General features: G+C 52.5%; 1 protein-coding gene across 2 annotated transcripts; it reads right to left on the bottom strand.

Annotated features, from left to right (window-relative positions):
• Positions 1-12,137: 12,137 nt before the first annotated feature.
• On the bottom strand, positions 12,138-34,833 carry KRT80 (keratin 80). Of its 2 annotated transcripts, none has more exons than XM_055248792.1 (9): positions 34,421-34,833; positions 28,197-28,405; positions 24,082-24,142; positions 23,693-23,788; positions 16,708-16,872; positions 16,145-16,270; positions 15,297-15,517; positions 14,762-14,817; positions 12,138-14,661 (listed from the first exon to the last, which is right to left on the bottom strand). In XM_055248792.1, exons 1-9 carry the CDS (start codon positions 34,718-34,720, stop codon positions 14,627-14,629), a joined length of 1,269 nt encoding a protein of 422 aa, XP_055104767.1. In that variant the 5' UTR covers positions 34,721-34,833; the 3' UTR covers positions 12,138-14,626. The 2 variants fall into 2 exon arrangements, with proteins under 2 accessions (XP_055104767.1, XP_055104766.1); XM_055248791.1 differs by having other exon boundaries at positions 12,138-14,626.
• Between the last annotated feature and the right edge of the window lie 35,088 nt (positions 34,834-69,921).

The raw sequence follows: 69,921 nt of genomic DNA, 5'->3' as shown, positions 1-69,921 counted from the left end.
CAGGTGAGGCAGTGGTCAGCAGGGGGCGCTCAGAGCCTGCAGATGGTGGGGAGCCATGGAACAGGCAGGTGGGGATGGGAGTGGGGAGGGTAGGGCTGAACCACGGGCACAGACCTACCTGCGGGGAAAGCATGGAGGAACATGAACTTTGCAACATGAGGGACAGACTCCCAGAGGGCCAGATATACACCTCTCCAGAAGGACAGGCCCTCTCCAACGACTCACAGACCCTCAGAAGGACAGACACAGGGACAATCCCTCACCCTCTTGAGAACATTCTGGGCCCACTGAGCCGGAGGGAGGTAAGAGTGACCACATTGGCCCACATGTCCCTCTGGAGGCAGGGGGTGCTGGCTCTTGGTGACAGTGAGGAGGGGGAAGGAAGGCAAGGGCTCTAGAGTCAGGCACGCTCAAGGTCCGACTCCAGCGCTGCCTCTGGGTGACCTGAGCTCTCCTGAATGGGGCAATGTCTGCCAGGTGTCCAGCTCAGGCCTGGACACACAACGTCACCCTGGAGGTTATGAGAGGTTGCCGGAGCCTCTGTCATTGGTATGTCTGCACATTTCTCCAAGCATCTACTAAGTGCCAGGTCCACTGCAAGGCAGTGGGGGTACGGTGATGCTCAAGTCATACTCCCTAGCTCCTGCCACTGCTAGGGAGCTAACATTCTAACGGGGGGAGTATCTTAGGATACTTGGGATACAAAATGATCACTATTCCCCCCATTTGATTATTTGAAGTGGAAATTAGGGAACAAAAGGCAGAGACTGTCAGGGAAGGCCCTTTCCTCTTTTATTGCATATCAAATGCAGGCTGAGAAAAGTCCAGATATTATGGTACTGCTGTGGTCCCCTGCCTCTTACTGCAGAGGTCAGATCCAAACCCTCCATCTCATTCAGTCAAAGCTGAGGTTCAACAGTGGCCCCTGAGGCCTAGTGTAGGCTGAACCCCCCGCCTCTCCCTCATCCCTCCTTGCAAGTCCTCAAACATGATAGGCAGGTTCTGCCTCCGGGCCTTTGCCCTTGCTGTTCTGCCTCCGGGCCTTTGCCCTTGCTGTTCTGCCTCCAGGCCTCTGGCCTTGCTGTTCTCTCTTCCTGGAATGCTCTTCCCAGGCTTCTGCATGGCTTGTTTCTTCATCTCCTGTTTTTTTTGAGATGGAGTCTCACTCTGTCGCCCAGGCTGGAGTGTAGTGGTTCAATCTCAGCTCACTGTAACCTCTGTCTCCTGGGTTCAAGCGATTCTTCTGCCTCAGCCTCCCCAGTAGCTGGGACTACGGGCACCTTCCACCTCACTCAGCTAATTTTTTTATACTTTTAGTAGAGACAGGGTTTCACCATGGTGGTCAGGCTGGTCTCGAACTCCTGACCTCAGGTGTTCCACCTGCCTTGGCCTGCCAAAGTGCTGGGATTACAGGCGTGAGACACTGTGCCTGGCCAAAATGTTCCTTTCTTAGTGAGGCTTTTCCTGACCTCCTTATGAATCACCCTACTCTCAACATTCCCTGTGCTCTTTCTGCTTTAGTTTTCTCCATAGCACTTTTTATCAACATCTAGTCAACTACATCTTTTACATGAATATATTTCTTCCTTTTTTTTTCTTCCCATGAGAACATAAACTCCATGTGGGCGGGGATTTGGGCAGATTTGTTCACAGCTGTATCCCCAGGGCCTAGAATGTGCCTGGCACATTGTAAGTATCAATAAATATTTGTCAATGCATGTTTGTCAAGTGAGTGTTGAGTGCTGGCCCTGCAGTGGCACACTCCTCTTCCTGACGGGGGCTAATGATGGGTTGGGGGTTGGGGGGGGCACGATTTAAAGGCTGCAGTTGAGTTGATGCTGGCATAACCTTTTGGGGGCTAGGGGCCTGGGGATGTCTTAGTCCCTTTTGTGCTGCTATAACTGAAGACTATAGACTGTGTACTTTATAAACAATAGAAGTTTATTTGGCACATGGTTCTGGAGGCTGGGAAGTCCAAGATCATGGGGCTGCATTTTGTGATGGCCTGATGGCTTCTTGCTGCATCATGACATGGCAGAAGGCATCACATGGGATACAGTGCATGACAGAGAACAAGAGAAGGCCAAACTCATTTTTTTTTTTTTTTTGAGACGGAGTCTCGCTTTGTCACCTAGGCTGGATTGCAGTGGTGCAATCTTGGCTCACTGCAAGCTCCACCTCCCAGGTTCATGCCATTCTCCTGCCTCAGCCTCCCAAGTAGCTGGGACTACAGGCACCCGCCACCATGCCTGGCTAATTTTTTTGTATTTTTTAGTAGAGATGGGATTTCACTGTGTTAGCCAGGATGGTCTCGATCTCCTGACTGCGTGATCCACCCGTCTCGGCCTCCCAAAGTGCTGGGATTACAGGTGTGAGCCATCGCGCCCAGCCCAAACTCATTTTTATAACAAACCCATTCCTGCAGTAACATAAATTCATTCATGAGGGTAGAGCCCCCATGACCTAGTCACCTCTTAAAGGTCCTGCCTCTCAACATGCTGCATTGGGAATTAAGCTCTAATACATGAATTTGTAGGACACACTCAAACCATAACATTCTACCCCTGGCCCCTAAAATTCATGTCCTTCTCCTATGCAAAATACGTTCATTCCATCCCAATGGCCCTGAAAGTCTTAATTTGTTTCAGCATCAACTCAAAAGTCCAAAGTCTAGAGTCTAAATCTAAATCATACATAGAGAGACTGAAGTTATCATTCATCCTGGAGCACATTCCCCTCCATCTGTGAGCCTGTGACATAAAAGCAAGTGATCTACTTCCAAAATACAATGGTGGGACAGGCATAGTACAGACGTTCACATCCCAAAAGGAGAAACAGGCAAGAAGAAAGGGGGTAATAGGCCCCAAGCAATTCCAAAACCCAATATGGCAGACAACATTATATCTTTTTTTTTTTTTTTTTGAGACGGAGTCTAGCTCTGTTCCCTAGGCTAGAATGCAGTGGTACAATCTCAGCTCACTGCAACCTCCGCCTTCTGGGTTCAAGCGATTCTCCTAGCTCAGCCTCCCAAATAGCTGGGATTACAGGTGCGCACCATCACGCCCAGCTAATTTTTGTATTTTTAGTAGAGACAGGGTATTGCCACGTTGGCCAGGCTGGTCTTGAACTCCTGACCTCAGGTGATCTGCCGACCTTGGCTTCCTAAAGTGCTGGGACTACAGGCATGAGCCACCATGCCCGGGCAACATTACAACTTAAGATTCCAGGATAATCTTTCACTCCATGTGCTTCCTACACTGAGGGATTTGGACCCCAAAGGGTTCGGCAGCCCCGTTCCCATGGCTTTGCTGAACTCAGCCCATGCAGCAGCTCTCCCAGGCTGGAGTGGCACATTGGTAGTCTACAGTTCTGGGGTCTCTGAGGTGGCCTCGCTCCCATGGCTCCACTAGGCATTCCTGGCAGGAACTCTCTGTGGTGGCTCTGCCCCTGTGAAAAGTCTCTGTCTGGGCCCTCAGGCTGTCGATGACATCATTTTAAATCTAGGTGGAGGCCACCAAGGCCCCATAGTTTTTGCATTCTGCCCACCTGCAGAATTAGCGTCACAGGGATGCCACCAAGGTTTACAGCTTGTACCTTCTGGAGTGATGGGTCAAACTGCACCTGGGCCTGCTTGAGCCATGGCTGGGGCAGCCAAGGAGCACTGCACTGGAAATCGGGGAGCAGAGTCTCGAGGTGGATGGGGCAGTGAATGCCGATTTCCCTTGGGCAGCTCTCTGGAAACCTTGCCCTCAAGCTCCTTGTTTGCCTTGAAGATCTCTTAAATGCCTTCAGGTTCATTCCCCCATTGTCTTGATGAATAGAACCTGGCTTCCTTTTAGCCATGTTAATCACTTTAGCAAATGGTCACTTGGCTATATGCTTAGTGCTCTCACCCAAACATGCTTTTTTTATTTTATTTTATTTTATTTTTTGAGACAGAGTCTCACATTGTCGCCCAGGCTGGAGTGTAATGGCATAATCTCGGCTCACTGCAACTTCCACCTCCCAGATTCAAGCGATTCTCCTGCCTCAGCCTCCTGAGTAGCTGGGATTACAGGTGTGTGCCACCACGTCCGGCTAATTTTTTGTATTTTTTTTTAGTAGGGATGGGGTTTCATGGTGTTAGCCAGGATGGTCTCGATCTCCTGACCTTGTGATCTGCCTGCCTTGGCCTCCCAAAGTGTTGGGATTACAGGCATAAGCCACCGCGCACGGCTGCTTTTTTATTCTTTAAATGGCTAGGCTGAGAGTTTTCCAAATCTTTCTGTTCTGCTTTCTTTTAAATTATAAATTCCATCTTTGAGTCATTCTCTCTTCTCTCACTTTATCGTAAGTGGACAAAAGAAGCCATGGGGCACCGTCGGCACTCTGCTGCTTTGCTGTTGCTCCTGCCGGATTTCCTAGGTCATTACTCTAAAGTTCTGCCTTCCATATAGTCCTCGGGCATGGACATAATTTTGCCAGGTTCTTTACAACTGCAGAGCAAGGAAGGCCTTTATTTTCCAATAGGATGGCCTTTACTCTGTTTTCCAGTAAGATAGTCTGCTTTTCCCCCAAGACCTCATCAGACTGGCCTTTTCTGTCCAGATTTCTACCAACATTTTGATCATGACCACATAAGCAATCCCTAAGAAGATTTAGGTTCCCTCTACAGCTGCTGTCTTCTTCTGAGCCCTCACTGGAATTGCCTTTAATGCTCCTTTTATAGCAATCTAAGTTTTTCTTTGCCTGCTCCCCCAAATTCTTCTAGCCTCTATTTGTTACCTGGATCCAAAGCCACTTCCACATTTCCAGGTATTGATTACGGCAAGAGACCCACTTCCCGGTACCAGTTTCCTGTCTTAGTTTGTTTTGTGGTGTTGTAACATAATACTACAGACTGGGTAATTTATCAGCAATTGGAAGTTTATTTGTCTCACAGTCCTGGAGGCTGGGGAGTCTGAGATCAACGGCCTCTGTCTAGAGAAGGCATCACATGGTGAGAGTGTGTGAGACAGCACACACTGCGAGAGGGCCAGAACTGCTTTTCTTTTCTCTCTCTCTCTCTCTCTCTCTGTGTGTGTGTGTGTGTGTGTGTGTGTGTGTGTGTGTGTGTGTGTGTATGACAGAGTCTTACTCTGTCACCAGGCTGGAGTGCAGTGGCATAATCTCAGCTCACTGCAACCTCTGTCTCCCGGTTTCGAGTGATTCTCCTGCCTCAGCCCCCTGAGTAGCTGGGACTACAGGTGTGCACCACCACGCCCAGTTGATTTTTGTATTTTTAGTAAAGACGGGGTTTCACCTTGTTGGTGAGGATGGTCTCGATCTCTTGACCTCACGATCCACCCACCTCAGCCTCCCAAAGTGCTGGGATTACAGGTGTGAGCCACCGCGCCTGGCCCAGACCTGCTTTTCTAACAAACCCACTCCCACATCACATCAATCCATGCATGAGGGCAGAGCCCTAATGACCAAATCACCTCTTAAAGGTCCCACCTCTCAACACTGTTGCACTGGGGATTGTTGTGGGACACAGTCAAACCACAGCGGGGGGCAGGGGTATTCTCGTTCTTTTTTGCTCTTGTTAGGACAGAAGTTGAGTGTTTGGGGGACATCTACCAAACTTACATACCTGAGTTGAGACATGGAGGGGTAGGTTTCTCCCCTTGAAGAAAATTAAATGCCAGGTGCAGTGGCTCATGCCTGTAATTCCAGCACTTTGGGAGGCCAAGGCGGGCAGATTACTTGAGGTCAGGAGTTCAAGATCAGCCTGGCCAACATGGTGAAACCCCATCTCTACTAAAAATACAAAAATTAACTAGGCCTGGTGGCACGTGCCTGTAATTCCAGCTACTCAGGAGGCTGATACAGGAGAATCGCCTGAACCTGCAAGGTGGAGGTTGCAGTGAGCCAAGATCACACCAATGCACTCCAGCCTTGGTGACAGAGCCAGACTCCAAAAAAGAAAGAAAATTAAAACTACAAGAAAGCTAGCAAATAATGGAAGGGTGTTTATTGTTTGTGAATAGAGGGGTTCTGGCAGGGGACCTGTGGGTGTTACACGTTACCCTCCTGGAGCACACGTGCAGCCTACCTTCTAAAAGCCCACGCTGACTTTGGCCGCCTTGTCAGGACAATTACCCAGTTCTTTAAGTCCCAGCTGTTCCTAATAGAAGGAAAATGTCGTACTCCCTCCAATCTCTGCCTCTAGGCCCAAGAACCAGCCCCCCGGGGCCCTTGCCTGTGCTCCTGAGTTTGGGTAAGGCCACTTCTTTTAGCTCTAGGGGAGGTATTGTCTGCCGCTGACTAACTTCTACAACACTGCAGCTTTCCTGCTTTGTCCTTGAAGTTTTAGTAGCCACTCTATCATTTCCTCGCATCGAATCCCCTGTGTTTGAAATAGCTAGCTTCGCTTCTCTTTTCCTGACTGGACCCCAGCTGATTCACTAGAGAAGAAAGCGTCAACTAAAGAGAAAGTAGATTGTGCTGTGTGAAGAGCACAGCATAATAATCATAAGTAAAAATGAAGAGTAGGCCGGGCGCGGTGGCTCACGCCTGGAATCCCAGCACTTTGGGAGGTCAAGGTGGGCGGATCACGAGGTCAGGAGATCGAGACCATCCTGGCTAACACGGTGAAACCCCGTCTCTACTAAAAAATAGAAAAAATTAGCTGGGCATGGTGGCGGGTGCCTGTAGTCCCAGCTCCTCGGGAGGCTGAGGCAGGAGAATGGCGTGAACCCAGGGGGTGGAGCTTGCAGTGAGCCGAGATCGCGCCACTGCACTCTGGCCTGGGCGAAAGAGCGAGACTCTGTCTCAAAAAAAAAAAAGTATTGTGGAGGAAGGAGGGGGCTGTCTGAGATGGGCAACAGGGAAGGTCTCTGTGAGGAGGAGACATTTGGGCTGAGACTTGGAAGATGAGGAAGAGCCAGATCTAGGGGTTGGGGTGAGGATTTCACTTGGGATCAAGGTCCCTGAGGCCTGTGGGCTGTGGCAGCCCTCTCTGTGGAAGGCACTGAGCCTGCACCTGCGGGGGAGGGGAGGCCAGGGCAGGAGAGATGGCTCAGCCCTGGGGGATTCTGAGTTTAAGTCTGAAATTTGAGCCTGAGTGTGTGGGGAACTGAGTTCTGGGTTGAGCTCCTGCCCCAGCTGTCTTCTCTCCTCTCCTCCCTAGGAGAGAGCGAGCAGGGCTCACTCAGGCTGCGAAGGGGCACGGTCTCGTCACGGCCAGCAGAGGGCAGCAGTTGCTGTGGTGCAGGCTGGCGGGGCAGGAGCCGACCTTTCCGGAATGGAATGCTGCCTGAGCAGTCAGCTCCAGAAGGGAAGGGGGCGTTGGGCCACTTTCCTCACCCTCTCCAATCCTCAGCTCCCCTGAGACAGGTCTCGGAGCCCTGGCCTCTCTTGTGGGGAAGGGGGCAGGTGAGGCTGGCTGACTGTGTGGACACTTGCCTGATCACTTCAAGTCAAGCCTCCTGGGCCAGGCTGATTCCAACCCGACTAGGGATAAGGGGAGAAGGGAAAAGGCTCTCAAAGTTTAGCGTGCTTACTATTTTGTTATTATTAAGCACTTACCATGTGCCAGGCACTGTGCTAAATTCTTTTTTTGTTTGTTTGTTTTTGAGATGGAGTCTCGCTCTGTCAACCAGGCTGGAGTGCAGTGGTGCAGTCTCGGTTCACTGCAACCTCTGCCTCCCGGATTCAAGCGAATCTCCTGCCTCAGCCTCCCGAGTAGCTGGGACTACAGGCACACGCCACCATGCTTAGCTAATTTTTGTACTTTTAGTAGAGACGGGGTTTCACCATGTTGGCCAGGTTGGTCTTGAACTCCTGATCTCAAGTGATCCTCCCGCCTCGGCCTCCTAAAGTGCTGGGATTATTGGTGTGAGCCACTGCACAGGCCACTAAATTCTTTTATCATGTATCATTGCTTTAAAGCTTCACAACAAATCTACGAAGCAGATAGACGCTGTTTACCTCCTGGAGGCTATCCAAGACCACACAGCTGGAACAAGGGTTTGCTCTACAGACCATGGTCTCAATGACGATCACTGCTACCTCCTGGGCAGGGACCGCCCGAGGAACTGAGGTGGGTGGGCAGGCTAAACAGAATTTCATGGTATTGGCGTAGAAGGGATCTGCGGGGTCACTCAGTCTAACATCTTTATTTACAGATGAAGGAAACTCCAGAGAAGGACGTGACTTGCCCCAGGTCCCACACAGCACAGGGCTGACCAGAAATGAGGGGACTTGGGCACAACAGGGAGCCCTGGGCCAGATCCTGGCTACCCCACATCAGTTCAGAGGCGCTTAAGCGCAAGGACCCCATTTCACCCTTTATTCCCTCCTTCTGCCCCACTGTGCCGACCACAGGGTGGAGCACAGAGTAGGTGCTCAAAACATCTTCGGCGGTGGACCCACCTCTCATCCTTCCGCAGCTGCAGCCCCCGGCCACTTAGGCCTCTGTTCATGTAGCCAGCATTTAGTAAGTGCCGACTGCATGCTTGGCGCACTACCGGACACTGAGGGGCACAGCTGAGTAAGATGCAGTCCCTGCACCAGTTGGCTTACACCTTGTGGGGGCTTCAGGGGTCACCCCACATTACAACGTGTGTTCCCAAGTTTTCCTCATTCTCAACTCAGGTTTCCCCTGCTCCTGTCTGGTAACTCACAGCCCCAGGCTGAAGGCTGAGCAAATCCCTTCCACTTCCCTCCCTTGGGCCATTTCCACTCCCTTCTTCTTTGCTAGCTCCATCACCCCTCCTTCCCAGCAGCCTCCTCCCCTCCTCCAGGAAGCCCTCTTTGACTAACTTCCCCAGCTGTTCTGCAGGCCCCAGTGCTGAGGTCTCGAGCTCTGCCCAGGCGGCTCTGATTGTGTCTGTCTCTCTGCTTCTGTGTGGGTCTCCCTCATCAGCTCTGGAGGACAAGGACAACTTTCCCCGCCCCTGTCCCAGCCCCCAGCTATTTTCCCTCAGGCCTGAACAGATGAGGAGAAGGGGCAGGAGGGGAGTGTGCAGCCAGCCTGAAGCACACAGGGCCTGCCTTGGGTTCTGGTCCTGGGTCTTTCTTGGAGGTTTCTCTGGAGCCACCAGGGCACTGACTTGCCAGTCCTGGCACAAGGCCTCTGAGCTCTCATCTAGGCTGAGCCTGGGGAGTTGGGCTGGGCACCACCTCTTGGGTGCCTGCTTGAACCCACCTACGTTTTGTGTTTCAGTCTCTGCCTCACCAACTGTTAGGTCTGATCATTTTTTCTGCCCCTATGGCAGGCAGTCTGCAGGTAAGAAATCGTTCCAGGCAACCACAATGCTTCCTTTCGCCTGCCTGGTGACCAAAGTTACAGTGCTTGGCCACTCTGAGTCTCAGCTGATGACAGGAGAAAGAGCCAAACCTGTACAGGGGCTTATTGTTGTAGCCAGAGGAAGGCTGGCACAGTTGGCCAGGGGTTCACTGAACAACTCAGGAGGGCAGGAGTGGGGAGGAGGAGAGAGGAGGTAGTTCTGTATGAGAAGGGGGGTCAGACTCTGCACCTTTTGGAAACGGTTTAGGATTTGCTAGCCTGAAAGGGGCAGGAGCACTTCCTCGTTTGGGTAGGGAAGCCCTTGTTTCCTCCCATCTGTTCATTCATCCTGCACACACTCACTCTGTTCCTTCAATGTCCAGGCATTGCACCAGCACCTGGGACCCAAAGGTCAAGAAGACATGTCCTCACCTTCATAGGACTTTTAGGCTAGAGATCTTGGCTGGGGAGGGACATTGCTCATTCATCCTTTCATTCATTTTGCATTTATTGAACACCTACTATGTGGCAGGCACTGTGTAAGGCCTTGGGAAGGCAGTAGGACATGATCTCTGCCCTCAAGGAGTTTAGAGTCTTCTGGGGATAAAAGTCACAAAAGCAGGTGACGGAAGCACTGCTTAAGTACAGGAATGGGGAGTCAAGGATACAGAGAGAAATGCTGGATGAATTTAATGTCCCCCTAAGTATCCAGAGCAGGGCCAGTCCCAGGCTAAGTATGTGTTCAATAAATGTTTGTGAAATGAAGGGCCCATGTGTGGGTTGTAAGTTTCTAAAAACTTATGAGTCAAAGAATCAAGTCGTTTTAACTATGCAATAAAAATTCTACAAATGAAAATGACTGGTAGCAGTCAAATGATACTTAGAGGAAAATTTATGGTCTTCAAAGCATCTTATATTAAAAAAGATGATAGAAAATTAAAGCGTTTAACTCAAGAAGCTGAAAAACAATAAAAATAATAAACTCAAAGAAAATAGGAAGGAAATAACAAATACGTCATCTAATTCTTTTCTTTCTTTCTTTTTTAAAATTTTTTTGAGATGGGGTCTTACTCTGTTGCCCAGGCTGGAGTGCAGTGGGTGCGATCATAGCTCACTGCAGCCTTCAACCCCTGGGCTTAAGCGATCCTTTTGCCTCAGCCTCCCAAGTAGCGAGGACTACAGGTGCTTGCCACCACACCTGGCTAATTTTTTTTTTTTTTTACCATAGAGACAGGGTCTTGTTATGTTGACCAGGCGGTCTCAAACTCCTGGGCTTAAGCAATCTTTCTACCTCGGCCTCCCAAAGTGCTGGGATTTCAGGTATAGCCATCACCTCCTGGCCTCATGAAATTCTTGACTATGAAATTCATATTCATATTCAGAAATGCAAACTCTCAGAAATTAATAAAATAGAAAACAAACATAAAATGAGAGAGCTGGTCTCAGCTCTAGGCCTCTCTTGGACGGGTATGTGGCTTATCAGTCTCTTCTGAGTTTTGAGGGTGGAGCCTGCCAGGGTCTTCAGGAGAGTGGACAAACTCAGGCCTCTGAACTTTAGCCCAGGGGCCTGGCTGTGCTGTGCTCTTAGCCAGCACGAGGTCTATTTGCTTGCATTTGAGTCACTCTCAAGTGTTGGTCACCTTTAATCCTTAATGTCTGCTGTAATAATCACACCATCACTAATAATCCTTTACAATTGTTGAGCTATTATAGTTCGGAGTGCCGGAAGCAAGAGATGTGGCTTTCCTGAAATGAATAAACATAGCCACTTCATCAAATGCCCAAGCACCCTGTGAGTTAAGTAGGGAAGGGGTGTGCCCCATTTTACAGATGAGGAAAGTGATGCCCTGTTTGCCTGAAGTCTCCTTGCTGGTGAGTGGGTGGGCCAGGACAGAAATGCTGCCACGTCCCTTCCCGCTATTCCTTTCCTTTGAGACACCTGTTCCTCCTTTGGTCTGTCTCCTAACTGAGTTCCTTTGTGTTCACTTAAAGTCCCCCTTCTTCTATGCAGCCTGTTCTGATTCCCTCCACAAGCCCTTCTCTTCCCTGACCTTTGATAGCACCCACTTCTGCACGTGATGATGAAGTCCAGGGTGGCTACCTTGGGTGGATATCTCATCTCTCAGCCTGACTGTGAACTACTTGCAATGGAGGGGTGGACCCCTGTCTTGGAGGAGTCTTAGCACAAGGCTGGGCTTAGAGAAGGTCCTCAATCCGTATGTGTTGACTTGGGATTTGATTTGGCAGGATTGGGCCCGTACCCATCAGAATACATTCTGGGCTGTGTCAACTCCCAGTAGGGCAGAAGTGCTTAAGGAGAAACCCTGCCACCACTGGGGAATCCCCAGCATGTGTGCTGGCTAAAGCAGCCTGTGTGGTGCCTGGATATGTCAGGAGGCGCTGGGAACGTAGGTCAACGTTGGTGCAGTCTCAGTGCAGGACAGCGTATTAGTCAGCCCAGGGGCTTGGCTGTGCTTATAGTGTGTTCTTAAACACACTTAAACACACTCTAAAGAAATCCCTGGCTGGGCGCGGTGGCTCACACCTGTAATCTCAGTACTTCAGGAGGCCAAGGTGGGCAGATCACTTGAGATCAGGAGTTCGAGACCAGCCTGACCAACATGGTGAAACCCCCATCTCTACTAAAAATATAAAAAATTAGCCGGGGATGGTGGTGGGTGCCTGTAATCCCAGCTACTCGGGAGGCTGAGGCAGGAAAATTGCTTGAACCCGGGAGGCGGAGGTTGCAGTGAGCCGAGATCCAGCCACTGCACTCCAGCCTGGATGACAGAGCAAGATTCTGTCTCACACATACACACACAGACACACACACACAGACACACACACACACACACACACACAAAAGAAAGAAATCCCTGAGACTCGGTAATTTATAAAGAAAAGACATTTATTTTGGCTCACAGTTCTGCAGGCTGTACTGGCATGGCACCAACATTTGCTCAGCTTCTTGGGGGGGCCTCAGGAAGCTTACAGTAAAGGCGGAAGGTGGAGGGGGAGCAGGCAAATCACATGGCGAGAAAGAGGGGAGAGGTCTCAGACTCTTTTAAATAACCACATCTACGTGAATTGAGTGAGAACTCACTCATCACCAAGGAGATGGTGCTTGAAGTCCTCTCTCATGATCCAAATACTTCCCACCAGGCCCCACTTCCAACACTGGGAATTACATTTCAACATGAGATTTGGAGGGGACGAGCATCCAAACCATATCAGATGGTGAGACAGGAGAACTTGTGTGTCCCGGCTGCACTGGTCTGAAGATATAACTAACTCCCTGGACTTTTTCTCCCTTAATTGGAGAATTCCTAATGTTCCGTGGTCAGCCTGATTGACCAGTGGCTGACCGGTCCTGAGAGGGGAGATAAAAACACACAGCTTTCTCCATAGACAAATCTCAACACTTTATTCATCCTGTGGCAGCAAGAAGGGGACATGGCCCCAAGATAGCCAGTCAGGTGAGGTGGCTGGAGCATGTGTTATCTATCCAGATAGTACATACAGACTGATCATGCAGAAACAGGAAGGGAAGCAATAAGTTAAAAGCCACATAAGTTATGAAAAAATAATATATAATTTATATATCTTGTATCCCCACTGAGGATTTGCTCCCTTGGAAACCAATGAAGAGCCTGAGGAAAAGCACCAATCAGCACCCTCTTTTGGGACTTTGGGGATGAGAATGTCTGAACCCTCCAGTGCTACCCGTGGGCCTGGAGGGCCTTGAGGCCTGGGATGGGCCCGAACCTCTGGCCAGCATGTCCTGGAAAATGAGATGAATGAATCTAATGCAGTCTAGAAGAGGAGGTGAGGCAAGGGGCAGGGAGGGGAGAGAAGAGAGGAGGAGGGACGGAAGCTGTGCGGTGGGAGGCTGGTGCCGCTGGGATGCCTCTGCAAGCCTCAGCATTGAGAGCCAAGAGGAGGAGATAGGAGTATGCCTGCCAACACCCCTGTCTTCTGGTGGGATGTGGAATTTTCCTCTCTGGTAGAGCCCTTGCAAGGCTGTCATTTGGGCCCCACAGCTGGACCTCAAGGGCTTGGAAGCTCCCAGACTTGCCTGGACTGTGCCTTCTTCCTGGCCTGCTGGAGGCAGGGGGAGTGGGCATGGAGGGAGGAAGGGGAAGGAGTGAGAAGAAAGGAGGAGCTCTAACCCCATAGGTGTGGGGAGTTCCTGGGCTCCTCCATGAATGCCAAGGAGGGGAGGGCCAGGCTATTTGGCCCAATGGAGAGGAGAACAGAGGCCCTGAGAAGTGAGATTCTTGGGAAGTGGGCCTGGGGGCTTCATGGCAGGGGTGGGATCAGGGGTCTCCAGGGCCTGGTGCATCAAAGCCCAGTGTTCAGGCTGGGAACAACCCGGGCTGGGGGCAGAGAGCTCAGATCCAGGCTGGGTAGGACCCTAGCATGGCAGGGAGGTGAAAGGAAGATCTAATGCTCCTGCCCAATCTCAAGCTGCCATCTGGCTTCCACTCCCAGGGAGTTGATTATGGCAAGAATAGCTTCTGGAGAAGGTGCTGGGAGCTGGCTGGGGGCAGCCCGTCCAGTTCTGACTATGGCCTACTGGGAGGGACCCACAGGAGGAGGAAGGGATGCAGGTGTTCGGGCTGATCTCTGGGGCCTAAGCTTAGGTCCCAAACAGCCAGGGCCCCTCCTCCCTTCACTCCCTAATACTGTCAGGTCTCTGGGGAGCCCAAGGAGCATGGGAAAGCCAAGAGGGTGTTCAGCAGCCAGCCTTCCCAGGAATTCCAGATACAGGACAGGGCCCACACCATCCTCCTCGGCTCCCGCCTATAGGTGGATGAGCCGGTCCCAGTCTCAGTTCCGAGGCAGAGGCGAGGCAAGGCTTGAGATAGGAGTCAAGGTCAAGGATTGGGCAAGAGTCAGAGGGGACTTGGCAGAGCCCGATGCTGGAGGAGGGTCCTCAGAGGAGCGAGGAGATGGAGACAAAACTGACCGCTAATTCCAGCTCACCCATCAGGAAAACCTCTGGCCAGAGGGTTGGAAGGATGGGACTGTGAGATACTGACATGGAGCGGAGTGGCTCTGAGCAGCTGGTGATGCTCCTTGCCCACCCTGGCAGCCCACAAAACAGCAGTCAGTTTTGAACCCCCCTCTCAGTTCAGTATCAGGTTTTGCCTCTCCTCTCAACCTAGAGGCTCCAAGCTGTTTTCTTGAGTCTAGCTTAAGTCCCTCCTGCTGCAGTGGAGTGCCCTGGGGTTCCTGGGGTCCAGCCGCCTTACTCTGAGACCTCTGACTCCTGCGAGAAGTACTTCTCTGACATTTCAGTAATTTTGATCACGGGGCCTTTGCTGCCCTTCTTCTTTCGGGAGGGGGCCTTGGAGAGGCCTGACCTGGAGGCAGCTACAGGGAACATAAGGGGTACGGGAGGGAAGGGGCTGGAGGTTTGGGAGCCACTTAAAATGATGCGTTTAGGATCATGATCCCCTACACCCTCACCCTCACCCCACCATGGGTTCTCGGGGCAACAGGACTCACCGGTTTTGCACCTGGACTGCACAGCGCTGACCACAGTGGCTGAGGGCGAGTCCATCCTGGGGGTGGGGGGCAGGGGGAGGTGGGAGAGGGATATGATGGGATGTGAAGAGAGCCTGTGGCTTAAACTCCCCTGGGGGCTGGCAAGTGGAGGGTAGTTCTTGGTGATCACTCCCAGCCCTGGGGTTGCCCTGTTGTGTGGCCCTGGCTAGCCAACTTGTCCTTTCTGGGCCTCTGTCCCCTCTCCATGGCATAAATGGCTAATAGCACTGAGCACTGAGTTTTGACAGGCATTTGCATGCATAACCACGTGAATCATCCCTGCTGCAGGTGTTTATGATCAGCCCACTTTCCAGATGGGGAAACAGGATGAAATGAACTGGGCCAAGGTCCCAGTTTGTAAGTGACTGAGCCAGGACTTAAACCCAGGCCTGCCAGGCTCACTGTATCATGTTGGAAAGGAGAACTGACTTTGTGTAGGCCTGGGCCACCAGCCCTCCTTCCCCTCCAGCCCTTCCTCACCAGCCCTGGCTCTCACCTGCCCTCCTCGCCCTCCACCAGCTTCCTGTAGGTGGCGATCTCGATGTCCAGGGCCAGCTTGACATTCATCAGCTCCTGGTACTTGCGCAGCTGCCGCGCCATGTCCTGCTTGGCGTGTTGCAGGGCGGCCTCCAGCTGGGCCAGCTTGGTCTTGGCGTCCTGGAAGGCCAGCTCACCCTGCTCCTCAGCTGCCTTGATGTTCTCCTCCAGTTTCAGGCACTGCAGCCAGGAGGACAGAGGGAAAGGGCCTGTGAGCAGGGAAGGAGGAGGAAGCCGGGGCCAGGAGTCATCTCTGTGCTTGGTGGGGGTGGGTGTGGGGAGGCAGGGCTGAGCAATGGCATTTCTGGGAGTGGTAACTGGTGGCCATGCAGCAAGAGGGAGTTCAGTTAGACCTGAAGACGCACCTTCCCAAGGCCAGAGGAGAGCACTACAAGCCGCTAAAGGAGTCTGTCCCGGCTGTCCTTATGGGGCAGCACCTGCCCTGAAGGTTTGTCCTGGCTGGAAGCTGGGACTTAGGCCTCTACTCCCTCCTCTCTGTGTAGTTGGTGGGGGGCTCCCAGGAGGGAGGCAGTGGGCTCTGGGTGTGCGTGGTCGGGGGGCTTTCTAACGTTCCAGCAGCCTTGACCAGTTTACAGAGTATTTTTGTATGCAGAGCTCACACGATCCTCATAACTACTTTAGGAGGCTGTGCTATTATCCCATTTGACAGATTAGGAAAATGAGGCACAGAGGTGCTACACAACCCACTCAGGATCACTCAGTCATGTCTTGCCTGTATTCAGCACACATGACTGTGTGTCTCCCTGCTCTCCTCCCCGCCCCCAGGCGCGCCCCCCAGATACTCACATGGCTCTTGACAGAGAGGATCTGGGACCGCAGCTTCTGGATGCGCACATTGAGGTCCGCGATCTCGCTGCGGCTGCTCTGGAGGCTGCTCCCATACTCTGCCGAGCGGGCAGCCTGCTCCTCCAGCTGGAGGTACGTGGAGGTCTCAGTGAGGGGCAGCTCAGTGCCGCTCCCAGCACCTGTTACCCGCCTCTGCTTTTCCTTGCATCCCCCAGTCCCATCTCCAACTCTGCAGCCCACCACGCCACGCCAGGCTCCCTCTGCTTCCCCTACCACCTCCCTTTCTGGGTGGCCTCCTCCTGGCTGCCCTAGCTGAGCCCCGTGGGCCATGCCCACATCTGGCCTAGCATTGCTGATAACAGCACCACTTTGAACTCCTGGAGGGCACAGACCAGCTTCTGTGGTCTCCCCCCGCCCGCCCCGTCCCTGTGCTTCTCCATTCCTCTCTCATAGACTTTCAGGACAGAGAGCTGCAGGCAACCTCAGCCATCACCAGTCCAGACCTTCCTGCCACCCAGGGAACTGTCCAGGCTGCTTCTCCTGCCCTGTGTGGTCAGCCCCACCTGGCTCCGAGAGTATGCCTCGGCCTCCTCTAGGCTGCGAGCTGCGACAGCATCATACTGGGCCTTCACTTCCTCCACGATGCCGCTCAGGTCGATGTGGCAGCGGCTGTCCATGCCGACAGTCACCGACACATCCTTCACCTGTGCTGCCAGGTCCTTCAGCTCCTGGCCGGGCACAGATGTGGGGGCTCAGGGCTGGTGGGGAGGGCACAAGGACCCTCAGCCCCACACAATCCCTTTGTCCCTGGGGTGAGCGGAGAGTGGAGCTGCTCCCTTCCTGTCCCTCTGGAGAGATGATAGAAGGCCGAATGCTTCCCTGCCACGTCTCCCCAGCCAGGACTCTCGGAAGCCAGCTCACTGCCCACTGCTCACCCATCCACGGTCCCCCTCTCTGAGTGGAGGGCAGGCTGGGACTGTTGGTTCTAAAGGCTACCCCGTAAGCTTCCCCACTGCCTGCCCTGTGCCCTCTCCCGGGAGGGATAGCCTCCTCCTGGCTGATGGGAAAGGGCCTGAGAAGTCAGGCTCTGGGGCTATGAGTTGGGCCCCTCTGTTCACTGTTTCATTATTCCTGTGCTGTGGGGTACAGCTCTGCCCCTCCCACTGGATGAGGAGCTCCTTGTGGGCCTGGCAGAGCCGTGTTCATCTCTGAGTCCCCACGTCTGGGAAAGGAGTGCCTCAGTTCATTTGGTAAATGTTGGGAGGGAAGCCAGGGAGTGACCAGGGTGGGGGGGGCTGGAGGCTGACAAACCTGTACTCCCCTCTCCCGGCCCCACTGAAAGCCAACAGCCTGTGAGGGGCCTGGGTGCAGGCTCCGGCGCTCTCACTTCAGGGTCCTCCTGGAGACTCACCGCCCGCTCCCTCTCTAGCAAGGGACATTGCCTGGATGACCACAATATTTTCACTGCCTCCTCCCTATCCCTGGAGATTTCTGGAAACGGTAAAACCCACCATTCCCTGAGGAATTCCCTACAGGCCGGACTGTGCGCTGAGCGTTTTCCACACATCCTCACCAGGCTGGCACTGCTGCAGCCCCAGAGAAGGAAACTGAGGCAAAAAGATGTTGTGGAGACAGCAGTGAGTGGCAGGGTGGGCCCCACAGCCCCTGCTGCTGCTGCTGTGACACTCCCTTAGTGGGTGGAGACAAGGGGCTGACACCTTCTTCATCGTCTTTCTGGCCCCAGACCAGCTTTCTCTCCTGCCCACAGCCTCGCAGCTTTCTAGCCAGAATGCTCAGGGGTGTGTAGGGAGGCAGGTGGGACCAGGGATCTCTAGAGGCTGCAAAGGGCCCTTGGCTGCTTACCCTGGAGATGCTGAAAACGGTAGGGCCTCCTGTGGGAAGGAGGGGCAAGGGGAGTTGACTAAGCATTGTACCAAGTGAGTCGGTGGCGGGGAGGGAGCCAGGCAGGAGGTGGGTGTTGGGTGCAGACACATCATGCTCCTTCTGGCATTCACAGTCCACCCCGACCCCTATTTCAATCATCAAATTTCAGTCAGTGTTCCCATTTTGCTGACCGCCTCATCATTTTTTAAATGTGTTTGTTTGAATCAGGATCCAAACAAGGCCCATGTACTGCAGTTGATCCATATGTCTGTAGGTCTCTTGTAATCTCCATTTCTCTCTTTTTTGTTCTTTGCCATTGTTCTTACTGAACACATTGGCTGTCTGCCTTGCAGAGTCCCCACAGCTGGGTTTGATTGTCGTACCCTGTGCCAATGTTCAACGTGCTCTTCCAGCCCCAGTATTTCCTGAAAACTGGCTGGTGCACCCGGATGCCTGCTGGGATCCAGGCTCAGCTTTTTAGTTCCTGACTGTGTTCTGACCCTGGTTCCTGACTCTGGGCCCCCTCCTGATCCTCTGTCTCTCTTTCTGCTCAGAGAGTTTGTGCTGAGGCCCCTGGTTTCTGTCTCAGGTGGAGGCTGGACTTCTGAGCTGTAGACGACAGGGATGAGGGGCCAGCTAGGGCTGTGTGGGCAGCCGCAAAGGCCTATCTGGGAACTGCCTCTGCCCACCAGCACCTTCTGGTGACAAGGATGGTGGGGTAGTGGTGGGCATTCGGAAGCCCCTCTGGGGGACAGCCTGTCTCTGCCCTGGAGCTGGCAGGACCCTGAGCTCAGTGGCCAGCTGCCCTTGGGTGTCTCCTGATGGAGGTTTTGGCTGATCTTCAAATGAAAATAAAAATCTCTGGGCAGAAGCAGGCTGATGGCCCAACCCATGCCAGAATAAGATTGATTGTTACCACAGCCCCATCTCTGCTGCCCCAGTCACTAGCCGACATTTCCCATGTGGCACCAGCACCCTGGCTGGAGCTTGGGTGGGGACAGTTTCAGAGTTGCAGCTTTGAGGCTGTTTTGGTTGACATATTGTGGGCATCAGTGGCTGTGGGGGGCCCAGATAGAGCCCTCCAGTGTGCTTCTACGCAAGGCCTAACTTGGCATTCGTTATGGCCCCAGGAAAGGCCAGTGCACAGTGAGGATGCACTATAGCAGGACTTCCCAGTCAGGGTGAAAAGACTGGCCAGACATTTTCTGGAAGGAGGCAGGCTAAGCAGGAGCTTGGTAAACAAAAGCAGGAAATGAGCGTTCAGAACATCCGCAGACCTGTTTAGACATGCAGGCCCCTGCCGGGCTGCGGAGAGTATGACAATGCTGGCTTGTGCGGTGTGGAGGTGCCCCATGGGATGGACCCCCTGGAAAGCACGTGAGCCTCCAAATGGTTAAGAATTAAGCCGAAGTACAGTTTAGGGTTTCCCTTAGGAGGCTGCTGTGCGTGTGAGCACCCTCATTGTGTTCCCCACGTCCGAGTAGATCGTGACTCTTATGGGGTAATAGCGTTGGAGAGTAAAATATAGCACTAATGGCTCTGGACACTGAATACCATCACTTCTTTTTTTTTTTTTTTTTAAGACGGAGTTTCACTCTTGTTGCCCAGGCTGGAGTGCAATGGCGCAATCTTGGCTCACTGCAATCTCCGCCTCCTGGGTTCAAGCAATTCTCCTGCCTCAGCCTCCCAAGTAGCTGGGATTATAGGCATGCGCCACCATGCCCAGCAAATTTTGTATTTTTAGTAGAGACGGGGTTTTACGATGTTGGTCATGATGGTCTCGAACTCCTGACCTCAGGTTATCTGCCTGCTTCAGCCTCCCAAAGTTTTGGGATTACAGGCGTGAGCCACTGCGCCCAGCCAATCACTTCTTATTAGTTGAGTAACCCTGGTCAAGTTTTTAAATGTGTCTAAGCCTTGGTTTTCTCATCTGTAAAATGGATCTAATTATAGAGCTGAAAACAGCTAATGTTTATTGAATGCTTACCATGTGTCAATTACCGTTCTAAGTATTTTAGGATATGTTAACAAAACAAATCCTCACAACAGCCCAGTGAGGTAGATGCTATTAATGTCCCCATTTTATAGATGGGGAAATTGAGGCATATAGACATGAAATAGCCTGCTCCAGTTCCCACAGTTACTGAGCCAGGATTCAAATCCAAGCTGTTCAAAATCTGTGCTCTCTTAATCATTATCCCTACTTCATAGAGTTGTCGTGAGGATTAACTGAGATTTAGTCTGGAAAGCACTTAGCACAGTGTCTGGAATATATTAGGGTGCTCACTAAACAGCAGTTAAGGATTCTCTATTATGGTAATTGGTAACAGTGATAAAGCTGGGACGAAGTGTTCAGGGGCAGAGCAGCCTATTCTTGGGGCAGCCTCCATGTGAAAGTTTAGGCAGCACTGGCTTCTCTCTGCAGGGATGGGCCTCCCTCGAGGTGTGCCTGGCTGCAGGGGGTTGTCAGCAGATTACACAGCTAATTTCCCTGGAGCCAGAGTGTAGGGGTGGGGTAGGTGGCATTCCGACTGGATGCAGCCAGGCCCCAAACACACTTGGGAGCTGGACTATGTCTCAGAAACTGCGGGGGACCCTTCCAGCCTGTGCCCCCGGAGGAGAGAGGCAGAGGGTTTGCAGTAGATGAGGCCTGAGCAGATCATGGCCATGAGCTCCTGCTCAGTTGGCTTGGAAGGGCTTTTCAGGATGTATCTCGGCGGTGTGTGTGTGTGCGTGCGCGCACGCGTGTGCGTGTGTGTGTGCGTGTGCATGTGTGTGCGTGTGTGTGTGCGTGTGTGTGTATGTGCACACACACGTGTTTTGGAAAGACAAGAGGGCTGTTTTCTGGGACACAGGGGTGGGCCTATATTTCTGATCTGGTGTCTGCTCCAAAGCTGAAACTAGAGTATCGGGGCCTCCTGGGCCACTCGTGTTCTGCCAGGTTTTTCTTCCACTTGAGGCAGGCGTGGCTGGCACAGTCTTTACTCAGAGCTGCTCTGTGCAATGAGGTAGATGTTGAAATGATTATATTTTGGATATATTGGGCTAAATAAAATATATTATTAAAATTATTTTTTCTGTTATTTTAAAATGTGGCATCTAGAAAACTTAAAATTACATATGCAGTTCACATTGTATTTCTGTCAGACAGCACTGACTTAAGACATCCTCTGGTGTGGGGAATATTTCTGGCAAAGAGTCAGCATTGCCCTCTTAGCCTGCAGCAGTGTATGGAGAGAAAGGCAAACCTCCAATTTCAACCTCATCTTGCTGCTTCCAAAAGTAATAATAACTGCTGTGGTTCCCTGGCCTCTACTGCCTTCACCGCAAGCCCTTCTCCACAGCAGGCTCAGGATAGCACAACTACACCCGAAACCCGCTGCGTGCCGCCCCGCCCCAGTGCCCACCGGAGGCTGCGTGTCACACTCAGAACGAGGTCCAAGTTGTGAGCCAACCCTGTGAGGCGCTCTCTGACCCAAAGCTCCCGCCCTGCCCCGTGTGCTCTGACCAGAGGCTTCTTTCTTTTTCTTTAATCTCCAGGCTCCCTCCTGCCTTAGGGGCTTTGCATAGCAATTCTGTGCCATCTCCAGTCTCCACTGGGCTGGATCTCTGCCACTCTGAGGGAGGGTACCACCTCTGAGAGGCCCCGCCCATGGGCTCTGAGGCTCTTCCCTCCTTCCAGCTCCCGCACAGCACCTGCTTTCTTTGCATCCTAGAATCTGTCACCCTGGGAAGCGATCTTGTCCAGATATTTGCTGACTTGCTTATGACTTCTCTCAGCTAAGTCATGCCCTCCTTGAGAGAAGGGACCTTGCCCAGGCTGTGGTATCAGTGCCTGGCACTTAGTAGGCATGCAATAAACATTTGTTAAATGAATGGGTGGACTGAGTCCTCCTCACAGCCCTATGACGCTGGTCCTATTACTCTCTCCATGCTACAGATAAGGACACTAAGGCACAGAGAGGTGAAAAAACTTGCCTAAAGTTACAGAAATAGTAAAAAAAAAAAAAAAAACAAAAAACAAGGCCAAGTTGGGATTGGGGCCCAAGGACTGCAAAATCCAAAGGGAACCCACAGGCCTGGCTACTGGGGCAGGGGCCAAGAAGTCTTGTGGGGTGCTCAGGAGTATCACTGGTTATGCCCAGCCTTCTTCCAGTTATGCCTCTACAGTGTCAGGGCCTGCATCCTGGCTTAGAGCTTGAGCTCTGAGCTTGCCGAGACATCAGTGAGCAGGTGGAGAAACCCTGGGCTCGGTTTTCAGAATCCACACTCCACCTAGGCTCGGCAGAATCTGCACTCACCCATGGACTCAGCCTCTCAGAGGTGGTACGAGTGGGTGGAGGCCCAAGGGTGGCAGAGATCCAGCCCAGTGGAGACGGGAGATGGCCCTGCTGATGCCTGCCTGGGCTGCACCAGCCCACAGTGAGTTTGGGCAGAGGAGCCCCTAGCCCAGTTCCCACCCAGACAGTGGGCATGGTGCCCTGGTCAGCCCCACAGCACTTGGCCTGGCTGTGGGGGGATTTGCTAGGGCCAGGAAGCTTTTCAGGGCTGTGGGGAGAGCGGACTGCCTGGGAGGGCTGCCTTCCTGCTGCTCCCAAGGGTTTGCTGTTCTCTCTGCTATGCTACATCTCGTGGCCGCAAACAAGACTCAGTTCCACGGAGGCCCCAGCTGGCAGCTGGGACTGCTGGAAGGGACTGTGGCCCATGACAGGGCCACGAGGCCCGGTCTTCCTTTCCACAGGATGCAGCCATGAAGCTGTGGTCAGCAGATCATAGGGCCATTTTAGCAGAATCTGTAAGTTGTGGTGGTGACTTTGATCTCGGCCTTGACCTTGGTTGCACTGCCATAGCTTGGCACCAGCAGTGTGCAGCACTTAGGTGGGCAAGCCCTGTTATCCCCAACAGTGGTGCTGCCTGCTCCTAGCTGAACTGCAGACCTCTGTGGAAGAGACTTTAGCTCAGGAGTGTCACCCCTGAACCTCCTCACCCCTGAAAGAAGCGGTGTGAAGAGGAGGACACATATCCTGAAAGGTGCCTAGGAGTCAGCAGCTGGCATGGAGGAGTGGTGTCCAGAAGCCAGCGGCCGTGCCCATCTAATGGCTGTGCTGATGCATGCTATGCTGTTATGGGCCCTTGTACACTAGGCCCCACTGAGGACTTAGGAAACAAATGCAAATGTTTCCTCTGTCTCCATTTACTAGATTATTAGCCAAAAATGGGGAAGAGGGAAAGGCAGGCCTATCAGAACTAGCACTGTGGGTGCTGTGGTTTAGGCTGCAGGAATTAGGGAGAGATCAGTTCAATCAGAATGCTCGTTCCAGGCCCCTGGATTCCATGCCACTGAGGCCAGCCTCCTGACCCTTGTCTGAGGCACCTGGTCCCCCGCATGCCCTCAGTACTCTAGCACACAAAGATACAGTTCTTCCAGAAAGAGTGGCCTTTGGGGAACCAGCCCATATTCCATGAGATGAATGGCCAGGGGTCATGCAGGGTTATTGATACCATCACAGGAAGGGGTTTAGGAAATTATTATACTGGGGCCGGAAATCCTAAGTGACTGTTGGAGGTTCCATGCCCCACTGGATGGCTGTGCTTCCCCTGTGTCCTTTACCTATGGATCAGCCAGCTCTGGGCTTGGCAGGACACTGGCCCCATCTCACTCACCTGCTCATAGATGGTTTTCATCAACTCCACAAAGCTCTGCAGGCTTTTTAACTTGGTTTCCAGTTCAGTCCGACGAAGACACTCTGCATCCAGGTCCTGGGGTTGGGAGCAGTGGTGAGTGGTGGGAGAGGGAATGGAGGGTCTCAGGGCAGGAGTGGGCTGGGGGGCTGCCTCTGGGTGAGAGTGGGGGTGATTCCAGAGGAGATCTGGCTCAGAGCCTCGAAAAAGGAGCTGGATGGGGATGGGGGTATCTCCCTGTCTGTCTATTGGTCCTGGGACTTAAGGCTCTGAGGGCTTTGATTGGGCATAAAGGAGAGTAGGATATCTGGAGGGAAAGAGGGCCCAGGGCCCAGGAGGAAGGAGCCCCTGGGGCAGGCTGGGCAGGCTACCTTCTTCAGCTGGACAAAAGTGAACTCCATGTCTGTGCGCTTGGAGATCTCATCCTCATACCTGCGAGGGAGAGAGGAGTTGCTCAGCTGGATGTGGTGGGGACTCGGGCCTGGTGAACTCCCCTTGGTTGGGGCTCAGGGCCTCTGCTATCCCACTTGGGGTCTCTTTGCCAATTAAAAAAAAGCAGCCCATCCTTCTCCCTCTTGCGTCTTCTATGACACGTCCTCTCTCTCTCTCCCCGACCTCCTGGCATTGGCTACCCGTTCCTCACTCCCTCCTGATGACACAATCCTCTCCCAGCGGCTTCTGCCCTTTCCTTGCTCTGCTGCACACCCACTCCCCTCCAGGAGGCCTCCCTGATTGTGCAGCCCCTCACCCTGGCACTTTGTCTCCTCATCTTTACCTGACCTCCTTCTCTGACAATTTCAGGTTCACTCAAGTCCACTGGGAGCATCTTGCTCACACCTCACCTCTCCCACCTCCATGCCTTCCCTGCAGCCCCAGCCACCTCCCCTCTGCTTTGCGAGCCAGTAAGACACCATCCCATTGTATTCCCTCCAAAGGGAGGCTGGAAAGAGTGTGAACTTTGCTGTCAGATGGACCCCCAGTGTGTTTTTGGGCAAGTTGCATCACCCGTCCTCCCTTGGCTTCCTGCCTTTAAGGGGTATACGCGTGTGCCCACATGTACAGGGGGCTGACAAACCCACCCCTGATGCAGTGACAGCCAGCTACAGGCCGCATAAGCCATACTCAACAAAGCGCAACAACGCTCTTCTCAGTTTGGACTTCTTACTCGCTCCCACCTTGGGTTTGGAACAAGGACACCATTGAGTGGGGAGGACAGGACCCCCAGATCCCTGGCCCGACCCTCTTCCTCCAGTCAAGACATTTGTCTTAGCCCCAGGGTGGGTGTCTGCTGGCTCCAGACTTCTCACTGGCCCCAGCGGTTGTGGGGATTCAGCAGCTTCTGTTTTTTTTCCCTCCTGTTCGGGGAATGCTTGAATCCCTGGCAGCTCTAATTACAGCCGCCTGCCTACCTCAGGCCCTGGCCTCCCAGCAGGGCCGCGTCACTCCTCACCCATTGAGCTGGCTGTATCTGGCACCCCTCATGCCTTCTTCTTTCCCACCAGCCCACCCAAGGAGCTGAGGGGTGTAGACTCAATGGCAGGGCACGTGGGTTTCTGGTCTCAGTGTACCAGGGGCCCACACCCTCCCTGGCCACTGTCTTGGCTGCCAAGAGTCTGTTAGGGGCTGTGATGGTACAGGTCCTGGGGGCGGGGCAGAGGAGCTGGCCAGGGAGAATGTTCTGCTGTCTAGGCATCCCCAGAGAGAACTAAATTGGACTTGAGTGGGGAATAACAGGTGCTGAGTGCTTCACCTGCGCTCTCCTGTGGCCCTCAGAGCAACCAGTTAGGGAAGTCCCACTGGTCTCATTTTACAGATGAGGAAATGGAGGCTCAAGGAAGGACTGGGGGCTCCTGGAGTGTGCTGATGAAGCAAGGGGACCAGAGCCAGGCTACTTGGGCTGAAATCCTGGCTTCCTTGCTAACCAGCTGTGTCCTGGGGTGAGTTGCTGTGTGCCTCAGCCAGGATTATAGTGATGCTGTGACGCTTAAATGGGGCAATTCACAGAGTGCTTGCAGCAGGGGGCAGCACCTGCTGGGGCTCAGCCTCTCTGCTTCCGCCTCAGAAAGCCTCGCGGCACAGCACAGGTGCCTCTCTGCCACTCACCCTGCATGGGGGAACATAAGTAGGGTGAGTTGAGGGAGACAGCTGGCCTGGCAGCTGCCCTGGGAAAGCCCCTCTGGCAGAGAAGGACACCAGGAGTCAGGGGACTGGAGGGGGCATCCTCATGGTATCCTGGCTAGGCAGGGTCTGCCTTGACCCTGGACCTCTAGGTGTGCTTTGTGGGTGGGGTGGGAGCAAACCCTGAGCCCCAGGGGAGAGGACAGTGGGGAACGCTGGGCTGAGGCTGGATGCTGGGTTCCAGTCTGGAGCCAGTTCCCTTAAGACCTATACTATTTCATCTCCAGCCTTTGTGCCAATTAGAAAAAAGCCCCCTTCCTCACAGGCTGTTTGACCTGGTACCAGCCTGCATGGCCTGATGCTTGGTTGGATTTCAGTCCCTATCCACCGCCTGAATCACGCACGCTTGTGCAGTGCACAGTTTGCACAGCTGTATGTGGCATCCCTGAGTCACTTGCTGTGTGGCCTTGAGCAAGTTGCTTCCCCTTGCTGGGCCTCTGCTTTGTTCTTAGTAAATAGGAGGGCTAGACTGCTGATCCTTGGGGTTTCTGCTACCTCAAAGCCTTCGGAAGTCTCCCTCCCCATAGAGGCTTAGGTCCCCTGCTCCACTCCCAATCCTCTGCCAGTCTGTCAGCCACCAGCTCCTAAACCCGTTCTCAGGCCTTTTTTAGCTTGTCACACCTGCACCACCCCCCCAACTTGTTTATTTCTGGGAGTGAGGCTGATCTCATCGGCTCCGTAGAGACAGGGCACAGCCCTTCCCTATTGGGGCTTGGCCTGGCGTCTCCTGGCTCCTGGGGGCCTTAGGCTTTGCACAGCCAGGCTGTAGTTCCCCTGGCTCCGGCCTGAAGACCGAGAAGCCCTCCGGCCAGGCTGTTTGCCCAGTCTCTCCTTCCCAACTGGGGTGGGTTCCCTACTCAGAGAGAGGAAGAGAGGCTCAGCCTAAGCAGTAGAGCCAGGTAGCAGGAGGATAGAAACCAGGCGGCAGGCCAAATGAGGGGGCTGAGCCAGATTAAAACAACAGGTAGTGTGTGTATAGAACTTCCAGTTACAAAGTGCTTCCATGGACATGATCTGGCGGAGCTCGTGGGAGCAGCCTTACCCAGTGGCTGGCTGGGGTTAGGGATGGGACTTAGCATGCAAGGCTGTGTAACTGAGGACAAGCCCTGCCCTTTCTGGGCCTGCTTCCTTCCCTGTAAAAGGAGGATCCAGGGCTCCCTCTGGCTCTGGCATTCTCTGATCCTTTGAGGGCCAAAGATCTGCTAGGGATCAGGAAAGTGGGTCACAGATTCTAGTGAGCTGCCCTGACTGCCCGGTCATTGTCAGGTGCTAGGAAGCTGGGCCTCTCGGGAGGGGCGGTCAGATGCCCTGTGTGTTTCCCTCTCCTCTAAGCAGCCCGAGTGACCAGCCTTCCCTTTTAGACTGGCCAATTCAGTTCAGCAAACCTGTGTCAAAGACCTGCTGTGTGCCGAGAACTTCAGCCTTCTAGGGATAGAAAAGCTGCCATTTATAACTGCCAGTCACCATGCCACACTCTCAACTTCCTCCTCAGGTTAGATACCTACTTTAGACTGGCATCAACCATAATCACTCCCATTTCACACAGGAAGAAACAGGTTCAGATATTAAGCCACTTACTGGAGGTCACAAAGCTAGTGATGGGTGAGGGTGAAGATTAAACCTCATCCTGGTCTAATGCCCAAGCCTGGGCCCATAAATGCTGGGATATACTGCCCAGCAACTGTCTGTCTGTCTGTCTGCCCCACTAAGTTGTAAAGGCACCTTGCATACTGGGGCTATTTTCCTTATCTGTCTCGTTCCAAGTCTACCTTGATGTCTGGCATGCATTGCTTCTTTATTCAAATAAAACCCATTCTTTCCATCCCCTTCCTGCTTCCTGGTGGCTTTCCTCTCCTTTCCAACCCAATCGAGATCAAAATCTAAAGCCACATCTAAAACAGAAACCCATCTGTTCTAGCTAGTGACGTAATTTCCCATTGCCAGAGCAACACGTGGACAAGAGCAAGTGTGTCCATAGGTACAAGAGGACGGCTGCTCGAGGCAGGGGGTGAGGGTTATGATGATGCCCAAGGGCCAGCAGGCACAGGGTTTAGCTGGGAGCCAGCACAAGATTGACTTTGTTGTCAATCAAGGGTCGCTATTAGGGAGGGGGCGGCTATAGGTTCACAGCCATATCCTCAGTATTTAGAATACTGCCTGGCACATACCAGTCCCTCAATAAATGTCTCAGGTAAAGAAATGTTCCAGAACATCTTTCCTCTTTCTCTGGCTTAAGTACCTCCCATCTGAGCACAGGTTAGTCCCAGCCCTCAGGCCTTGCTCATGGCTCCCATGGGGCTCTACATACCTGATACGAAACTCCTCGACCTTCTCCAGCACCTGCAGCAGGTTGGCCTCCAGCTGCCCCCGCTCCTGGCTCACTTTGCACAGTTCCTCCTGCAGCCGGCTCTGATATTCCTCATAGAGATGCCCGAGATCGAAGATGGCTGAGTCCTGGCCCTGCAGGAAGCTCCAGCGTGTCTCCAGCAGCTGGTTGCGCTGTTCCAGGGCTTGCACCTGGGAGAGCAGGAAGGCGGCGAATGGGTCAGGTGTGGACCAGTCGGGGGCTGAGGCCCCAGGCTGACCAGCAAGAGCCCTCGGAGGGCTCCCTGGGAAGTGGCAGCTCATTTATGCACACCACCCAGGGCCCTCACTCAGCAGAATGCACCTCCAATGACTGATTGTTAAAACTGAAGATGGTAAGATAAGGACAGGATCAGAGCAAGGTGGAGCCAATTAGCAAAGGTTTCCAGGTGAGGGCAGGGCAGGGCTGGCAGAGGAAGGGGGGATGAGGGTGTGAGAGTGTCAAGCATGCGACAGGCTCTCCGTGCCTGCCTGGGGCTGGGGCGGGAGACCCCAGGGAACATGGGGTGTCAGAGGCCCATCTGCCCCCTTCCCACCACGACAAGCATGGTCCCATCTTGTCTTGGAAACTCAGCAGGGTAGGACCTGGTTAGTACTGTCCTTAAGTGCTCATCCTCTTGACGACAGAGCCTCTCTGAACCTCAGTTTCCCCAGCTAGAAGTTAGGAGTGATAACACCTGCCTGCGCAGTCCTCTCCTTCCCTCCACCCTGTCCTGCCGAGCACAGCCTGGGGCTCCCCCTGCCTCCCTCCTCCCCACCCTGCCTGTCCTCTCTCTTCTCCTTCCCGTCACCAGGACCTCTGCTCTCCCCATTTGTTCTTCCAGCTCCCTCCTGCAGGAAACCCTCTGTGACTCATGTTGAAAGACTCCCCTCTTCCCTCCAGCACTGAGGCCCTCAGTTTAGCTGCTCCTCCTTTGTCCTGACCCACCACTCTCCCAATGAGACTGCGGGGACACCTGGGGATGTGCTTTGGGATAGGAACAACAGCAGGTGCTTATATGGCGCCTGCTGTGTGCCAGGCCTTGCTCTGCATGCTTGACCCATGAAATCCCTGCAGCACCCCAATGGGTGGGTACTATTATAAGCTGTATTTTACAGATGAGGACACCAGAGGTGATGGAACTTGCCCAAGGTCACAAAATTAGCAAGTGGCAGAGCGAGGCCTGGAATCCAGGCACTTTGGGTTTAGAACCTTTTAACTACTATGACACATGCGTCCTGTGTGTTGCTGGTCACTGTGGGCCCTGAGATCCCAGCTACTCTTCATGGGCTGGCTTCTGCCTCCAGTTAGGGACAGTTTTGCCTCGAGGTGAAACCCTGGGAGGGCTCTGAGCCCTGCTGCGCCTCTCAGACTCTGCCTCCCATATGCCTCTTGCTGGCAGGGTCCTGCGCAGTCCTCTCCTTCTTTCTACCCAGTCTAGCCCAGCTCAGCTTGGGGTTCCCCCTGCCTCCCTCCTCCCCACCCTGCCTGTCCTCTCTACTCTCCTTCCCATCACCAGGTCCTCCTCTCCTCCCCATTTGTTCTTCCAGCTCCCTCCTGCAGGAAGCCCTCCATGACTCATATCTTGAAAGGCCCCCAGTTTACCTGTTTCTCATTTGTCCTGACCCACCACTTTCCCCATCACACTGGGAGCCACCTGCTCCCACTTGGGGCCTCTACTCCCTTGGTGCCAGGGATAGGCCATGAGGGCAGGCCATGAGGTTGGAGGCCTGGCTGGGGCCTGGCTCCCGTCAGTGTGGGTTGTTTGTCATGAGGATGTTTTGATAACCAGCCCAGTGATGCTTCCTATGGTCACAGGTGAGTAGCTGGGCCTTCTCCCACCACTGCTAGTGCTGCTGGCCCAGGCTCCCAGAATCGTAGCCTGCAAGAGCTGCCAGCAGCCTTTTGGATCAGCTGAGCTGGGCCCTTCATTTGCAGAGGAGGCAATAGAGGCCAGGGGTGTCAAGTGACTTCTCCAGGGTCCCAAAGCAGCTTAGTGGCCCAGCTTCCCAGACAGCCCCGTCTGATGGCCACTGCCCACTCTGCACCTTCGTGGGCTCCCGAAGGGTCAGGTGGGGCCGGCCGCTCTCTCTCTGCTCTGCTTCTTCAGGGTGTCCTTGTTTTTCCTGAAGTGCTCTGACGACCCTTCGACATTCACAGCAGACAATGCCAGCAGGAATACTGGATGATGGTGTTTGACGGTATTTGCGGGCTGCCATTCCCCTGCGTAGCTGTACTGGTAGGTTCTGCTTGAAGCCAACCTTAATCCTGCTCTCTGCTGTACTCACAGCCAAACAGGTTCAGTAGGGATGGAGGTCAAGAGGGTTTCTGCCCTGCCTTGTGTGTGTGAGAGGGAGTGTTGGGGGGGCAGGTATCTGCTCACCCCACCTTGCCTCCGTTTTGACAAGCAGGAGCCCCATGTTTACACTGAGGGTGGAGTGAGAGGAGAGATGTGAGGCTCCTTCCTCCACCCATGAGCAGCAGAGAAATCTTCACACCGGGAAGTTCTTCCTACAGTCTAACCTCAATTCCCTATGCTTCAGCACTAGCTCGCTGGGACATGGTGTGCGTTTGGCCAGCCAGTCCAGCTAGAAGGCATTTGTGGTCTTAGGGGATTAGGGACAGCCCCCTGTTTTCTGCTGCCGTTGGGGGAGTCTCTGGTTGTCTCAGTGGGCGGGGATGGAAACTCATCCCCACCTGGGACCTTCCTTGCAGAAAGGCTCCTCCCTCTCAGAACAAGGACCTAGGGAGGGCTGATAATCCTGGTGCCCTGAGAGGTGCCAGGTTAATTGCCTCCAACCCAGGAAGGCTGCCGAGCCTTCACCTCTGATTCCTCCTCTCTGTTCTGCTTGGCCCTCTGCCCTTAGATCATACAGTAGCAGCTGTAGCAGGGACCTCTCCATTTTACAGATGAAGAAACTGAAGCGCAGTTGAAAAGTAGGGCCAGGTTTGTGCTGAGGTTAGGGGAGAGGCATGTTGTTTTGTAGGGGAAATGGAGCAGCCTAAACTGGAACTCCTGGAGGGAAACAGGCCAGACATCCCAGAGGCTGCAGGTCTTACAGGGGAGTCCCTCTGGGCCACACAGGTAGTGTTCCTTAGCGGGGGCTGTTGAATCCCCGGCCTTCAGCTAGACATTGGCTTTGGCCAGGGAGCCTCAAAGACTCATGAGGAGTGGCTGGTTTGTGCTTTTCTGCATACAGGCAGGGGGATGGCTGACTTCAGCTCTTCCAGAGGTCACACAGGCCTCGGTGAAGACATTGTCTCCATCCCTCTCTCTCCAGGCATTTTACCACTGCTCACGGGTTCCCTCTGTACAGCCTCCCCAGGATGAGCTCAGGCAGTCCTGCCTCTTGCGTCTCTCTCCATCCCCTCTGTTGTCCGTGTGTGCGTGAAGGCAAGAAGCCCAGCCAGCAGCCTCTGCTGGAGGTCGGCCTTGCCCTCTGCCTGCCTCCCCGGGCCTCTCCTGCTGCTACTGCTTCTCCTCATCCCCCTTCATCTCGTGACTGTTGCCTTACCAGTCCTTCCACTGGGACGAGCTCAGGGCCACTGGCAGAGCAGAGCAGAACAGTGGAATCTGGGGCTCAGAGAGGGTAAATGACTTGCCCAGGAAAACGCAGCCAGCAAGTGGAAGGAACCACAGTGTTCCAGGGCCTCTGCCACCTCCTGAGAGTCTCTGTGCCTCCTGAGTGCTCCCTGGTTCCTCTCAGTTCCTCAGAGGGCCCCCACCCCTCTCCTCTCTTTACCCAGAGCCCTCACCCACTGGTCATGGCATCTCACCCCTGGGCCTTCCTCTGGGTCCATAATTGCTCAACAGCCCTGTGCCATACCCCCTGCCCACTGAGTCCCTTCACTCCTCTATCTGGCAGGGAGCTTCTCCCCACCTCCTCTCCAGGCTCCTGCCTGGAAGGGGCTAACTGGGTTCTAGCTGCTCCCTGGGCCAGGCCCATTTATTTCATTTTTTATTTAACAGTTATAATATACTTAATATGTACCATGTATGTTCTAAATGCTTTTCAAAAATTCTCCCATTTGATTCTAATGAGCCTGCTAATCTAAAGTGTGCTGAGGCACAGAGAGGTTAAATAACCCGCCTGAGATAACACAGCTGGTCAGTGGTGGACCGGGATTTAAACCCCACAATGCTGCTCCAGATTTCACACCTTAACCACTGCCTGCTTCCAGCTGGGCCCTCACAGCCTCCACAAGGAGGCAAGGAGAGTGGGGCTAACAGATCTTCATAGAGTTGAAGGGTCAGCTGGGGCCCCTTGGGGCCCTGCAACCAGGGCCCCCAAACGGCCGGTACCCACGGCTCCCTGTGTCCCACCCTGAAGGGGGCCCCATGTCAAGGTCAAGGCTAAGGGTTGGGAGGCTCCAATTCTGCTCAAGAACTTCAAGGGCATTGCCCTGGTCTCTGGGCACAGGACCCCAACCCTGAGGGCCTCCTCCCTGTGCCTACATGCCCCCATCCCCATGGCAGTGGCACAGGGTGATATCAGTGCTGGCGTTCGAGGGAGAAAAGCCACCCATCTGAGCCAAATTCCATAGCTCACTGAAGCATTCCTTCTAAGGGATTAAACTGGGTTTGGTGAGGAGGTGGCTCTGTAGGGACCTGCCTCCCCAGGGCAGCTGGGCTGCTCTTAGAGGGAGAACCAACTCAGCAATGCAGGGCTCTGTGCAGCTAGGGCTGGGGGAAGGGATGCTCTGCCTCAGTGGACAGTGGTCCTTCTCCTCTGGGTACCCAGGGGTACCCCAGGGGTGGATGATGAAACTCTGGTCTAGGCACATGAATGGAAGAAGGAAAGAAAAGATTCCCACCACAGAGACCACTGACTTCGTGTCTCAACAGACCTGAGTTCAAATCCAGAATACCATTTGCTGGTTGTGTGATCTTGGGCAAGGCACTTAGCCTTGCTGGTCCTCAGTTTCCTCATCTGCTCAGTTGGGAAAATAACAGCCACCGCAGGGTAGCCATGTGGCTTGAATTTCATTGCATTTGCAATGTTCCTCCAGAGGGTGAGGCACAAGTAGATGCTCGATGCATGTTACTTTCTTCCCTCTGCCCCTCTCCGTGAGTTCCCACCTCATGGGGGAGACCAGCAACATGCAGAGGAACATGGAATCAGAGGCCAAGAGCAGACAAGGACTGAGCTGGGGGCTGAAGGCTGGACCTCTGGTTTACTGGCAGGGTGAGAAATGTACAGTTTTCCTTCTCTGTGAAATGGACATAAAATTGTCTTCTCCCATAAGGTTGTTGAGAGAAATACAGATAAACACGAAAAAGCATAGCACAGTGCCTGGCACATAATGAGCAATTAACCAATGGCAGCTGGCACTATCATGATTATTCTTGAGGGTGCAGGAGGGTGCAGAGTCAGGAGGAGTTTCTTGGAGAAGATGAGTAAAGAACAGATTTGGGAAGTGGATAGGACTTCCTTGGGAGCTCCCTTGCCCTGGGAGCGGAGATGGACAAGAGTGCCCCAGACCTGTTGCAGGCCATGGGCAGTGGAGTCTAGGAAGTGTGGTTGTGATGCCGAGGATGCACTTCCCGCAGTCAGTTGGGGCGCAGGGTGCAGGAAGGCCCAGCTGGCTTCCCTGTTCTGACTCGAGGCATCGTCCCCTGCATTCCTATCTCCTGACACCTGAGCTGCACCCTCACTTGCAGCAGTCTGGGCAGCAGCCTCCTTCCAGCAGCCCCACATGCACCCTCCACCCTGCTGGCTTTTCTGACTGGGGCAGCTGAGAGAGATGCTGCGGGACCAGAGGCTTGAGGGATAAACAGGAGCGTGGAGCCTGGGAGGCCATCTCCCCTGTCCACCTGCCTCAGAGTAGGACTGCAGAGCATGCTTCCATCAGCCATTCCCGTGAGAGGGCACCCCTGGCCACACTAGGTGGTCCTCCCCAGTCCCTGCCTGGGTGGTGGGTGACCCCAGGTCATGCAGCATGTTATTATCAACACGTCCCTCAAAGGCCATCCTGGGGTCCCTTTCTCCCCACATGCCAGGATGGATCAGGGACTTCCCTCCCCCAGCCTCTGCTTAGAGCTAGGCTGCCGGGTTAGCAGTGCCATCTCCCCATTGGCTGGGTGCAGGGGTGGGGCGCGGTGATCGATGCTCAGGGAAACACAGAGCTCGGCTACCTGCCCAGGCCTGGCAGCCCTTCATGTTTGGGACCCCCCTACTTGTGCTCACCTTGCCAATTAGGGAGGCAAATTTATCATTGAGGGCCTTCATCTCCTCCTTCTCCTGGTTCTTCAGCTGCTGAACAGCGGGGTCCAACTTGACATCCAAGGGCACCAGCAGGCCGGGGTTCACAGTCACCTTGGAGATGGTGCCAGCCGACCAGCAGCCGGTGAGGCTGCGGGAGCTGAAGCCCAGCCCGGGGGCCCTGCAGCTGTCCCATCCCGAGGTTCCAGGCCGGGGGCTGCCCACCGGGGTCACCTCACAGCTGCTGAGGCTGCTGAAGCCAACCACGCAGGAGCGGCAGGCCATGGCGCCCCCGGCCGGAAGCAGGAGGGCCTGGAGGGGGTGAGCGAGTGAGCCTGGGGGTGCGGCCGGTGGCGGGCTCTGGTTGCTCTGGTCACAGCTGGGGCAGGCTGGGGACTGAGGAGCAGACACCTGTTGCACAGTGCTCATTAGCTGCAGGAGGGCGGGACGCCTCCCAGCCTGACCAACCTGTTGGATGATGTGGGTGCTCCCGCCCCTCCCCCAGCAGCATGTAGGTCTCCCTCCCAACAGGTATCTGCATTGCTTAGGGGGCTGGTCCATAGCCCCCTGCCACAAAGAAAGCAGGCCTAGCTCTGGGGAGGGGGCCAAGGCTGGACTGGCCGGGTGGGTTGGGGGTGGGGAGTTGGCAAAAGGAAGGCCATTCAAGGAGGAAGGAGAGAAGAGAGAGCGCCTCACCGCAGACCTCATTGCATACTTGAAGGCTGACGTATCTGGGCTCACATACTTCTGGAAAAGATGAGGCAAGCGTAGGCCTTGAGCTCCTGAGTGTAGGGCAGCTATCCTGGGCACCGTGCCAGCCTGGCACTGGAAAACAGCACTTATTATTTATTTTCTGGCTGCCAAAGAGTCTCCCTGGCTTATCTTCCCCCTTCCTTCTACCCTCTCTCCCTTCCTTCCTTCCTTCACTTTAACTAGCATTGATTGAGGACCTACTATGTACACCCCACTGTCTCAGAGGCTGGGAGGACATAGATGGTCAAGGCCAAGAAGCTTTCAGCATTGGAAATGTGAGACCTGGTTCAAGACTCAGCTGGGCTGCTCACCACTCATGTGACCTCAGGCACGTTCCTTGACTTTTGTCTTCATTTGTAAAGTGGGGATGAAAACACCCACCTCACAGGAGGTAGCATGTACAAAGCACTTGGTAGAGGACAGGGGACAAAGTTGGCCTCAATCAGTGGTGCTGCCTTCCAGGCGCTGAGTTTAGCAGGGGCGATGGGTATGACTGAATGCAGCTCTGCTCTGGGGCAATGAGAATCCCTGCCTTCCTCACACTCTTTCCTCCCCTCTCTTCTTTCTCTTCTCTGCTTCCTTTGACCTCTTTTACACCATCTGTGAAGTAGAAATAGAAAAGACCCCATTTTGCCCCCACAGAGCCTCTGACAGGGTGGCAGAGGCCCACCCAGACCAGGGCAACGCCTACCTTCCCACAGTGCCTGAGACCCCACTCTTCCACCCCAGGGGGTTACCAGCTCTCCCAGCCCTGCATCTCCTTTCCTGGCCTGGCGGTCCTGATGTTCTGGCCCTGGTGGCTGGATCTACATGTCTTTCCTGGACCTGGTTCATCCCTGCTCTGGGTGGCAGGTGCCAGAGCAGAGAGAGGAGCGTGTCTGGGAGAGTCACAGATGGTCAGAGATAGAAGGGGTAGCAGCCCCCTCTGGGCCCAGAGGAAGAGAGAGCCCCTGAGCAAGGGAGAACCATTTGCCAGTCACATCGCCGACCCTGGGCCTCCGCCTCCGGGGCAGCCATCTTTCTCACACACTAGGCACTTCTGGCTCACAAGGGCACAGGACCCTGTCCAGAGGCCACGGGTCCATCCTGAGCCTGATCCCAGAATCTGGTGCTGGGTCGGGTAGCGAGGCACTGGTGGGTGACTGACGTGCACCGTGCTCCCCACTCAACACCCACGTGTGGGGCCACCTTGGCCTCCCACCATCCTCACTCTGGCTTGGTATCCGAATGGCATGTGGTCAAGCACAGCACTTTGCCCCCCACCCTGTCACCCCTGTGTGCTCTGTGGGGAAGGGAGGGGGCAGCAGTGGCATCTGGGCTCTGCCAAGGCCAGAATAACAGCTGATACATCAGATATGTCCCAGATGCTTTGCAGAAATTAGCTCCTCAATCCTGACAATGACCACTTGAGGTGGACGCTTTAATTCTCATGACTCCAATTGACAGAGGAGGAGGCTCAGGGGGGTGGAGTGTCTAGTCTAAGGCCACGTGATTATGATGGATGGGAACCTGGACAGTTGGGGTGAGGGGCTCTTTAATCTGAGCCTCTAAGTTTTAGGACCCCTAGGAAGGGTAGCGGGTTAGAGAAGGAAGCTGCCTTCTTACTGTCTGGGGCGCAGTTTAGGGCAGCCCCGCCACCTAATTCTCTTGGAGCCGAACGCCTTTTTCTCGCAAGTGCCTGTGCATGACTTCAATCTATTTCTTGCTTCCTTCCTCTGGCCTCAGTCAGCTGCTGAGAGTTGACAGGTCTTGGTTAATTGCCAAGTCCCTGGCTCCTAGGCTGGCTTTGCAGGGCTTGCCTCTGGGGCCCCACACCAGGGGGCTTTGCTTTTGGATGTCTTCACCTCCCTGGAGGAATGGAAGGCATGCTAGCCTGGGGCTCTGGGCTGAGGGAGGTATGTGGGGCTTCCCTGTTGCTTCCTTTCTGGCTGGACAGTCTTTCTTGGGTGCAGTCAGTAGAGATGTCTTTGACTGTCACTGCTCTGGCTGCCAAACAGGAACAGCCACAAAAAAGCCTCAAATAAACAAAACTCCACAAACAGCCCAGCCCTACCTCCTCCCTCTCCCCTCCTCACCCCTTGTCTCCTTTCCTCATCTTCAATCCTCCTGACAACCACCACTTGAGGTGGATGCTGTAATTCTCATCACTCCAATTGACAGAGGAGGAAGCTCAGAGGGCTTGAGTGCCTAGTCTAAGGTCACCCAATTATGACGGATGGGAACCTGGACAGTTGGAGTGAGGAGCTGTACTCCCTTTACTCTGGAACTGGCATCCCTGGGGGTCCTGGTCCAGGCTGCACTCTCTGAGCAGGGCTCTCTGTCCCAACCAGTGCCAACCTCCACCCTCACCGAGGGCCTTACATCACCCTCTCCTGGCCTTGGTACAGAGCCTGAACCACCTGGGGGCTTGGACCCCCACCCAGGGAAGCAGGAGGCCTGGCAGGGGTTGGGAGGTGGGAGATGGAAAGTGGGGGAAGGTTTCAGTCTCTCTGAGGATGTTTAGGTACCCAAGCAGTCTCCAACTCCCTCCTGGATGTACAAATAAACAAACCTGCTTGGGGCTTCAGGTGAGGACGGGCTTGGACAACCCCAGCTAGAAATGACACCTGGGCATCCTGTACCCTCTGGGATTCTGGAACCCTGCTCCTCTAGTCCTTACATGGTCCAGGGACAGGAATCTACGTCTCCGTTTCCTGTCTCTTGAGTCTATCCCCATTACCCCAGTCCCCTGTCACTGGTAACAGGACACGATCCTGATGATCCAGGAGGCAGAGAAAGAGCAGAGGAGGGGCAGGGCTGGCTAGAGGCGAGGAATGGGGAAGAGGCTTAGGCTGGGCTGCCAGAGACTCCTGGAACTGATCTTGAAGTGAGGGGGAGTTTTCTTGTTTTTTCTCTCTCCTCCTCCCGTTTCCTTCTCCACGTCACTCCCACCCAACCTGCGGTCTGTCTCCCTCGCATCCTCAACCGCCTCCTCTGTGTTTTCGATTGTTGTGCTCTCTGTCACTTATCTTACTGTCTGCCTGTCCCTCTCAGAGTCACCTGCCCACTCAGAGTCCTGGCCTGGAGCTCCTCCTTTCGGCCCTGGGTGGAGGCAGAGGGAACAGGGTTTGTGCCCCTGCAGCCCAGCTGGATGTCCTTATGAGAATGGCATCCCTGTGTCATAGTTTCAGTGCCTCCTCTTTGCCCTGCTCCCCATTTGGCCTGAGGCCTCCTGGCCTGTGGAGCATCAGATCTCTGGAAATGCTGGATGGCAAGACATAGTTGTTGGGTGAATGTTCCAATGGGCACATCCCAGCCTGGGTCCAGCTCTGGGGCAGGATGTGACTCTTGGGGAGACAGACTGGGACTCTCTGGGCAGGGGAGCCAGCAAAGGGTTTGGAATCTACAGGGGAAAATCTTTGTATCACTGCAGGACACGATGGGAAGGAGGGCCACTCCTCCAAGAAGCCTTCCCACATGAGCCTGCTCAAGTTTCTGTCAATCTTTCATCTTCTCTCCTAAATGCATGTCCCCACCTATGGTCATGATCTGGGTGAGTGCCATCTCCCTTATGAAGTTAGCAACTCCTGGCCTTTTTTCTCTGGATCTTCTCTTTGAGCAGGGCTTGTCCAAGGGCCAAGTCCTGGGAGTGGGAGGACCTAGGCTGGGGGCAGACTGTGACTATGTGGTTAGAAGTTCTCCTTTTTTTTTTTTTTTTCTTTTCTTTTCTGAGATGGAGTATTGCCCTGTAGCCCAGGCTAGAGTGCAGTGGCATGATCTCGGCTCACTGCAACCTCTGCCTCCTGGGTTCAAGCAATACTCCTGTCTCAGCCTCCCGAGTATCTGGGACTACAGGCGCATGCCACCATGCCCAGTTAAATTTTTTTTGTTTGTTTTTAGTAGAGATGGAGTTTCACCAGGTTGACCAGATGGTCTTGATTTCTTGACCTCATGATCCGCCTGCCTTGGCCTCCCAAAGTGCTGGGATTACAGGCGTGAGCCACTGCACCTGGCCTCCCTTTTTTTTGTAACAGTATTTTACTCTGTCACCCAGGCTTGAGTGTAGTGGTGAGATCTTGGCTCACTGCAACCTCCACCTCCCAGGTTCAAGAGATTCTCCCGCTTCAGCCTCCCAAGTAGCTGGGATTACTGGTGCGCGCCACCATGCCTGGCTAACTTTTGTATTTTTTGATAGAGACAGGGTTTCACCATGTTGACCAGGCTGGTCTTGAACTCCTGACCTCAAGCAATCTGCCCGCCTCGGCCTCCCAAAGTGCTGGGATTACAGGTGGGAGCCACTGAGCCTGGCCTGTGGTCAGAATTTCTGAGGGTCCCAGAGCTGGGGGTTGGGGATGTAAGTGTAGGTGTGGGAAGGGTCAAGAAAGGAGAACTAACAGCAAAGATAGAGAAATTAAGCCTCCTCCACATGCCAGGCAGGCTATGGAGACATGGAAGAGGCATTGACCCAGGTGACGGTGTCTACGATGTCTTCCCAGATGGGGACAGTGAGCTCAGGCCTGAAGGAAGAGCAAGAGCTGTCCGTCCAGGCAGGGGAGGGGAAGGATATTTCAGGCTGGGTCAGCATTATGAGCTGCAGATGTGAGAAATTGTTTGTGTGGGGTTTTGACAGAGAATGACAACTGAATGAATGAATGACCACTCCAGCTGGTGTTACTGGAGTGTTGGAGGTACTGTAGAGCTCAGAGGAGCAGTGACGCCCCTGGGGGTCCCACAGAGGCTTTCATCAAGGCATGTCCTTACTGTGCATGCTATCTTTCAGGGGCTCCCTGTGGCTTTGGGGATGGAAGATTCCTTGGAATGCCAAACCCAATCCTTCTTCCTTGCTGGGTCTCACCTCCACTATGCCTTTTTTCTCTCCACAGCCCTGCCCATTCTCCTACCCGCTGACCCCACCACACTGGCCACCTTTCCCTGCACCTGCTGAGCAGTGTCAGGTGATTGGGTTGAACAGCACAGATATAGAACTATTCCATCATCACATACGGTCCTATTGGACAGTGCTGACCTGCAAAGCAGGCATCTGAGATGGGCCAGGAGGCCGCAGATTCCTGGAGGCTGTGAAAGGGTTCAAGACTGTCCAGCGGGCAGCCTGGGATGTGGCAGGAGCACTGAACCTGGACTTAGGAGACCTGGTTTCTGGTCTGGGGCTCTGCCACTCACCAGCTGTGTGGTTTGGGGCCAAATGCTTGGCCTCTCTGGGCCTCGACGGCCTGTAAAATTAGGCTGTACTACATAATCTTTTTTTTTTTTTTTTTCCAGTTTAGTTCAACAAATGTTCCTCAAACTGTAGTGGAGCCTCTTGCTCTGCCGGGTACTTGGCTTCCAGTGCGATCCACGGTCCCTGGCCAAGCAGCATGCTGGGAGGTTGGGCAGGTGCGGGTGTTCTGTAATGAGGCCAGGCCTCTGGGGCCAGGGAGAGGTAGGCACAGGCTAATTACACTTTCCCGTCTTCACAGCACTCAGCCCAATTTGTAATTATTTATTGTTGATGTTTATGTGTTTGTGTTTGCCTCCCCTGCACAGCTCTGTGAGCACACGGACTGTGTGGTGGCTTTGTTTCTTTAGTGTCCCAATGCTTGGCATAGTGCCTGGCACACATCATAGGTGCTTGATAACTATTTCTTTCTGGAGTGAGTAAAAGGCCACCCTTCCTCCCAGCACCCATGTTACACTGGATTTCGACACAGGGTACAACCGCAGGAGCTTTGGGATGCTGTAGAGTGACAGAGCCCAGGCGGGATGTGAAAGGAAGTCAGGGTGGGTGTCCCCCCATCTCTGGAAGCCAGCTTTGGGGCCCCCGCCCCACCCTTGGTAGGCTGTGCTGGGCTCACTGGGATGAGTCACAGGTTGACACTGGGTCCTCTGCCTGGAGGAGTCAGGCAGACCACCGCCATTTGACTCCTAGGCCTGGCATCCTTCTCCTTCAGCTTCTGGCCCAGCGTCTGGTCATGGCCAAATGCCTTGGAGGGGTGAAAAGATTAGGGTCCCTCTTGCAAAGCAAAGAAGCAGAAGGAAGCCTCCCCAAGATGGCAGAGGCCCCATCAGGCCTAGAATTTTGTCAGACATGTAAGCAGGGCCGAGCGGGACCAAGCCTTAGGCCCCTAGGTCCCTCTCCTTTGAGGTGGGACACAGGGATGGAGCACGTTGGGGTGGGCAGCTTTCCTCTGGTCCAGGTGTAGGGTAGGCCCAGCCTTCCTGGGGAACCTTAGACCCTGCCCCGCTGTGTGGGTGCTTGGTTCATGCCAGTGGCATTTTGGCAAGGCTGCCAGGCCTGCTTCTGGGTGGAGAGGAGCAGGAAGGAGGATTGCACAAAGGGAAACTGGCAGGAGAGCCCTACTTCCTCTGGCTGCTCAACGCCTTGCAGGGAGGGCCGAGGGGCAGCACAGGTTGCCTTGGTTCCACAGGACGTGGAAACACCACATCCTTATATCTGTGTCCTCTCCCAGGAGGAGAGGCCAGGTCCCAGAAACAGGGGTCCTGTCATGCCCACTCTCCATGCTACCCTCTGTGCCTGGCTGTGACCCATGAGGGAGGTTCCTACAGCCCTCATTTCTTAGGCCTCAGACAAACACTCAGCCGCTCCCCTCTCTCCCTCTGTCTCTGGGCTTCACAGTGGCCCTCAGCCACTTCTGCCTGCTTCCTCCCTGCAGGAAGCCCCCTCACTTCTCCTTTGAGCAAGACAGCTCTCAAAAGCAACCTCCACCACAGCAGCAGCTGTGTTGTTCACTGTTCTGTTGCCACCAGCACATGGCAGGTGTGCAGTAAACAGTTGTTCAATTGAGACACAGTACGCCCTCTATTATTAGCACTTTCTGTTTGGCTCCCTTAGGCAAGGGTCTCTTCCCTCCCTCCCCCATTAGATGGGGCTGAGGACCCTGTTTCTCCTCCTCCTAGTCTCCCATGCCTGGAATCCTGGTCACTGCAGAAACTGGCCAGTTCTACCTACCTCTGCTATTTGGGCATTTCTGAGTCTCTACTGGGTGGCTGTCCCTGTGCTGAGCAGTGGGGCAAATATGAAGATAAGCGAGGCAGGGTTGTGACGGGTGTTCACCCCACAATTCTGGATCTCTGCTGCCCCTGAGACCAGCACTTTCTGAGCTCTGGAGTCTCTTTCCATCCAGCCCGGCCTCCGGGCCAGCTGCCGGCTGGTTGCAGCCTCCTCACCCTTCCACTCCTGACACTGTACACAGCTATTTAGGAGGTATCTTCCTCCCTGGGGCTTCTTTCAGGAAAGAACAAAGAGGGACGGCAAGGCTGGGGAGTGGCTGGGCATCTGGAGACGCTTATTTGTAAGCCCAACTAGCTCCCCTGAGCTTCAGCTGCTGCCTTTATCTGGCCCGATAATAGACCGAAACCATAGTCTGCTCCCTGTTGAGCGATCTGTGGGCCTGCCAGGGTGACAGCGGCCCAGGGTGGCGCTGAGCACTGCTCCAGCTGACATAGGGTGGGGAGCCACCAGCCTGCAGGCTGCCTGCCATGCAGGGCTGTTCTGTCCATCCAGGGGTCCTCAGTGCCTGTCTAGGAGGCTCAGGACATATCTGGAGAAGGGCAGCTTCATCTCTTGTGGTGTGTGGTATTTCCAGCACTGAGCACGGTGCCTGGCATATAGTGGGAGCTCCGTGGCTGAACGTTAAGCATTCAGCCCTATTTATCAGAGATCTACTATGTGCAGGAAGCTGTGTTTTCTCCTCCCCATCCTTCTATATGCTTCCTTCAGCACCTGTTGGGGATTCCTTGATGCAGTGAGAGGCGGGGAGTCTCCAAGGCAGTTGGTCTGTGAAAGGCCAGTCGGGGGCCAGCCCTGCCCACCGTGTCTCAGGGAGGAAGCATCAGTGCCTAGGATAACAGCAAGTGCTTGCTCATGTGACCAATGCCATCTCCTCAGCACAAGCAGGCAGGCATAGGGCTGCTGCATTCCCATTTTGCAGAGGAATGGGGCTTGCGCCCAGATTTTCCGCCTCATCCTTCAGCACCCAGAGTGCCGCTGCCACCCTGGCGGACTCACAGATAGCTTAACAGGGAGCAGAATATGGTTTCAGTCTATTATCGGGCCAGATAAAGGCAGCAGCTGAGGCTCAGGGGAGCTAGTTGGACTTCCAAATAAGCATCTCCAGAAGCCCTGCCACTCCCCGGCCTTGCAGTCCCTCTGTTGAGTGAGATAAGAGCTGGGGTTGGGCTGGGCTGGGGAAGGGCAGCCAATGGAGATGAGGTGAGGAGCAGAGGCAGGGGGCGGGCTGGGCCAGTGGGCGTAGATGGGCTCAGGACCGGGCCCCCAGCCTGGGCTGCTGGATGGAGCAGGGCCGGCTGGTGGGAATCCAATGACCCCAGCTCCTCTCTGAACAGCCACTGGCTACCTTTTGAGAGGGCAAACAGTGCTGGGCGGGATCTGGGGCTAATGACTGTTTTTCAGCAGGCGATTCCTCTATGTGGGGTTTATCTGCCTGGGTCATCATTCTGCAGTCTGCACTTGCCAGGGTAATAGCACGCTGGTCTTGGGGCCTCTGCCTGCCCATTGGCCTTGGGGACCTGCAAACAGATGGCAGTAGATGAGGGAGGGGAGGGCAGGAATAAACAGGAGCAGCACCCACTGTGTTTTCTGAAGGGCGGCTCCCTGCCTGTGTTTTCTGAAGGGCGTCTCCACAGCTTGGCGGGGGAAAGCCTGGTGAGGACGGGAGAGAAGATTCAACCCAGGGCCAGGGGCTGGGTTTCAGTTGCTCTCCTCCCCCTCCTCCTCCAACTCCAGCCTCCCGCTTCCTGTCCCTCTCGCACAGGGAGGCGGGCAGAGAAACACGCCTACGGCAGTCCATTTCAGGAGACTGAGTGCTGGGTCACTGCAGCTGTGTGTCCTCAGCTCAGGGTGGCTCCCCTCACCACAGGCTCGTTGCCACCCAGATCCAGGGTACACCCACGGACGCCCGCGCCCCCCAGTCCTTACCCCAACTGTCGACCCCTGCCCAAGTCCACACGGACCCCTTCACTGGCCTCAGGGGTCCCTCTCAACCCCCTCCTGCCACACACTGCTTCAAAGCCATCCTCAGGAAGTCCCAGCTGGAGAGGGCAGTGCTGCTGACTGAGGTGGCCCGGGTGAGAGGCGCAGTGATTTGAGGACTCACGTGGCTTTCCAAATCCCATGGCCACCCATGTGGAGGAGTTATTTTCAGTTTACAGTTGAAGATGCTGAGGCTCTGAGAGCTTAAATGACTTGTCCCATTGTGGGCAGGATAATAGCCTCCCAAAGATGTCCACATCCTAATCCCCAGTACCCACGAACATGTTCCCTTACATGGCAGAAGGGACTTTGCAGAAGGGATTAAGGATCTCGTGGTGGAGAGATTATCCTGATTATCTGTGTGGGCCCAGTGTCATCACTAGGGTCCTTTAAACTGGACGAGGGAGGCAGGAGACTGAGGTGGTGTGAGGGAGATGAAAGGGAGCCCAGGAACGTGGGCAGACGTGGGAAGCTGGAAAAGGCAGGAAAATGGGTTCCCCTGTGGAGTCTCCAGGGAGACCGCAGCCCCACACCTTGATTTCAGCCAGTGAGACTGTTTTGAATTTCTGGCCTCCAGAGCTGCAGTGGTAAGATTTATTTATTTATTTAGAGACAGGGTCTTGCTCTGTCGCCCAGGCTGGAGTACAGTGGTAAGATCTCGGCTCACTGCAGCCTCCGCCTCCTGGGTTCAAGTGATTCTCATGCCTCAGCCTCCTGAGTAGCTGGCACTACAGGCATGCACCACTACACCTGGCTAAGTTTTGTATTTTTAGTAGAAATGGAGTTTCACCATATTGCCCAGGCTGGTCTTAAACTGCTGACCTCAAGTCATCCTCCCACCTCAGCCTCCCAAAGTGCTGGGATTAGAGGCGTGAGCCACCACGCCCAGCCAGTAAGATTTATTTAAATAAAGAAATAGAGTTATGTTGCTTGGAGCCCCTAAATTCTGGAAATCTGTTACAGCAGCTGCAGGAAGCTAATACTACCAGCTGATAAGTGGTGGAGCTAGATGTTGAATCCAGAGTGGAGGGCTGGGTTCCAGGCTGCTCTCTTGGCCTGGTGTGGCTGTGCCTGCCACTTTCTCTGCCTCTTGTCCCACTCCCCAACTGTTTTCTGAAGGGCGGCTCCATAGGTCAGCCGGGGGAAAGCCTGGTGAGGACAGGAGAGAAGATTCAACCCAGGGCCAGGGGCTGGGTTTCAGTTGCTCTCCTCCCCCTCCTCCTCCAACTCCAGCCTCCCGCTTCGTGTCCCTCTCCCATAGGGAGGCAGGCAGAGAAACGCGCCTACAGCAGCCCATTTCTTGGGGGTTCATGTTGGGGGCAGGTCTGTGCTGGCCGTCGGGGCTGGGAGTGTGGAGTGCACTGCAGCGGCACAGCTGACACCGCCTCCGCCGAGGTCCACGCAGCCTGGCTGCCTCCACGCTTCACTGGGTTTTTCCTTCCTGGCTGCTGCATCATTTGATGCAGGGGGAGGGTGGGATGAGGGAGTGTCTTTGGGTCTCTCCTCGGGGGTCCCTGAGGTTCTGTGTGGCTATCTCAGGGTAGGGGGTGTCTGGGTGCCTGGTGTGGGGAGGATCCGAGGGCCCTGCGCCTGTGGTGTGTGTGGGTGGAGGGTGTCCCAGACACTGTGGCCCTTTCTGGGCAATGTGTCTCTCAGCCCCTGCGTGTGAATCTGGAAATGTGAGCATGTGAGTGTGCTTGTGTGTGTGTGTAAATTTGTTGTGACTGTAAGTGTGTGAACATGTGTCCCTGTGCCCTGTGCTCACTCATTCCTCTGTGTGAACATGTGAGTGTGCAAATGTGGCTGTCTTCTCATTCTCCTGTATGTGACTGTGCGAACACGTGGGAGCGCATGCCTCCTCACCCTGCATGTGAATGTGTGTGGACATGTGAGCATGTGAGTGTGCAGACACACCCACTCATGCCCCCACGTGTGGATGTGTGTGTCTCTAGATGTCTTTGTGGGAGTGAGTGTTTCAGCATGACTACTTCCTCCTCTGTGTGTGAACATGTGCGTGTGTGTGTGAATGTGTGGCTGGGGAAGTGCCACCCCCCAGCCATCCAGCATTGCCTCATCCCTGTGACACAGCCGCTAATGACTGTTTGCCATTGTCTGAGCAGTGGTGGCATCATCCGCACTAATGATAGTCTCCCCTGCCTAATGACCTGGCTCCTGCCCCATCATTTAGGAGCCTCAGGAGCACTGGCCCTGTGACCAGAGAGATGTTGACCAGCTCAACACATTTCCCATTGGGGTGTTGCGGGGGGCGGGGGGGAAGTCATAAATCCCACCCCTCCCCGACAGCCCTCAGGGTGCCTTCGTGGGCTGGAATTTCAGCTGGCTGATGGCATCCTGGGCGGGAAGCCCCAGGTCTGGCCCTGCCCTCTGTCTTCGGCAGAGCTGGGCGGCTGCTGCCCCACCCCATAGGTGACCCTGGACCCTGGACCCTGGCAGCCAGATCCATATCAGTTTCCAAAGACAGGGCTTTCCTTTCCACCATGAAACCCCCAGGCCCTCTCACCTCTGCAAATGCAGATATCCCTTCTGAGCAGGGCTCTCTGTGCCCAGGAAGCTCTGACCTGCAGCTAATCTTGGGGAGTGAGGGGGTCTGGAGCAGCCAGGGAACCACAGGGTCCAGAGCAGGCTGCCTACGTGGAGGCCACCGCAGAGCCTGATTCAGCCACACCATCAATATTTCTTTTATGATCGACATTAAATTAAAATAGCCTCTGGATTCTGGAGGAGAGCTGGGCAGGGGGGCTGCCCCCTTTCTGTGAGCCCACAGCCACAGCCATTTCTTCATATTCTCTTCTAGCTTTCAATCTGCTCCCTCCCATTGATGTTCCCCACTTGCAGGCAGGCCTCCTCCTACCTGAAGTTTACCTGGATCTGCAGGGAAGCCTAGGACTCTGCCTGGGGCAGGAGGGACTCCTTAAAGGTGTTCCAGGTTGAGAGATGCAGGCCTGCAACTGGCTGTGAGACCTTGAGCCAGGGGTTGGGGGAGCTGCTGCATCCTCCTCTGCCAAGTGCGGTTGCAGCAGCACCTGCTCCCCAGGGCTGCTCTGGGGCTAGGTAAGCGCTGTGCATTATGTAAACCATTCAGAACATTACTGGCACACAGCAAGCACACAGTAAATCTTTTTAAAGCCTCTGAGCCTGCATTGCGTCCTCTCCAAAATGGAACAGATAACTGCTGGGCTCATGGCTGTTGTGAGGATTAGTGAGAATCCAGGGGAAGCGCCTGCTGCAGAGTGGGGCAGCTCCGGCATCTTTCTCATGGGGTCCTAGGCTTGGCCGCTTCTCTCCTCACCCATGAGGGGCTGAGCGGGGGAAAAAGTAAGGAGTGGTTGCACTGGCTGTTTTCCTTGCTGCCTCAGTGTCCCTGTCCTGGTGGGGCACTCCCTCACTTGCCAGCCAGGGACTGTGGCTTGCTTACATTACTTATAGTGGGACTCGTCTGTGACTCACTAGAGGGTCGTGAGGAGAGAAAGCCAGCCCAGGGCATTACAGAGTATCGTTTCGTAAATATATGTGTCTGTTGGTTGCTGTAAAATGTATTTCCTACTGTGCCTTGAGGTTAAGAAGCTGGAGACACCTGCTCCACTGTCTCTGGGCAGGGCAGAAGCAGGGGCCTGGGGACTCCCTGGTTTTGCCTTGCTCCTCCTCTGCTCCATCATGAGATTCGCACTAAGGGCCCTTGTGTGCTGTCCTGGCATGGCTGGGCCCCAAAATGAAAGAGCCCAGATCCAGCTGGAGACACATCCCTTCCTGCCCCCAACAACCCACAGAAGTGCCCCCTCATGCCATGTGCCTGGGAAGGCCCACACCTAACATCCAAGGTGCTATGCCACCCAGGAGCAGCCTGCAGGCTGGAGGGTGCTGCAGGACAGGCAAGGGTACAAGGGACGGCCTCCTAGGCTTGTCTCTCATCTGGACCTAGGCCCGGATGAGTTTCAGGGCTGAACCAAGCTGTCCCTGAACCCTGCTCCTTTCCTCATGATGCTGGACACTTAGTTAACCAGCCCAGGGGTAGGGTGAGGGCATCAGAAAATGCTTCCCACAAAGGCAGACCAGTTGGGGGTGGGGGCCCTGCAACCCAGGCAGGGTTTTTTTTCCTTCCCCCAACACAACAGCCACACCCTCAGTATGGGCCTAAGTGAAAGCTAGTGGTGGGCAGGGGCAAGAGGTGTTGGGGCACCCCAATAGCAATGGCTGCCATTTACTGAGGGAGGCCTTTGTGCCAGGTGCAGCACAGATCAGCTTCAATCTTTATGACTCTCTTAAAGTGTTCATATCTATAAAATGGTGCTCATTTTATAGATAGCAAAGCTGAGGTCCAGAGCAGTTATGTCCACACAATTAGTAAGTGCTAGGGCTGGGAATCAATCCCAGGTTGGTCTCTCTCTGCATCCTTCTGTGGCTTCTGAGGGAGAGACTCATGTGTGTTACTGGGGACACAGCACTGGCACACAGGCTGGTTCCAGAGGCCCGGAGGAGGGAACTTGGTCTTGGAAGGCTTTGCAGTACACCAGCTGGAGAGGCTTCCTTTGAGGAGAAGCTGACCTCTTCCAGGTACTCCCCAGAGATTCCTTTCCCAGTGTAACCTTAGCTGGGGCCTCCCTGGCAATGAAGGCAAGAGCTTGCTCATGGGGAGAGCTGCTCCTCGCTGAGGGTTTTATCAGTGAGATTCCTTGATTATCAAGAGGAAAACAATGCAGCAGGGGAGATGTGACTTAGATTCCAAAGTCTTCTTTGGCACTCCTTAAGGGCAGGGACTAATCCTCCAGCAAAATGGGCTTAATGAACACTGGAGACTCTCACAACTAGTGATGATCGTGGCATGTGTAGCTCTGTGAGAACATCTGAAAAGTAACACATAAATAAGGGCAAATGAGTACAGGGTAACTTGGGATCTAAGTGCCGAGGGGACGCGAAGTAAGTGGTGTAGTAAGTGGTAAAAGTTGGGTGGGGTTGGCCACAGAAGGCTTCCAAGAGCGGGGAGTGTGTGATGGTCTGGGAGGGACAAGGCTTTCTTTGAGGCTGGGGCAGGCAGGGGGAGCAGCTGGCATCTGGCATCCTAGCAGCATCATTCCAGAACCAGCCAGTCCTTGGGAGCCCTACCCCAGAGATGGCTCAGTGACCTGGTACTCTGGGAATTTGCCCTGCCTCCTGGGTGGGGATTGTCCAGCCATATGCCTGTCCAGCTCAGTTGGTGCCACTGGAAAATGACATGGAAATGTGGTGTGGCCTTGAGCCAGGTCCTCCTCTCCAGGGTTTTGGCTCAGTTTTGGCCTGTGGCCCATCCAAATATCTTCTCTGTGAGAGGCTGGGGAGAGAAAAGAGGGGAGTGTGGCTTCTGCCAAGGTGGGGCTGAGGGAGATTCTGGGAAGTGGAGTGGAGAGTGCTACCAAGGCCAGCCACCCCCCTCCTCAGGAGCCAGAGGCCAGTCAGGAGGGTGTGTGCCCTGTGGTCAGCCTGCTTCCAGACTCGGCTGCATCCGGGGCGGAAGCCCGGACCTGAGGCCGTGGAGAGACACTTCAGATTCACAGAGCTCCGGGGCTGGAGGGAACTTGAGTCTCCCCAGTTTCCTTACAGAGAGGGAGGTGGGGGCCAGGGGTTGGGAAGGGAGGATAAAGCGTGTATATGTGTGCGTGTGTTTGTGTGTGTGTGTGTGCGTGTGTGTGTGTAGGGTGGATGGACCCAGGTTATGAGGTTTTTGATTTTTGAGGAATTCCCTGAGGGTGGGGAAGGCTGGTGTCTCCCAGACCAAAGTCTGAGGTGGGAGCAGCAGGGGCACCTGGACTCTAGTGCTGGGGTGGTGGCTGCGGAGGGAGAGACAGGCAGAGCCCAGGTGGCTCCCTGCAGGAAGGGTAGGTGAGGAAGCAGGGCCGGGAAGCTGGAAGGGGTAGGATCTAGGTGAGGAGATCCTTGGTGGGGACAAGGAGGCATGTGTGTCTGGCTGTGCTGGAGCTGAAGGCCTGAGAGTATACAGTGAGATGGGGAGCAGAGAAAGCACCCTGAGGGCAGAACTCTGGGCCATGTGGAGTCCTCTTCCTGTAATCAGGAGGCAAAGGGAACCCCTGGTGGTCCAGTAGGACCAGACAGCTCCTTCACCTGGGGCTGCCAGCCAGGCCTGCCCATGCTGTGTTCCAGAAGCTGCAGCCTGTCCAGTCAGGCTCAGGGGAGGGTCTTTGGATCCCCAGTGGTGGATTTTGGGGTAGGTGGAGGGGATAATTTGGGGAGAGACATATCCAGCAATTAGCTGGGGAAGGAGAGGTTGGGGATCAAGATACAGGAGAACTTGCTGTTGGGGTTGACTCCTGGTCTGTCTGATCTCTACGGACACCCTGAAACGAGAGAGAGAGAGAGGCATCTCTTTGGGGATTATAGTCCCTTTACAGCTGGCATTTAGGTGCATGCCTGCAGCAGCCTCAGGAGTGACAGCATTTGGCCACTTATCTCCTGTGCAGCAAACTTCCCGTGCTTTAAAACAAGGGTGTCCTGCTCAGGGTCAGCAGAAAGAGATGCAGGGGAGGGACTGGCCCCTGGTGAGGAGGAGAGCCTCCCCTCGCCTCACCCATTGTCTTTTGGGGTGAGGGGGCAGCACGGGGAGGCTATTGGGGAGCATGGAAGGGCCTGGAAGGAGGGACAGAGATGGTGAGTCACTAGCTAAAGGCCACACGTGGAGGCCAGAGGAAGCTCGTGTCTGAGCCCCGTGGGGACAGCTCTGTTGCCGGCTCTCCACAGCCTTTCCGTCTTGTCTTGGGCTTCTTGCCCAGGCCCTGCTGTCAGTACCTGCTCCCTGAGCCAGTGCCTGGCACACACAGCCATGAGATCATGGGGCGGGGTAAATTGGCGGGCCCCCGATCTCCCCTGGAGCTGTGGCAGGTGCATGTTGGAGCTCTGGGCCTGGCGCCTCTGTAATCTCCCTCCTGGCCCCTTGCGGGGAGGTGGCTCCTCCAACCAGCCAGTTCTGCCTTTTCCACCTAAGTCCCCAGACTCCAGTAAAGGTGGAACATTGGCCCAATCCATGGCATGAATTATTGAGATTAGACTTCACGAAGGACTTCCTACTCAACCTATGGGATGGTGGGATAAGGGTAGAGGGAGTTAAAATTAGGAACACATATTAATAATAAGTGTATTGTTCATCATCGAGGGCTTATTCTGTGCCCTGCTCTGTGCTAAGTGCTTTGCAGGTAGTTCTCATGTAATCTTTACCATAACCTTGTAGAGCACAGAAACTCAGGCTGAGCTTTTGCAGCCAGTGAGCAAAGGAGCTGGTGCTCGTGCTGAGCTTCTAGCTGTGGGATAAATCTGGAGGGTACAGTGAGGCTGGCCACTGGAGGATCACATGGGCTCCCAAGTGCCCATGATCCATCATTTAGCATTCAGTTGTGAATAAGACAGGGGTCTGGAGGTCAAACATGTAGGAAAGGTAAGAGCTGAGTTCATGTTCCAGAGGGCGAAAGTCAGGACGCAGAGGTGGGTGGGACTGTTTCTGTTTGGCATCTCTTGAGTCAGAAAAGAAGCAAGCACGTCAGAACGGCAGCAAGAGGGATCGAGGTGAGACAGCAAGACGTTCTGACTTCCAGGGCTGCATGTCATCAACACGTGAGGGGTGTGTTTCCTGGAGAGGGAGAGCTGCTTACCGGCTCAGTTGGGAAGTGGGAGGAAGGATGGTCCACGGTGGGGGCTCTGTTCAGGCTTGTGTGTGAGCACCTGCGTATGCATGCATGTGTGTGTGCCCAGATATGTGTGTCCACAGTCTTTAGTGAAGCATCTTCTGCCTCCACGGGCTCTGAGATCTCCAGCAGCATCTGTTGTTGTGAGCACAGGCCCCTGAGAGAGGACTCTTTCCTTTGCTGATGGTCTGAAAGGTACTTTATGTTTGGATGCAGTGCTGTCTTGGTTGGGGACCATTCTTTTTCCTCAAATGTCCTCCAATTTGGCAGACCATGTATTCCAATCTGGAAAACTCCACCCTTACTTTCAGGAATTTTTCTCTGCCCCTTCTCTAAGGACCTCTATTCCCTTTGCCTTTCCTTGAGGATAAACATCTTTCCTTGATATGACTCATTCGCCTCTGCTGCGATCCACTGTAGCGAGTCCACACATGCTTAGTAGCACCGATGCAGGGGGAAAAGGGGTGCGTGAATGACTGCGTGTGGCTGGGGACAGCCCTCGGGTGCTCTCTGTCAGGTGTCATGTTGGCTGCTGGCCCTGTCTGCCCTTGGTGTCCAAGCCTGTGCCCCGTGTCAGGGGTCTGGGGTCAGATTCTGTGTTTCAAGGTCCAATAGCAACACACACACACACAAATTCCTGGATGTCAGAGCCAAGTGGGACCCCAGAGACCACCTAGGTGCATTTATCCTTCATTGATATACAAGGCACCCCCCAGAGAGGGAAGGGCCTTCCTTGCCCAAGATCACACAGGAAGTTGAGGGAATACAGCCAGGTCTCCTGACTCCTAGTCACAGCTCTCTTCACCATGCCACATTCTCTCCCTAATTTTGACAACCCCCTCTCCCTTCCTCTCTCTCTCTCTTTGCTGTCATCTCTGTACTTTTCTCATGCCCTCCCCTTTCAGAGCCTGCTCATTTCTCAAGGCCTAGCCTGGCCCTCCTTCACTCTGGAACCTGTCTGATTCCTCTCCCCTAACTTCTTCTGCACCATTAGCGACAAGTCCTGCTAATCCTCATTCCCTAATTGTCTGTAACACAAATTAATGCTTGATTACTTGATGCTCTAATGACCTGGGATCTAACCAGGCTCAATTGCTTTCTAGCTGCGTGACCTTGGGCTACTTACTTAACATTCTTAGTCCTCTGTTTTGTCATCTGTAAAGTGGGGCTGGCTTTTGAGCCTGAGTAAACAGCAGAAGCCAAGACTCAGAGGGGTACACTTCAAAAACGGCAGTGTTAAAATCTAAGGTGTGATGGTGGTGTGTTGGGAGCAGTGGCGAGAAGGGAGGCAGGGGTCAAACTGGAGGAGCCTCAGCTGTGGGGGGCTTATGTTATTGGTAATGGGGCTCCCATGAGGCTTTTTGGAAGGGAAGTAACAAACCCCTACCTAGAGCTTGAAGTGGAGTAGAAAGGGTACCGGCTTTGCAGCTGGCAGATCTGGATTGAAATTCCAGCTCTACCACTGACTAGCTGTGTGATGCTGCACACATTGCTAGATCTCTCTGAGCCTCCTTTTTCAATCTATAAAATAAGGATTATACTCACCCTATGGAATTGTGGTAAGGATTAAACAAGAAAAGGTCTATTAATTGCTTAGCTTGGAGTCTTGCACTTAGTAAGTACTTAACAAGGAGTAGCTGTGATTACTGGTGCTGTCGTCATTACCCAGCAGCGCGTGTCTGCCTCCTGGCCTGCCTCTGTCCTGGGTCTCTCTGGGCCCTGGGTGTCAGGCTCATTCCTCATTTCCCAACCTGGAAGCTTCCCAAGGGCAGGGCTCACATGCATCATCTTCTTGCTCTGGCTGTTTCAGGAAGTGATGGGAGTGGGGAAGGCTGTTGAACTGGTGATGTCACATTTTGGGGCTTCTGGGTGGTTCTGCAGAGGCCCCAGGGACCTGTAGGCAGTTGGAGAGGGGATGGGGGAGGTCTCAGGTCCTCTTGCTCACCCATCAGCTGTGTAGTGTCTGAAGTGATTAAGGAGCTTGGGGAGGTTGGTGTTGACAAGATGTTAAGCCATTTCTCCCAGGGATAGTCCCTGGGGCCTCAGGCACTGCGGTGGGCCTACCGCTGCTCCGGAACCCCATGGTGGGGGCAGGCCCATCCCCCAGAGAGGGAGCATGGAGGTGGGAGCTGAGGGGAACTTGACTGCCAGCTTCCCCGACCCCCGACTGAGTGTCTCCTCAGCCCATGCGGATGGAGTGGGGAGCCAGACCACACTATCAATGAAATAATTAGAGCCTAATATTAGACACTATTTCTTTAACACATACTGGTGTTCATGGGTGTGCTGGGTGCAGAGGATAATCATTTGGCAAGGTTGGCTGGGCCCCTGCCTGCAGAGAGGTTACAGTTTAGAGGAGGATTCAGACAAGCACACAGAGGATACGCACCAGGAAGGGAGGAAGCCTGGGGGCTACGGGAGCCCTGAGGGGTGCACTTCGCCTCTATAGAATGGCTGTGTGAAGTTTTGTGGGGGTGAGACATAGCTGGCCCTGTAGGCTGAGCCAGGGACATGCAAGCAGTTGAGTGTTTGGAGAGCAGGCCAGGGTGTTAAGAGAGTCTGGTGGAGGTGGCGGTGGGGGGTGACAGTGGCTGGAGATGAAGCCAGGAAAGTATGCAGGGCTCTTGAATGCCGATATGAGGAGTGAGCTTTCGGTCCCAAGGGAAGCTGGGAGCTGTTGAAGAGTTTTAAGCAGGAAAGGATGTGGTCAGATGCAGGGGCTGCAGTGCTATGGGAATGGGGAGGATTGCGAGGGGTCTGCCTTTGGGTTTCATGGAGCAGGGGAGTGATGGCAGGGGCATGCTCCTGCAGAGGGAGGAGGGGATGGGGTGTATAGGTCTGGAGCAGGCAGTCTGAGGTGGGCCTGCCCAGGTGAGAGGGTGTGGGGACTCCATCAGGTCGGGGTTTGGAGCCCAGGGCAGGGCTGAGGGAGAGGGAAGGGTGAGATGGAGGGCTGGACTGCAAGACCAGGCAGGGGAACTGCGGCTTCAGCTCTGCCAGCACTTCCCTTAGGCCTCCCAGGCTAGTCTGCTCCACTGGCCCTCAGAAAGACTTGCCGCCTCGCCGAGCCTCAGTGCTCTCATCTGAAGAACAGAGCGGGCAAGGCCTTTCTCCTACACACTCAGATATCTGATTAGTGAACAGTCACGATGTCTCCATCTGGGCCCTGAGTTATGGGAGAGGCAAGCCCATAACCCACCAGGCCCCCCGAAGAGCCGTGCCACAGCCTGAGGTGGGCTGTCAGTGTTGACCAGCTCTTGGAGTACTTTAGGAGGAGGTGGAGGGACTGGGGAGTTCTAGGAGTGTGTCCATGATTAAAAGCTGCAAACAAGATCCCAGGTCCGAGGCTGCCTCCCCTCCCCTGTGACATGGGGTGCTCTCTCGGACCCTTCCAGCTCATTGGGCTTTTGAGCTACCCCTGCGTAGTGGGACCAGGGCTCCCAGGGCTGAGAGGACAGGAAATATGGGGTTGTAGCTTAGGCATAATGGGGTGAGGACCCCAGGACTCACCCAGCTCTGAAGGTTGCCGGATCTTTGCATTTTACTGTTCATCTTTTGCCTCTGCAGAGCCCTGAATGGGAAGAAATGGGTTCCATGTGCAGCAGGCCAGGAGAGATTTAGGCAACAAGAACCTCCAGTTCTGTCTCAAGGTTCCCAGCTTTCTCCTTGTCCTGAGGGAGCAGCTGAGCCTGTAGGAGATGAGTGGTGCCCATTCCCCAGTGCTTCTCAGCCTCCCCCACCTGTCCTCCTGGGGTACCTTTGTCTGCCACTTGCATCCTGTTGGAAGCTGTCCCCATGTGGGTGTTAGGCAGGTGGCAGGTGCTGGAGCAGAGTGCACCACCCTCCGGTGATCACTGTGAGTTGGGGTAAGAGTGGGGTGTTCCTGCCAGCCCCAGGAGAGGGGAAAGCAAGTCCCCGTCCACCCTGTGGGTCTCTGCTCCTGGCAAAGGTGCTCTAGCAGGCTCATCTGTGTGAATCACTGTCTTCCATGTGGGGTAAGTTGAGCCCTGCCTTTTGGATCTCAAAATCCAGGGATGCTGAGATCCTGGGTCTGGAGAAGGGAGGTGGCACAGCACAGCAGAGCCCTGGCCTGTCTTTCCTGACGGGAGGATGGAGCTGGCAGGACAGGGAGGCTAGGTGGCTGGTGGTGCAGGGCATGCCCATCCCTCTACCTCCTTCCTCACAGCCCTGCACTGCTCTGTCCCTGTCTGGCCCCTCTTCTCTCCTAACTTTTTCTTCTCTTCTTCACTTCTCTCTCACTCCCCTCCTGTCCTCAACCTTTTCGTCTCCTCCATCTCCTCCTCCACTCTCCAGTTCTATTCCATCCACTTGCCCCACTGCACACCCCCCTCCCTGAGTTCAAGCTGCCCATTCTTCCTTCTTGCAGCCCCTGCCCATCTGAGCAGCAGAGTTCATCCCATACCCTGCAGGGAGTCCATCCCATACCCTGCAGGGAGTCCAGCGCCACCATGATGTCCCTCTCTTCCCTCCTCGAGGCTGGCTGGGTCCAGCCTGAGCTGTGCCACCTGCTGGCTCAGGCCAGTGGGATTGTGCCTCAGGCAGGCTCCTGCCCTTTCAAGCCCGGGTCTTGGCTGCAGACCCGACAGCGGCTCCCAGAGGTGAGGCTGGGGATTGCAGCATCCTGCCAGCTGCAGTTCCCTCCCTGCTGTACTCTCACTCCTGATGTCCTGAAGGTCCCACTTATATGTCTACTGGTGGGCATGAATGTGTGAATGCTGTGTGGACACCTGGGCATAGTCTGTTGTTCATGCATGCACGTGTGCATGTCGTGTGTGTGCATGATTTGAGTGTGTACCTTCTGCCTTGAGTGAGCACCACCCCTGGGAACTGCAGTGTATGTGTGAGTGCTGAGTGCACATGAGTGTGCAGGTGTGTGATGGAATTCAGGCTCCTGCAGACTTTGCATATTTGTGAGTGTGTATATTTGGGAGCATGTGCGATAGCACAAAGTCATGTGTTTCCCTGCATACTTGGAGAAGCTTAAGGGCCCTGCCAAGTGTGTGCTTGTCTGTGCCTGGGGACACCAGTGGGCACGGGAATGGCATGAAGCCACGTGGCCATGTGTGAGGTGGGAGGGGGCTGTGGGCACTTACACAAGGCTGCTCGTAGCATGCACCTGTGTGCCCAAGAGGGACTATCTGCCTGCGTGAGTTATGTGCACACATGTGTATTCACTGCATGTGTGAGGGATATGAGACCACCCCCAGCCCCGGGAGGTCTGTGGTGCCATAAAGGCATGTGTGAGCAGTGAGCAGGGCCTGAGGGAAGCTGTCTGTGTCTACATGAGGAGATGCATCCTCACAGGCCCAGGGTGTGGCTGTGCTGAAAGGGGACATATTTAGTGATTTATGAGCTTTTAAGGAAAAGCCTCAGCCCCCATTCAGGCCCCAGACACAGTGACCTCCTGCCCCCACTGCCACATCACTCAGGCCTGACATCAGCTAGGCACCTGAAACCACAGGAATGAAAGGTAATCTCCTTGCTCCTGCCACCTCACCTGCTCATCCACCATAGGGCTGATGCCAGAGGAGAGCAAAGATGCCTCCCGAAGCACCTGCTGGGTGCAGGAGTGTGCTGCCAAGACCATGCTGCAGTCCAGGCCAGAGACCCCTCTGCAGCCACCGAGGCCATGCTAGCCCCACCCCCTGGCTGAGAGAGGGTTGCAGGGAGTAGGGATACCTGTCTCTGCCTTGGTGGACTTGGGGTCCATGTGCCCCCTTTCCCAGGCAAGCCTGTCTCCTTCAGGAGAGCTGGTGGGCTTCCCAAAGTCTGCCCTCTGGGACTGACTGGCCATGAAGCAGAGGAGAGGAAGCCCTTGATAAATGTGGGTTTGAGGAATGAATGAAGAAATGGTGAGGCGGCTCACACCTGTAATCCTAGAGCTTTGGGAAGTTGAGGCAGGAAGATTGCTTGAGTCCAGGAGTTGGAGACCAGCCTTGGCAACATAGTGAGACCCTGTCTCTACATTTTTTTTTTTGAGACAGAGTCTCGCTCTGTCACCCAGGCTGGAGTGCAGTGGCACGATCTCAGCTCACTGCAATCTCTGCCTCCCAGATTCAAGCGATTCTCATGCCTGCCTCCCAAGTAGCTGGGATTATAGGATTATTCTACCACACCCAGCTGATTTTTTGTATTTTTTAGTAGGAATGGGTTTTCACCGTTGGCCAGGCTGGTCTCCAACTCCTGACCTCAAGTGATCTGCCTGCCTTGGCCTCCCAAAGTGTTGGGATTACAGGTGTGAGCCACTGCGCCTGGCCCAATGTCTCTTTTTTTTTTTTTTAATTTTAAATAAGAAACAGTGGTTCCCAGGTGTGGTGGTGGCTGGCCCCAGGGAGTGCACTGAAGGTGAGTGGATGGCTGTGCTCGGCGCTAAGAGATTGGCCTTTGAATTCACTTCTGCCTGATCCTCATTTTTATCCTTTCTACGAAAGATCAGAAATCCCCTTCAAGTTAATTATACCAATGAAATTCAGAGGCATGTCTGGTACCTGGCACATGGTAGGTGCTCAGGAAATGACAGGTGTCTCCTCCCTGAGAGCTGACAGCTGCCCTGAGCCCCTTCCAGAGCAACCCCTGGACCAGCCATGAGTCAGCTATGGCTGGGCAGCAGGGATCCTCGAGTTCCTGTTCTGGAAGCATGAGTCAGGCCCAGGTGGGAGAGGAGGGAGGTCATACTGGGGTCAGATGCCGGACCCAGGCAGGATCAGACAGGCGCCTGGCTTCCACCTTATCATGATGCTCGTTGCTAGTAACTGGATCTCAGAAGATAAGGCCCTGGGGCTGAATGAAGCATTCCAGCTCTATGGGCCAAAATGTTGTTGACATAGGCTGTACGATGCGTAGATGCTTTTCAGATAGCACAGCCTGAAAAGGGCCAGCAAGCCCCCGAAGGCATTGACTTCACAGCTGCTTTTGCCACTACTGCTGGGGGCAGAACCTCCAGCCCTAGAGCTTGCCCAGCCTGGGGACCCCATCACCTCCATGAGAGCTCCTGAATCTAGCTTGCCAGCCCAGAGCCCGTCTCTGATTTCCTGAGAGCCTCTGTTCTTTATCTAGATCTTAGCAGTCACCAGTGAGGACCCAGATATGCTTTCCGCCAGGCTTTGGAGAACATCTGAGGAGTGGAAATTCCTATTTTAACCCTCTTTCCTACACCTCTGACTCTTGAGCAGGAGTCCATTATCCGCTGCTGCTGCAAACTGTGACCGTTCAGTACAATGGACAGTGCTTATGAGTGGGGTGGGGTGGGGACAAGCTTCTCTGCGCTGTGCAAAAGTCAGTGTTTCAGCCACACTAGGCATGTGCCCAGTGCCCAGCTCCATATCTCTGGCAGCCATTGTCTCTCTTGTTTCTTATGGCAGATAAAGATGGCTTATCCATCTCTTAGGAACAAAGCACGCCACTTTAGACAGTCACAAACATGAATGACCTTATTTAGGAATTAGGTGCCTCAGAGAGAGCCTTTGCAGGCTGAAACATGGAGGGAAGTGGTGTAGTGATGGGACTTATCTCTTTGCCTCCCAGATATGCAGAAAAAGGCAGTGCGGGAACACACACACACACACACACACACACACCTGGACAGAGAAACAAAGCATTCATTGAGCACCTGCTGTGGACTGACCCTTATTAGGCACGGGGAGGGAGTGGATAGAAAAGTGAGTTTGCACAGCACTTGCCTTTAGCAGCTCACAGTTGCATGGAGAAGACACGCATGAGCAAATGCTTACTGCTTTTCCATTTTTGAAATTTGTAGGACTATCCCAAGGAAAACATCGAACCTGTTAAAATATGCAAAAAGTGAAGCAGCAGCTTTGCTGTGGGGAAAAATAAACCTCAGAAACCCTTAGTGACAGGCCACTGAACACTGGTTCCTGAGGCAATCCTCTCCTGGTTCCACTGGCAACTGCACCAGCTGGACCCCTGCCACCCCTGCTGGGGAAACAGTGAAGGGGAAATGGGATAGAGGGCCAAGGACAACAGGTTCTGGTGACTTAGATAAAATATATATATACATATATATGTATATATATATGTGTGTGTGTATATATATGTATATATATGTGTGTGTATGTATATATATATATAAAATGTGATAACACCAGAGAGCAAAGGCACTCCTCTCTTCCTCTCCCCTCCTCCCTTCCCCAGGCTCCTCCTTCCCTGAGCCTTCAGGGCCTGATGGGAAGGTCTCCGTCCCAGTGGAGGGTAGGAAAAGTCCCAGTTTGCTTCGCTTCCTATCCCAAGCCCCAGAGGCCACAGGCGACCGACACCCTCCTGGAGTGCTTAGTGCTGAGGTCCCTCACTGAAGCCTTGGCCTGCAGCCAGCAGCCAGCCCTCCCTGGCCAGCCTCGGGCCTGAACCCCTGCACAGGGAGATGTTTGTCTGCCCACGCCTGGCAGCCTGCCCCAAGACAGTCAGGATGAACAGGTTTGGCCACCTGAACTGGCTGCAACCTTTGCCTTTAGTGAGATAAAGAAAGACTCAGAGCTTTCAGCCACAGCCAGAATGAAGTTTTGGGACTTTTTCTTCCCGTTTGAAATAATTTTTAACTTATGAAAAAGTTGCAAGAATAGTACAAAGGACTTTTTTTTTCTGTATCATTTGAGAGTAAGTTGCTGGCCTGATGGCCCCTCACTCCTGAATACTTTAATGTGTATTTCCTCAAACAAGGACATTCTCACTCTCACATAACCACAACACAGCCATTAACACCAGAAATTTCATCTCAATACATTACTGCCATCAAGTTCTCAGACCCCATTTATTTTTCCCAGTTGTCCCAGTGACGTCCTTTAGAGCAAAATGTTCCAGTTCAGAGTCAGGGGGTTGCGTGTGGCTGTCATGTCTGGTTAGCGTTCTCGAATCTGAAATAGTTCCTCCGTCTTGATTTCCACGACGTTGACACTTGTTTTTTGTAGAACGTCCCTCTATAGGGGTTTGTGTGATGTTTCTTCATCAATAGATTCTGATTCTGCATTTCTGGTAGGAAAATCACAGAAACCATGCTGTGTTCTTCCTACGGCATCCTGTCAGGCCCTGCACCATCTTAATTTGTTCCATTACCCGTGATGTTAACTTTGATTGCTTGATTAAGATGGTGCCTGCCAGGCTTCTCCGAGGTAAATTACTTTTTTCCTCTTTGTAATTAAAAAGCACTTTATGGAGAGATCCTTTGAGACCATGTAAGTATCTTGATCTTCATCAAACTTCCTCCCACTGGTTTTAGCATCATTGATGTTTCTTGGCCTAATTATTATTGTGATAGTTGCCAAGTCCACCATTACTTCTGCATTTATTAGTTGGCATCTTCTGTACAGAAAAAGAAAAAAACTCTTTCTCTTCTCTACATTTATTTATTCATTTTTTATTTACATTAGTGTAGACTCAGGGATTCCTATTTTACTCATGATTTATTTTGGTTTATTTTTATTAATTTTAATTTATTTTTGTTAATTTATTTTTGAGATAGGGTCTTGCTCTGTCACCCAGGCTGGGGTGTGATCATAGTGGTGTGATCATAGCTCACTGTAACCTTGAACTCTTGGGCTCAAGCAATCCTCCTGTCTCAGCCTCCCAAGTACCTGGGACTTCAGGTGTGCACCACCATGCCGAGCTAATTTTTTTTTTTTTTTTTAAAGACAGGGTCTTGTTATGTTGCCCAGGCTGACCTTGAACTCTTGGCCTCAGGTGATCTTCCTGCCTTGGTGTCCCAAAGTGCTGGGATGACAGCACCTGGCCTCATTATTTATTTTGATGCTGAAAATCTCCCTGCTTGGCCAAGGGGTTACCCCTTCAGCAGGCTTCTGTGTCCTTTTGCGATACCCCCTCCATTCTTTAGGCACTTCCTTGCTTTCTAAAACAAGATGTTCCTGGCTCATCTTGTGCTTTCCCTGTCCCATCCGTGGCATTGGCCATCTTTCCAAGGAACAGTCATTTCTCTTGGTGGAGAATGAGATATGGAAACCAAGATCCGGGCACTAGCTCCCATCATTGCTTTTGAGAGTTGTTCAGTTTGTCAGTGATTCTTGGACTGGAGTCAGGGGAAGGATGTTTCCTTTAAGCTTTAATATTCAAAACCAGCAACTCTAAGGCTTGTTTGGGTGGTGGGCAACATGGAAATAATGAGACCTTTAATGAAAAAATATAATCTATTGATTGAATAAACAATATTCTATAGGAAATAAAATCATCAGTGGAGTTAGCAAATATATGTGCATACCTGTATATGTGTTTATGTAAATATACATCTACACAATTTAAATCTGTATCTATTTCTATCTATCTATCTATCTATCTATCTATCTATCTATCCATCCATCCATCTATCTATCTGCCTATCTTGAAGGCCTTGAGTCCACACTGAAAACTCCAATACCAAACCCATGATCCCATGGTTCATTCAGTTCCTCCCTTTCTATACTTATAAATCCTTTCTCCTTTAGTGAGAAGCGTGTCTTCCATCATAGCTGTGTGTATAATCAGTCTGTCTCTGTAGCCACCACTGCCAGCACAGGTGCCCTTGTCTGTACTGGGACAAAAAACCTCCCCACTGCTGCCCTGGCACAATGTCTGCCTTCCTGGCCCCATCTAATAGCTTTGGGACTAAATTATTCAGGAAGGCAGGCAGCTCTTTGGACATTTTGCTGACCAATGAATCATGACTTTTCCTGATCTTTGGAATGTTTTGCTCATAACTTTTTCTTAAAAATGATACGTTTTGCAATTTTTTTTGAGACAAGTTTTCACACCTGTTACCCATGTTGGAGTGCAGTGGCACGATCTTGGCTCACTGTAACCTCTGCCTCCCAAACTCAAACGATTCTCCTGCTTTAGCTTCCTGAGTAGCTGGGACCACAAGCTCATGCCACCATGCCTGGTTAATTTTTTTTTTTTTTTTCTGTGGAGACGGGGTTTTGCTATGTTCCTCCAGGCTGGTCTCAAACTCCTGAGCTCAAATGATCCACCTGCCTCAGTCTCCCAAAGAGCTGGGATTACAGGCGTGAGCCACCGTGCCTGGCCTGTTTTGCCATTATTAAAGTACCAAATTTCATGAATAATATCTGCAAAGGAAAACCATTTATCTATGCACAACACTTCTGACAGCAAATGTGTGGGTTTTCTACACAAAACAATTCTCCAGTTCTCTGCAGACACCAACTGGGTGTCCTACAATTTAATTTAGTTTGAACACTAACTACCCAGGGTAGGGGAGAGTCTGCAGGTTAAAGTCTCAGTCCCACAAGACTGCTCCCATTTCAGATGCCAATCGCAAGTACTGGGTACTCACACCTCTGTCTAGTTTGGCTACAAATCCAGGGTTCCCACAACCCCCTCCTTAGGTTCAATAATTTACTCTAATGGCTCACAGAACTCAGAGACACTTTAGTTTACTGGTTTATCATAGAGGAGATTATAGAAGATAGACATGAATAGCCAGATGAAGAGGAAATAGGACAAGGTCTGGAAGGGTCCTGAGTGCAGGAGCTTCCATCCCTGTGGAGTTGCGAGGCACCGCCCTCCTGGCACGTGGATGCATTCTCCAACCTGGAAGCTCTCCTAGCTCATAGTTTAGGGATTTTTATGGACCCTTAAACACATAAGCATTATCGATTATTACTCAATCTTTAGCCCCACTCTCCTCCCCAGAGCATGGGGAATGGGGCTGAAAGTTCCAAGCTTCTAATCAGACATTGACCTTTCTTATGACCAGCCCCTATCCTGATCTCTCCAGGAGCCTACTGGCAGTCAGCTCATTAGAACCAAAACCCCACTCCTATTGTCCAGGAAATTAGGAGCGCTGTGTCAGGAACATGGATTGAAGATTAAATATTAGAACAAAAGTTGCTCCTAGAACCCCTATCACTCAGGATATTACAAGGGTTTAGGAGCTCTGTGTCAGGTGCTGGGGGCAGAGACCCAATATATATATTAAATTACGACATAATTTGGAAAACAGAGAAAGGGAGTCAATCATAATTCCAGCCCTCAGTACAACCATTGTTTAGTATTTAAATGTATTTCCTTTTAGTTTTTTCCTCCAGTGCACCTGTTTTTCTTTTAAGCATAATTGTAAGTATAATGTTGCTACCTCTTTCCATTCTGCTGTTTACTTAAGACAATAAAAACATTCACTACTTACGAAATACCTGGCACATACCAAGATCTGTATAGATTGTTTACTCTTTCTCATTTAATCCTTAACATAATCCTGGGAAGCAGGCATTTTCCTGACACTAGAGATAAAGAAACCAGGGCTCAGGGAGTCTCACTTGCACTTTGGGTGAGCGATAGAGCTAGGATTGGAACCTGGATATCTCTGACTCTGAAATCTCTGCCCTACCCATTGTGATATCCAGCCTCCCCAAAGCGTAAGTATTTTTTTGATAGTACAACACTATTCCCATAACTCTGATTTTACATGCAGACGTATTATGCTAATGAGAGATGGTTTCACAACTTAACCACGCCTCTGTTGTAGAACACATGAGCTACTTTCTCTCACTCTGTAAATAATACCATGATTAATATCTTCATGGATATGGCTTTTAACCAAATTGTTTTTCTAAAGGGTTGCCCTAATTTGAATGCCACACTGAAACCGTAATAGCATATTATTATCTAAAAAAATAGTTGATGCTTTTTTAGGCAACAGTATCTTGGTTTAATCAGCACATAGTTGAATACAGGCTTGGCTTTATTCAAGAAACATTTAAAGGGTACCTGCTATATACCAGGAATGACGGTAGGAATGGAAGATACACAGGTGTTTGTATTATACGACTCACTCAGAAAGCCAAAACCAGGGCGTTTCAATTACTCTAACCGATGACTCACTCAGCTGATGGTTTCAGGGGCTGTGCTGAAGAAGCCTTGGTGATATGGGTGCAAATGCCAAAAACATGGGTAGGTCTCATCAGCTCAGGGAAAATGTGATGCAGAGTAGGTGGCATTGCCGGCTGATGAGTGTGACAGTTACTAAGTTACTGTCTCTTAACTCCAAACCCACACTTAGACTCTCAGCTTTGAGGTGCTGGAGCCGACTATGGTTCACATGTGCCTTGTCAGCTGGCTCCTGGCTGGGATGTACAGATAGGGGGCGCCAGAGGGAGACTTCAAGGCGTCGCTTTCTGTGGGCGTCCGGTCTGCTTGCTGTTCTTGTGAGTCGTGTGTCTTCACCCTGCCATCCGGTTGGCAGTTTTCCCTACACTTGGAGAATCAGCCTCATTTTGCCCTCCCACTCAGAGATGCCAGCACCAGCCAGCCTAGTACTGGTACTGTTACTGTACTACCTCTTTCTCAGAGCTCTGGGCCCCAGGCCCACAGGGCCCTGCTTTTAGCACCTGCTGAGCAGTGCTTCCTCCTTAACAGTTTGAGTTTCAGGGGCTCCTCTTCTAAGTTTCCAAGTTTTCGTAACCTCTAACTTCTTCCCTCTGTCACCTCAGCCCTAGCTATGGTAGCTACTTCTGCTAGTTCTGTGATATTTTAGAGTTAGTTACTCTTTCACTTACCCAGTCAACAACTCTAAACCTAGTTAATAATTCTATTTATGTATTTATTTTTTGAGACAGGGTCTCATTCTGTCACCAAGGCTGGAGTGCAGTGGCATGATCTTGGTTCACTGCAACCTCTGCCTCCCGGACTCAAGCCATCCCCCTGCCTCTGTCTCCTGAGTAGCAGGAATTATAGATGTACACCACCACACCTGACTAGTTTTTAATTTTTTGTAAAGATGGAGTTTTGTAGTGTTGCCTGGGCTGGTCTCGAATTTCTGGACTCAAGTGATCCACCTGCCTCTGCCTCCCAAAGTGCTGGGATTAGAGATGTGAGCCACCGTGCCAGCCTTAGTTAATAATCCTTTACTCTGTTCAAAGAACTGGTGTGGGTATTGTCTCCTTATTGAACCTGACTGATAAAGGACAGGCCTTGAGTCCCCGAGTTGCTGAGGCCCTTATGGGAACCACATGTGTTATTTTGTTTTATTTAACAGTGTACACAGAGACATGAGGAAATTGTAAAATTGATTTTAAATCAACTTTAAATCAATAAAGTTGACTTAAAAAAATCTTTGAGGGTTGGTTGAAGTCTGTTTAATAAGCCATTCGAACTTGGGATCCCCTACCCCACTCGGAATAGCCAAATTCTGTCCCTCCTCACCTCAGCGGAGGTTTATTCTCCGGAGATGGCTAGATAGAGGATCTTTGTAACAAGGTACGGTACGTCCTATTGAGGGCATAGGCACCTTACTGAAAAGATAAGAGAGTAAGTGAAGGTTCACAACTGAATGCTGAGACCCCTCTGTCCTCTTCTCTCATTTTGTTTCCAGAATGTTGGAAGCCAAGCTTGCACATTCTAGGCAGCCATTTGGAAGATTCTTCTCTGCGTATGCCCAGTTGAAAAGGAAAAACCCCGAAACATTGGCACTGTGATTTCTCCATGTGAACAGTTTAGTTCGCCAAGGTGGACATGACTCATTCATGCTTATGGAGTGACCGACCAGCCTTTAGTGACACCCCCTGAAATGTGAGTCATCCATGGGTCACTAGTCATTGGAGAAGAGCCCCTCACACAAAAATTGGAGCTCAGACCACAAACAACAACAACAACAACAATCCAAAAAATAAAAAAATGAAAAATTAGGAGCAGAGACTAAATGGAAAGATGGAAATATTAAAAGAAAAATATTTTAAAAATTAATACGTATTAAAATTTTATTTAAAGTAAAAATAAATAAAAATAAAAATAATTAATATTAATTAATACCAATATTCTCCCTTTTATTAATATCATCAGAAAAAGAAGATATTTCATCCTGGAAACAAGAGCAGAATGCAATAAAAAAGGTGTAGTCAAAAAACAAGATGAGCCCTAGGAAGTTAAAACAATGATAGCAGAAATGAAAAATTTAGTAAAACGCTTTGAAGAGAATATGAAAGAAATCTAGAGAGTAGAGAAAAAGGACAAAGTGCTAGGAAACAGGAGAGCAAAGATTAGAAAATCAGAGACCCAGTTCAGGCGTTAGTTCCAGCACTGAATAAGGAGAGTCCCAGAAAGAGAAAACAGAAAGAATGTAAAGGAAGAAAACTCAAAGAAATAGCCTGAGAAAATTTCCAGAACTGAAAGATATGAGCTTGTTGATGCAATAGCCCACTAAATCCCCAAAGGATCAAGTCATTTCACTGACACAGGGAAGATTCAACAAACTTATGATTGGGGGGAGAAGATTTCACATGAGAAATCTAGAATCAGAATGGTTTCAGACTTTTTAGCAGCGATACTGGTGGCTAGAAGGCAATGGACACCCTTAAAATACTGAGGGCAAACATTTTACAACTCAGAATTCCACAGCTGCCAAAATTATGAGTTAGTCTTGAGAATAAAAAGATTCAGACATGTACTTTCTCAACACATATTCCTCACAAACCTCAGAAATCTACCAGAGGATATGCTCTATCAAAACTAGAAAGTAAACTAAGGAAGAGATAGAATGTAGGAGAGAGAAAGCCCTCAACAAGAGACAAATCTTAGCCTGATGATGGTGATGGGAGGTACCAAGGTGAGAGCAGTGCATCAGGTCTAGAGAGCACCCAGTCCAGGTGGGAACGGGGAAAGACTCTGGGAAAAATGGCTCCAGATGATGACATTGATAGAATAGTTGACGTGTTCTATCAGTCTATCAATGAGGGAGATTCTGGAATGATTCATTAGCTCCGGGAAAAGTGAAAGTAGGGAAGCATATTGATTGAATGGTTCCAAAAGTAAATGAAGTATACTATACCCCTTTGCTCTGAATATCAATTAATGAAATAATTCTATCAGGATGAGGGGAGATGGGAAATATAGTTGCCCTGGGATGGTTGTTAAAGAGAGGTAAATTCTTTCTTTTCAGAGTAAGAAGTCAATAGTTAATGCTCAAACCTGAAAAGCTGAGAAGTAGCAGTATAAATATGTTATTTAGAGATATGGATATAAAATTTAAAATAGAAGGCTAAAACTTGAATGTGGTTGCCATTGGGGAGTAGAAATCGTGTGTAGGTAAGGGCTGTTATTTTTCATAATGAGTCTTATGGTTTACTTCTTTAAATCACACATGTATAAATTTTTTTTTTGAAACAAGGTCTCAGTTATCCAGGCTGAAGTGCAAAGGCACAATCATAGCTCACTGGAGGCTTCATCTCCTGGGTTCAAGCGATCCTCCCACCTCAGTCTTCTGAGTTGCCAGGACTACAGGTGCATGCCACTTTGCTCTTCAAAAATTTTTTTTTGTAGAAACAGGGTCTCACTATGTTGCTCAGGCTGGTCTTGAACTCCTGGACTCAAGTGATCTTTCTGCCTTGGCCTCCTAAAGTGTTAGGATTACAGGTGGGAGCCACCATGCCCAGCCAGCATGTATAGCTGTGATGTCTGTCTCTGGAGCATATTGGAAAGTGGTGGTTGAAGTGGAGAAGGGTGACTTTATTTTTTTATTTTTTTATTTTTTTTCCTCATTGTGCTGCTGGGAAAATCAGCCAATAGTATAAGAAGCTAATCAGCTAATGATGGTGGATGGGGAAGTTTGGTCGTTTGCTAGAGTCCAAAGCAGCTTCATCAGAAGCTTTGAGTTCCTAGAACCCTGGACCCAAAGGCCTTGGGGGAAGCTTGTCCGTCTAGCAGAGCGAAGATCCTCTGAGTTACCTGAGCTGGGTAGATCTACTCTCTCAGGACAAGAGAAGGATCCAGCCCTGGCCATAAAATCTACTGACACTGGCTGCCATCTGTAGAGGGGGGACTCACTCTGTTTACCTGAGCTTAGAGAAAAGTGCCTTTACCTGTTAATACCTGGAGCAGTGAGAGAACTTAGGGGCTCTCCTCCCTCTTCGGAGTGCTGCCAGCTTGAAGGATGGAACCAACAATCAAACAGATGCCTCCTACTGAGGACAACGGAACAAAGAAAATAGAACTTCTTTTGTTTTTGTTTTTGTTTTCTGAGATGGAGTTTCACTGTTTTCACCCAGGCTGGAGTGCAATGGTGCGATCTTGGCTCACTGCAACCTCTGCCTCCTGGGTTCAAGTGGTTCTCCTGCCTCAGCCACCCAAGTAGCTGGGATTACAGGTGCTCACCACCATGCCTAGCTAATTTTTTTGTGTTTTTAGTGGAGATGGGGTTTCACCATGTTGGCCAGGCTGGTCTCGAGCTCCTGATCTCAGGTGATCTGCCCGCCTCGGCCTCCCAAAGTGCTGGGATTACAGGCATGAGCCACTGTGCCCGGCCAAGAAAATAGAACTTTAAAACAATCTACAGCACCAAATATCACCTCCATGGGCATCCAGCAGCATATTACTAAGAAATGACCTGGAAATAAGAATAAGGTTTGGCAATTAAAAGTAAATCTTAAAATTCAACAGAGGAAGTAAAAAGTAGAATAAATACTTCTGGGCCATGGGAGAGGTCATCTAGAAGGTCGAATGGAGCAACTATGCTGCAACATGAAACAAAAGCATAAAGAAATGGAAATAATGAGTGAGAAGAGCAGTGATGCTAAAGCTAGGAGATCTTGTATCTGAATAATATTCATTCCAGAAGAAGAGAAAGGAACAAACGGAGTAGAGCCAATAAAGAAAGAAACAAGACAAGAAAACTTCTCTGATCTAAAGAAGACTTGATTAGTGAGCTCAAAAGCATTCTTTGAGTGCCTAGAAATAGTAACAAAAACAAGACACATACCTAAGCATATGCTGGTGAAATTTCTGAACTTCAAAGGAACTTCAAAAGAAAAAAATCCTAAAAAATTCCAGATGTAAAAACAACCAACAACAAAACCAGTTACCTGAAGAGGAAAGAGAATCAGAAGGCCACTGAAGGCATCTTTTGCAATTTGGGAAGCCCAAGGACCATGGAACAATACTCACAATTTCTGGGGAAAGTTCTCAGATCTAAGAAGGTGGCCAAAATATTATTTAAGTGTGAGGGGAGAAGACAGACGTTTTCAGATATACAAAGGTATCCCCATGAACCATTTCTTAGGAAACTATCCAAGAAGGTAGTCTAGGCAATTGAA

This window comes from Symphalangus syndactylus, chromosome 17 (genome assembly GCF_028878055.3).
Source record: "Symphalangus syndactylus isolate Jambi chromosome 17, NHGRI_mSymSyn1-v2.1_pri, whole genome shotgun sequence".
NCBI classification, from domain to species: Eukaryota; Metazoa; Chordata; class Mammalia; order Primates; family Hylobatidae; genus Symphalangus; species Symphalangus syndactylus.
Note: the sequence above shows the minus strand (reverse complement) of the source record. Positions and strands in the feature narration are given on the sequence as shown.

Bases quoted from the DNA above. Each gene is read 5' to 3' on its own strand.
- KRT80 (XM_055248791.1), bottom strand. From the start codon at position 34,720: ATGGCCTGCCGCTCCTGCGTGGTTGGCTTCAGCAGCCTCAGCAGCTGT. The intron at 16,873-23,692 runs GTGAGTGAGATG...GTGCCCGGCCAG, and splicing joins TGAAAACCATCTATGAGCAG to GAGCTGAAGGACCTGGCAGC. The intron at 16,271-16,707 runs GTGGGGCTGACC...ACGTACCTCCAG, and splicing joins AGGCATACTCTCGGAGCCAG to CTGGAGGAGCAGGCTGCCCG.